Raw genomic sequence first — 69250 nt, 5'->3', positions numbered from 1 at the left:
ATTGGCTTCGGAAAGCCCGACAGGTTTTCTCCTCCTTTAGGGTTGTGCCAGGCCATACCAGTGGTCCCAGTTCCCATGAAGACCTCCCCATAGCCTGTATCCCAGTATAGTCCACAATGAGCAATATTCAACCCCTCCTCACGCAGGGATGGTCCAGGGGCTGCCATGGGAGGTTTCAGTGCATTGGCTCCAGGCTTTTGCTAGAGGTTTGTGCCAGTCTGGACCAGTGGTCCCAGTTCCCATGAAGACCTCCCCACCGGCCATATCCCAGTATAGTCCAGGATGTGCCTCAGGCAGGCCAGGGGTTAGGGTTGTGGGGGGCTGCCATGGGAGGCTGCAGCTTCCTGCAGGGGTGGTGCCAGTCCCTGCAGCAGGGGTGCCAGGTCCCATGAGGACGCCCTGCGCCCCCTGGCCCAGTCCATCCCAGTATGAGCCCCGTGCCACCCCTTCTCCTGCAGGGGAGGGCTGGGGGCAGGTCAGTGGCTGGAAGAAAAGCCCCGCAAGCTGGTGCTGGAGGTGATGCCAGTGCACCCTGGGGTCCCAGTGCCCTGTGTCGTGGGTGCAGTGTCCTGTTCACCCCCCGTCCCACCTCAGGCCCAGGGGCGTGACAGGACCTCCCCGCCCGCAGGGGCGCTGACGGCCGGGCAGGCGGCTGCGCATGCCTGGCGCCTGCGCAGTGGCGGTGGTGGGAGGGCATGGGCACGCTGGTCTGTGCCGCCCGGTCCCTGGCGCGCTGCATGGCGGGTCCCGCTCCCGGCCGGGCCCCGCGCCTCGGCACTCACGACGGCAGGTTCCACTGCGACGAGGCGCTGGCCTGCGCCCTGCTGCGGGTGCTGCCCCGCTACCGAGTACGGACCCCCTGGACTGCCCCCCCACTGTCCGCTAGGACCCCCCCACACACACCTGGGACCCCCGCTCCGCCCCCCTCGGTCCTCAGACCCCCACCTTGTACTCTCTCCCCCTCGCCTTGCCACACCCCCCCGCACCTGGGACCTCTCCCCACATCTAGGACCCCCCTGCACCGGGAGACCCCCCCCACCATGGGATGCGTGACCCCCTGCACTGCCTCCTCTGAGACCGCCTGCTACAGCCTGGCTCCCCTCTGCGGGATCGACCCCTCCCCACGCAGCACCCTGGGGTCTGTGCCTTCCCCTCCCCCTCCCCCAGCTTGTCCCGGGGCTTTGGGGTCTCCAGGGCTCCCACCTGCCTTACGGGGACACTGGTGCAGGTGGGGCTGGGGGTGTTTGCAGGTCTCATCCCCAGTGCGTGGGGGGGGGACGAGACTCACCCATAGGGATCAGCTGCTGGGGGCTCCAGCCCCCTCACAGGCACCTTCCCGCCCCCAAGGATGCAGAGATCGTGCGGACGCGAGATCCCCAGCTGCTGGCCCAGTGCGACGTGGTGGTGGATGTGGGCGGCGAGTACGACCCGCAGCGGCACCGCTATGACCATCACCAGAGGTGAGCCCGGGCCACTTTCCCGTCTCCCTTCGCAAGAGGGAGCGGGCCAGAGGCTGAAGCGTGACACTGGCCCTCCGGACACCAGCTTGGCCCCATGGCTGCTGGGAACCCCAGTGGCTTGGCTTTGCCCTGCCTCAGTTTCCCCTCCTTGGACTCTGAGCCGCGGGGTCCGTGCAGTACCTGGCGCCACAGGGTCCCTCTGGGTGTGCTGGGGGGTGAGGGAGGCCACGGGGCTGATTCTCGGGCTGGGCAGGTCCTTCTTGCAGTCCATGCACGACTTGAGGCCCGACAAGCCGTGGACGACCAAGCTGAGCAGTGCGGGGCTGGTGTATTTGCACTTCGGCTCCCAGATTCTGGCCCACCTGCTGGGGCGCGCAGAGGACGACTGCGTGGTGCGGGTGCTGTATGATAAGGTACGTGGCAGGGGGGTGCTAGGGGAGTCTTAACAGTGACTGCCCTGTGCAGGAAAGGTCCCTGCTCTACATGCTCCCTCCCCTCCCGAACCTGGAAACAGGGCAGAACCCAGGAGTCCTACCTCCCTGCCCCTACCCGCTGCCACTGCATTGGCACAGCTTGTGGTGTACTCTGAGGCACCCCACAGCACCCTGGTTGAGGATTGCTGCGCTAGACCCCACTTGCTAGGGAGAGACACATGACATCCACGGCCTCCTAGGCTTCCCTTGGCACTCTTCCGCCAGCCATGCTTGCTCCGGCGGCATTGCCAGCCTACGGGGTCTTCTCTGTGGCACAGTGGGTCACGGGAAAAGGCGACCCTCAGGGCAGGCTCAGATCTGGACTCCTCGGGGACAGGAGGGACGGTCCGCTGAGCCCTACCACCTCCTTCTGCCCTGGCAGCTCTATGAGAACTTCTTGGAGGAGATCGATGCCATCGACAATGGAGTGGCGCAGTGGGACGGGGAGCCCCGCTATGCCATGACCACAGCCCTGAGCACTCGCGTCGGCTTCCTCAACCCTCGCTGGAATGACCCCAATCAGGACACTGAGGTGAGGCCTGTAGCGGATTGGGGTGGGAGCAGGGAAGAGAGAGCAATTCGTGAAAGCAAAAGTGCCCCTGAAATCGTTCAGCCGTCGCTGGGGGGGGGGGATGTGACATCTTCAAAGATGTCGCTGGGCACATGTAGAGGGAGGAGCTGATCCTGGCATAGGTCAGGCTGTACCGTGGTCACACATGGAGGGGGAAGAGCAGATGAAGGTAGGGGGTGGGCTGGACCATGAGGCAGGGAAGCAGATACAGGTGACCTGTCCCATGGACCCGTGTGTAGAGGAAGAAGCCACACTGGCGTCAGGGCTCACAGCCTCACCAGCTGGCAACCAGCTGGACCCACTCCCCCTCATGGTGCCCATCCATGGCAACTGCTCTTCCTTTACACAGTAGAGCTGAGCACCGTCCAGGGATGCCCTGGAAGGTGGGTGGCAGAGTGGGCCTGACTCTGTGCCTGGGCTAGGCTGCTCCTACACCAGCTGTCGTCCCCGCCCCCCACAGGCCCAGTTCCAGAAGGCAATGGAGCTGGTGAAGGCTGAGTTCCTGGACCGGCTGGATTATTACCACCACGCCTGGCTGCCTGCCCGCACCCTGGTGGAGGAGGCCATTCAGAAGCGCTTCGAGGTACCTTCTGCCCTGGGGAGGCACCCTGGCCTTCTACAAGGCTATTGCTAAGCCAGAACCTGCTCCCACAACACAGGGCTAGAACCCAAGAGTCCTCGCTCCCAGCATGGACCCTGCTGGGATGGTCTCTGCTCTTGCCAAGTGTGTGGGTTTCCTTTGGCAGTAACAATTATCTATACTATGGAGCTTGTGGGCATCACAGATGAAGGGCAGGCGAGGGTCCACTCCCAGTCAGCAAAGTGAGGGGAGCTGGAGGGGTGGGGTACCAGGTCCCAGCAAGGGAGTATTGACGTCCTGGGTGAGGCACAGAGCCCCATGCTCCTCCCTGCTCCTCTCTTGCCCAGGTGGATCCCAGTGGGGAGATCCTGGTGCTGCCAAGTGGCAGCTGCCCCTGGAAGGAGCACCTCTTCAGCCTGGAGGCAGACCTGGCCGTGGAGACGCCCATTAAGTTCGTGCTGTACTCGGACCAGAACGGGCAGTGGCGCGTACAGAGCGTCCCTGCCGCGCCGCACAGCTTCAACAGCCGGTAAGGCCCCCCCACCCCATGTACTCTCAAGGTGGGGGTAGTGGAGTCTGAGCTGGCTACTGCCTGTCTACAGGAAGGGTAGATCAGAGGCTGGCACATGGCCCTAAGTGATTTAGAAGCTTCAGTCCCATTTAGGGGTCTGAGGGCTGAGACCCCTAAATCTTTTAGGCTGAGTGATTTGCCCCAAATCTCATGGGAAGCTGGTGGTGAAGTGGGGCTAGGGGCCTACCCTTGTCTGTGCAGCTCTGGCATGGGCTGCCAGCCCCTGCCTGTCCCTAACTCCTTCCCTCTCCGGGCACAGGCTGCCCCTCCTGGAGGCATGGCGCAGCCTCCGTGACCAGGAGCTCTCACAGCTGAGTGGGATCCCCGGCTGTGTCTTTGTGCACACCAGTGGCTTCATCGGGGGCAATCAGACACAAGAAGGCGCCTTGCTGATGGCGCAGAAGACACTAGCGCTGCAGGCAGCACTGGACTCGCAGGGCAGCTGAGACCCAGAACTCCCCCCCAGTTTGGAGGGGAGGGGAATGGAGGATCCCCTGTCTTGCCAGTAGCTCAGGCTGGGGGCAGGAAGAGCCAGCAGCTCCCTGAGGCACTGAGCGGTGCAGTGTCTATTGGACTACAGCAGGTGCTAGCTGAGAGAATCATCCTTATGCAGAGAGGACTAAATAAAGTGGCACAACTGGGCACTGGGTTGGTCTGTGCTGGTGCTGGAGGGAGGTGGCTTATTTGGGGTGAACTGCCTGGGCTGGCTCTAGAGAGACATGAGGGGAGGCTGCCTGGGCAAGCCACACATCTGGGGCATGAGATTCTATGTGACTCCAAGATAGACCTGTGTGCCCAGAGCATGGCTGTCCTGGCACTGCAGGAGGCTAGCAAAACCTGCCTGGGGACTCTCTGAGGAAGCCAGCCTGCGCACCACCTATGCCAAGGGCATCCAGCTGCATCCATGCGAGGGGGCCTGAGGGACCTGAAAGGGAGAGTGACCTGGGTCTGAGCAGGGGTTTTCTCCAGTTTCTCTCACTTGTGGTCAAGTCTGATCCAGAAACTGTGTCCTTCCCTCCCCTGCAGGAACAGGTTGGGTCCCTTTGTGAATGTGGCTGAAATGAGTCTGCCCTGCCCCAATCCCTGGGTGCCACAGCCCAGCATCAGGGTCAGGGTGGGGGGGTCCTATACAGCTCTGCTCTTGGGGCATAGGGCTGGGCAGGCCCCAGAGTGCCAGGAAGGGGAAGAGAGGCACCAGCCCATTCCCACCCCCTTGAGCTCCTAGCGTGGTGGGGCAGAGCTCACAGCCATCCCCAGGTACCAGGGTCCTGCGGCTTGGAGGATGCACCCCAGGCCTGGGCAGAGGCAAACCAGTGGTACCCTCACTTCTGCTTCAGGTTCACCCCTACTCTAGCCCCAGCCCCAGCCCCTGGGCTGCTGTGAACCACAAAGACCTGGGGGCTGAGCCCCCTCCACCTCTAACCCTTTGCCTGCTGGACTCCAGCTGCCCAGAGCCCTGTGGTCCCCAGCCCTGCCCTACAGGCTCTGCCAACCCCTCACATAGGCACTTGTGCTGGGGTAGTGGGTGGGGGTATATAGAGGGATAGGGCACTGCCTGGGCTCCCCTTGCAGTGCTCAGCACTAAGCTGGGCACAGCTCTGGTCTGCAGCAATCCAGCCCAGGACCTGGGCCCATGCAATCAGTTAAGCTGCTTTTATATAATGCTGGTTTGAGACGCCCCAAGGAAGAAAGGTCACCTATACAGGACACCTAGGTTCTACTCCTTACAGACCTTAAAAGAGCCCCTTCCCTGCTCTAGCCAGCTGCACATCTGTATGCAACACAGCACCAAGGAGGTAAAGTCAGTTGCCAGGAATGAACTCAGGCCCTTCGGATTCCAAGCCAGGAGTCTGCTCTACAGAGACCCAGACCCCAGCGCAGTAGCTGGATTCAGATGCTTCTAGAGATCCCAGACACAAAGGGAGACAAAGCTTGACCTTTAATCTGCATAGCACCACACAGGCTGCTATGTCCACCCACACAGAACAGAGGTGTCCCCAGCCCTGCACAGACAGCACTGGAGAAAAATCCATTCAGTCCATCCAGCAGCTCCCACCCAATCCCTGCACATGTCCCCACTGGAAGGGAAAAGCCACTTCAGGTCAGGCTCAAGGAGGAAGCAACAACCACAAGGTGTCCTATGGTTACCCAGCATTGCAATCCAGTTTTACTCGGAGGTCCAGAGGGGCCTGAACAGCAGTCTGACCCCAGGCCCCCGAGCATCAGGCTTCACAGCTCTGAGAACAGGGGCTGCTCCCGTACCCTGGTGCTGCTTCTGCTCAGGGATGCCATGGGACTGTGGCTGGGGCTGAAGCAAGGGAACTGGGCACCCACAAAGAAGAAGGGGATATGGCTGATCCGTCCTGTAGACCAGCACTGGGTGGGAGAAGAAAGAGAGAGAAAATACAGCATGAGCACCGAACCAGCACTGGGCACACCAGCCCTCTGCCCTATCAGAGCTCAGCTCTGATGCCATCTGTCCACACCATCAGCCTCATGGCTGTATGGCAATGGACCCCAAGTCAGGGTAGAGGCAATGGGTGTATTCCCACTGCCAGCAGAGCTAGCCATATCCCACCCCACCACATCCAGAGCTAGCTTCTGCTGCTATCTGGCCACTCCAGGAACAGCCTTCCTGCTGGAGAGTGTGTGCCAAGAAGAAATTGACTTCACCCATCAGGGTCTGTGCAGGGAGTTGGGAAATCTTGAGGCCAATCTCAGCTAAGATAAGCTAAGCTAAGCTAAGCTAAGCTTAAGCTTAAGCTAGCTGGCCTTGCATGCCTGGAAAAGTCCATAACAAAGCTGCACTCACCACAGTCAAGAGGGCCCCCTTCTTAAAGCAGGGATGGAAAGCAATGAGCTGTGGCTGAGCTCCCTGCTCACCCTGTACGAAGCCACTGGAGAGAGAAAAAACAGTTACTGCCTAGGTAGCTCTGTGCTGATCGCAACAGATCAGCCCCCTTCACGATGGGCATCAGTATGGGCTATGGGGCTTAGACCTCCTCTGGCCCTCATGCCTGGCTAGGAAAGCAGCAGTAAAGCTACTGCATTTTCTTCTCAAGTGGGGGTAGGAGCTAAAGGCTGAGTCACACCTCAGACGGACTTAAAAACTTGACAACTTCAGAGGGGGCAGGCAACTGCTACTTGGTGTCTACCAGCTGATCTGATGCACCCAGGTCCCTAGACACTTGGTGCAGACAGAAACAGTGCCTAAACTGTGTTAATTCACCACTGAATGAAACTGCAGTCAACTGCAGCAGTTCAGCTCCCAGATGGGGCAGCTGTGAAGCACTTAAGTACTTTAATTCTGGTGTGCCCAGCCTGGAGCACATAAGCCACAAGTGCCACTCCACTATTGGCTCATGTACCTTGTGTGTGTGTGTGGCACACAGTAAATTAGGGAAGGGACTCGCAGCTCAGGCAGGAAGCAGGGGAAGGAGATCAGAGTGGCACTCAGGAGGGTGTGGAGCTAATTTGTAGCCTGCCTGCCAAGGAGGCTGGCCCCACTATTTTATTGTTGGTCCATCTACACCCTCTGAAGGAAAAGCACCAAGAACAGGACATGTTCTCATGCCAGAAATCACACTGGAGAAATGGTCCTGCTCAGACAGGAGCCAGGGGTTTGGTGGAGAAGTCCTATAGCTGTGAAATGTCCAGCAGAACAGTCCCTCTGCCTTTGAAATCAAAGGGCTACCATTTAAACCAACAACACACCATGGCAGGAGTTCAAACACTGGGCTGTTGCGAGTACGAAACACAGCGATGACTGTCCTGCTTCCAGGGTTTCCTGGAAAAGAAGAAAAGACAAGAAAGTGGTGTGTTAGTTGTTATGACTGAAAAACAGAAACAGCTGTGCAAGTTAGAAGGGGAAAACCATGAGAGGGTTGGAGAAGGCAAAGGCACGAGCACACAGGAAACAGCTGTGTGACAGCACACACCCGCAGGACTGTGGATAACACTATTAGCAAGCTTCATCTCATTTGCAAAAGGATCCCACTGGCTGACACATCCACCTTCCTCCTCTGCTTGACAGCTCTGAACCAGACTGCCACAAAGCTGGACAGAAACGAACTTAACCTCCCGTCCTTTGGAACACACAGCTAAAAAACTGGGGAAAGCAATGTCTGAGATGGGGCTTTCCAAAGCACTCATGTGATGTACCCCAATGGGTCTTGGACGCCACAGTGCTTAAATATATGGAGCAGGCATAGGGGGATTAGAGCAGGATCCTGGGAACCAGGGGTCTGGGCCTAGGTCCCTGCTTCTCCACACACTTCCTGTGCAAGGGGGCAGGTCAGTTTGTACCCAACCACCTCGCAATCCCCACACAAGGGAGTGAGGCAGGCAGCACCATTCTGGCTACTGCACAGATGCGCAATGAGGTACAAAGGCTAAGGGATGCCCAATATCACAGAGGACATGTCATGACAGGGCTGCGTGGGCCAAGTCAGGGTCCCCCCGAGGCCCAGGCTGGCATCCTAAGCAGGGGCCAGCTTCTCCCCTTCAGGAAGTCCCACCCCAGATGGCCAGGGCCAACCCTCTGCTCAAATCTGTCTCATCTCCCCTTTCTGACTCCTGCCTCAAGTACCTTGTGTATTATTTGGCTCCCAGGTTCACCACTTGTCCCTGTTTAACATTATGCCAGGTGTGGAGACTGGACCTGCTCAGGCTCTATCTAGGCAGTACAGATCCAGAGTCCCAAGGAAGGGCCCATTCTGGGCTGGAGAGATGGATGGATGCAGAGTTTTACCTCTGATGATGACTGCAAGCCTCTCGCCACTAGGGTCCCAGACCATGGAGTGTACTTCCCCGCCAATTCTGCAACCAACATACAGGGAGTTAAGAGCAACTTGCACTAAGGCGGGGGAGACTCAGACTACACCTATACCACTCCGGCTGGCAGACGATTCACTGCCAGGATCCTTGTATACCCATCCCACTGCAGCACCACAAGTTCCACAACTAGCTGGGCTCACAACTGTGCACAGACCCTCTGTCTCTGCGGTGGCGTGGCTCTGTTCCAGGCAGCCCTGTGCCTGTCTAAAGGGAACAGAGGAGCACAGCTGGGTTATGCTAGCCTCTGAAGCTGGGTTGAAGCCTTTATGCCAAGACACAAGTGACATGGCTCAGCTGAGAGCAGCCTTGATGGCCACCCCAGAGATGATCCAGAAGTGCAAACACCTGGAAAAGCCTCGGGACCAAGACTATGGGTGATGACATGAGACCCTGCACAAAGAGTGAAAAGGCACTGCACCTGGTTTCCAACTGGCTCTGGCAGATGTCACCAACCTCCATGGAAAATACCTCAAAACAAGAGCTGGAGGCAAACATGCGGGATGCCTCAAATCACACTACATCTGGATACATGCACAGATGCGCAATGAGGTACAAAGGCTAAGGGATGCCCAATATCACAGAGGACATGTCATGACAGGGCTGCGTGGGCTGAGTCAGGGTCCCCCGAGGCCCAGGCTGGCATCCTAAGCAGGGGCCAGCTTCTCCCCTTCAGGAAGAGACAAACTGCCTGGACACGTATATGTGTATATGGCCATCTGCATCTTCCACTTGGGGCTTGAACATGCATAGCTGCTCCCAGCAGTCGTACCTTCCCTCCCTGCAACACTGCTGTGTGCCCAGTTCTCACCTCTCCTCCCCATACACCGTCTCAAAGGTGGTCTCTGACAGGTCTGCCACAATAGATGCCGTCTTGGGCCCTCCTACTTGCCCCTGCATCTCTCCTGCAAGAGAATAAGATGGAGGAAGATGAATGCTGCCACTCAGACAGGGCTCATGAAGTCACAGAGCTGTGTGTGAAGCAACACAGACCACCAGCACTTTGCGCCCACCACTAGGAGGAAGATCAGGGTGACAAACATGCAACAGGTAGCTTGCCTCCCAGGTCTGCACCACAGGAATCTGCAGTCTGGATTTTTTGCAAAAGGCTCATGAGAAAGAGGTCCTGCTCAATAGGAGATCCCACCACATGCTACAAGAACTGGGGTGTGGCCCATGTCCCAGCCAAGCTTCGTAACAGATTATTCTGTTCTGCCTCTCTAAAATTCTCCCTGCAGGTCTGAGTGCATAAAAAGCTTTCTCTGCTCCATGGGCTAAGCTAAGTCAGTGTGCAGCATTCATCTATGCCGTTTGAAAAATAAATTAGTCGCATCCCACCCAGAGACAACTGCATTATGGCTTAGGAAGCCATGGAGGGGAGTGGGGGCAAACTCACCTTTGTACTCTGAGAAGGACAAGGAATAAATGACTGACTCCCCCAGAACTGTAAAGAGCAAGCGGCTGCCATCAGGGCTCCAGCAGCCTGTCTGAGAGGGGAAAAAAAATAAAATAAAATCAGAGACACGCTTAAACCAGACAGCAGCGCTCAGGGTCTGTAGGCCAGTAACCTGGACCTGAAATTCTACAGACATTACACCTTCAGCACCCAAGTCCTGTCTCTGGATCTGGCTCTAAGTTCCCAAAGCAGCTAGGGCTGGTCTTGCCCTGGGGAGTGAAGGGCGTGCACTGGGCAGCTCAACCCACGCAGTTAGGGCATCCACTGCTATGAATCTAGCACACATGGCAGGATAAGGGGCTCAGTTTTCAGCTGCTCATCTCTTCCCCACCCCAAGACCCAGTCACTCGACTCTCTTCCTCTCTTTAGCTCTGACCCAGGAGCATGTCTACCACCACTGGGCACCAAAGTACCTGGCAACGGCCCTTGATGGTTGGCCACCTCTCACACGTCCACATCTGGGCTTCCCACACCCTGAAAGACAAGGTTTGGAATCAGCTCTTAAAACCTTTGGAGATGTTGGAGATGGACAGTCCAGCCCTGATCCTCCCCCTCCGTATACCATCCTAAGAAATCATTTAAGAACATTGAGCTTACATGCCAATAGCGGCGCACATAACCCTGCCTGGGAACCCTTACTTCATACCATGCTCCCCATGGCCCTCAGCACCCACCTGAACACGGCCGAGGGTGTAGCGGCCAGCACCTTGCTGCCATCTGGTGACCAAGCCAGATGGGTGACCCCGCCCCCTCCAAACCACTGCAGCTGGACACAGTTTTCGGTGGACACATCCCACACCTGGAGAGACATAGAAAAGAGGGGAAGAGGAATATACTGGCCGGTGGGGGAAAAGCTGGAAACTAGAGAAGATCTAGGCATTGCTGCTGGGTTCAGTTGTCTCCCTGGTAGGTTTTTCCTACAAGGGGAGAGTGTGACAAACACTGGCCATGCTTATGGTATTAAGCTCTGCTGTGGATCTGGGAGGGAATCATTTCCCAGTGGGTAGAGCTGTAATCTGCTTGTTTGTGGGAGACATCTCCTTGCTCTGTGCAGCTCTCTAAGCCCGTCCTGGTAAGGGAGTCTCACATAGCAAGTTCCAGCCTCACTGGCTGCAATCACTGGCCCACAGCCACTTCCAGCAACTTGGCTTGCCCCCATCAGATTAAACAAGCTACCTCCCTCAGGCTCTTCCTGACCCAGGAAACAAGGAGTGTCTGGGGCTTTCACAACCAAGCTGCTACCAAGTGAGAAGTATGGGTCTATGGAGAAATCTAGATATTGTTGATGAAGAAAGGAAAGAGGTGCTGGGTTGGGCCAGACCTGCTCAATGTGCCTCAGTCCCCACCTATAAACCCCACCTTGCTACTAGTATCTTAAAGGCCCCCCTCTCGCTATCCCTACCTTGGGCACCACCCAGGCAGCACTGCTAATGCCCCATCAGATCTAATTTCTCATCCCCGCCCCCCCACCATGCCAGTTGTGGATCCTCCACAGTGCTCTGCTCTGAGACCTCAGCTCAGATTGAGGACACCCCCTGCTGTTCCAGTGTCTCCCAGAAGAGCTGGCTACTGCTGCAGAACTGTGGAGCAAACTGAATGCCTTAGGAGGCTCTGAGCCCCTGAAGCAATGAGGCTAGGTCCATCCAGCAAAGAGCACCAGAGGCATTGCAAGCTCCACTCCAACCCCCACAGTGAACAACAAGGAGGTGGCCATTACTCACAAGCATGGCTGTGTCAACCGGCGAGGCTGAAAGCAGCATCCCCCCGCTGGGCGCCCAGGCCAGGCTGGTGACGGGACTGTGACCAGGATGGGAAAGCACCTGTGCACAACCAGAGGAAGGCCTGGGGGTGGACAGGAAGTAAATAAATAAAGGCTAGCACCATACAAGCTGTTTGGGACCTGTTCCAGAAAGGACAAAGCAGCTAGTTGGTGAGTCTTTACTCCTGAGCTTTGGCCCAATGTCCAGAGGATCAGGCCTCGTCAATAAGCTGCTTCGCGAACCTGGACAAGAGGAGCACTACAGCTCTGATAAGTGCATGAAATTTGGGCAATGCCTCGTGTGGTGCTCGCAACATGGGGGAGCAGCATGTGGGCCCCCAACCCCTCCCCAGTGGCTAGTTACCTGGTGGAAAGGGAAGTGGGGTCCAGGTGCCACACCAGCACGCAGCTCTGGCATGCCACAGCGAGGATGGAGGCGCACAGTGGCTTCCAGGCCATGGAGGCCACATTTCTCTGCAAGCGATGCTTCAGGGTGGGTACTGTGGCACTGCAAGAAAGCAAAAAGCAACATGGGACAAGAGCACAGCAGGACTGCCTGATCTCCCCACATTTGCTACTGAAACATCCAGCTCAATATTCCTAGCAGGGGTGGTGACTGAGTGCACATGCATCCTAAACTAAGCTAGCCAGAGCATTCTGGTCCTAAAGCACCTCTGCTCTAAATGGAAGTGCAGGGAGACCCAGGGTTAGGAGCCAGCCTGGGACATGGAGACCTAGATTCCAATTCCCTGCTCCACAAAAAGCTTCCAGAGCGACCTCAGAGACAGCCCTTTATTCCGGTAAGACAGGAAGCTGGCTGAGCCCCAGCATAAATATGCTATAAGTTGTGAACTGCTTCCCTAAGTCAGGTCTGCAGACACCAAACAAGTCACACAGGTCTGCTGCCAGGGGGAGGCTACACAACACCAGGTGGACTGAAAGCAGGGGGATCTGGCCTCAAAATAAACCAGAACACACCAACACCTAGGAAACTTCCTACCCACGTGGCCACCCCAGAAGCTGAGTGAAGACACCTCCTTGTACCAGCATGCTTGGTCACCGCCTTTCTGCTGTGCTGATCCCACTCCCAGCAGTCCTCCACACAGTGCCCAGGCCCTGTCGGGGTCTAACTCTGGGCAAAAAAAAAAAAAAAAAAAAAAAAAAAAGGTATAGATGCATCAAAAAAAAATAAGTTGCCAGTGCACAGGACAGCCCAGCTGCAACACTCAGTGGTTCAAGGGGACGGGGAGATGACAGCGCACCTAGTCTTGTTAAGCGGCATGCCTGGGACTGCCTGGGGCCTAGTCCCAAGGGTTGATTTGGCTGTAGCCAGCATGAAAGCCCAGCCAGGCATTGGAGCATGCCTGGGGGAACACCGGCTATGTTTCAGAATGAACTGGGAAAGTCTTCTCTTAAGAAAGCTTTTACTTGCCTGCTGAGACCCACTCGGAGAGTGGGGAGACCTGCAGGAGAAACAAGAAGCAGTGACACTCAGGGGGAAAGGGAGAGACACCGCCCCTAGCCAAGTCACTCATATGCCAGCAAGATGCATTCTCAGCTACTCTACTGGCTGTGCCATTGCATAGGAAGAGCATCATTCCAGGCCGCATGTCAGAGATGCTCTGCTCCCCTACTACTATGCCAGGAAATGAACCAGGGGCTCACTGATTTTTTTTGTCTCTCCCTTTCCAAGCACTGGATGAAGCACAGCAAAGCCACGCTCCCATGGCTCCCAAGTGCTCACAGCACAAGCAGGAACAGGGATAGACAGAGGTCTTCACACAAGCAGAGGCATAATAGCACTAGAACACAGAAGTATGATCACCACAGCTTTGAAACACAGACATCTTCACTCTGCTGCCTGCAAGACAGCAGCCTAATGCACCTCACCTGTTTGTGTTGTACACTCGGATAGAGTCATCCAATAGGGCAACAGCAAACTTGCTGGTATGGGGGTGCCAAGCAAAGGCCCGGATGGAGCAACCAGCCCTGGAAACACAAGAAAGGAAGGTCACATGTGAGAAACCGATGCCTAAGACTGGAGTCATACTGCCCTTCCTCCCTCCATATATGCTAGGAACTTGAACACCACAGCCATGGGCCACCCTACAGGCCTAAATTGATACACATGCTGCAGTCTTAACACACACAACTTACCAGTCCACTGCCTGGGAGAACTCTGCTATCATGTCTTCACTTGTTAGCTTTGAGGAAAGGAAAAATGGGAAAAGAATTAAGCACTTCAGTGGCAGATCAGGCCAACAGAGGGCAGTGTCAGTTTGTTTCCAACTGGCAACACCATCCTCCTGTTCTCCCCTTATAATGAAATGAGAGAAGGGGATGACTCGTGCCCTCTGCCTGTATGGTCTGTGTCTGGATTTCACTGGTAGGTCCCACAGACAGCTGTGACTTAATAGATCAGGCCAAGAGTCAGGCAACCTGGGCCCTCATTGCCAGCGCTTTACCAAGCCAGGTAGCACAAGCTACTTGTTCTCCAGGCCTCAGCTTTGCCCCTCTAATGATACCAACCCCCTGAGCAAAGAGATGAAAAAAATGCTGCACGTAAAAAGTTGCATTTTTATGGCTGATGTCACACTGCTAAGAGCTCCTGGCATGAGTCAGCCACCAATGAACATGCAGGCCTGGCTCATTTAACAGTAAAGTAACATAGTATGAATCCAATATTAGCATTCCTGCTCATGTGGCTAGAGACTGCACTTTATGATCAGGGCAACCCAACCCTCACTGAGCACAAGCAAGGATGGGAAGGCAGGCAGATGCACAGGCTGGAGCACTCACCGACAAATGGGGGAAGAGGGAGCCATGGAGAGAGGAAACCCAGTGGCACACAGCCAGGGCATAGCGTGATCCTGTCTTCACCCACTGGAGAACTAGAGAACAGACCTGAGTGAGAGGGTTGCCACTTCCCCAAAATGGGGGCATGCAATTGGATTCAGAGCCAACAGGAACCCAGGAATAGACACACCAGCATACCTCAAGGCAATATGGATGTAACAACAAGTCAGGTGTAATCCTGTAGTACTGTCCTTTCCCAAAGGACCCCCTAGGACCACAGAAATCCACATGCCTAGAGCTGAAAGGCAGCCAGGGAGGGAGAGGCAAGCCCCAGTGAAGAGCTGTAGGTCTCTAAGATCAGCTAGGGCCCATGAACAGTAATAGGCTCAGAGTGTGATTTGCTGGTTTAACAAGACAGCAAATTTCACACTGAGAATGGAAGGGAAATACAGTCCAGCCTCTGCAGCACTGGCTTATGGAACCCTTTGCCACTAGATGCTGCTGGGGCTATAAGTTTGGCAGGCTTCAAAAGAGAAGCAGAGACTTACAGAAATGAGACAGGTCCCAGGGTAAGGGTTAAAATGGCAGTGTCCAAACCCCCATGCTTGGGCAGAGATCAAAACCCTTCAGCTTCAGGGATTTAGTGGAGCGGTGAGGTAAGGGGAGGGCATTGACATGTCCAGAGGACGGCAGTGGTACAGAGCAGGGATGAGGGCATTAGGAGACTGCTACCCTATATCCCTCCAAGACACTGGATGGGGAAGGGAAATGCAACTTTGGCCCCAACTCACCTTCCTCCTCTGCGCTGGTGATCTCACTAAGCACCCCGCACACACCCACATCGCGCCTGGAGATGGAAAACTCGTAAGTCTCCTGTGTGCCAGCAGAATGGATGCCCTGGGTGATGACCCTTCCCCAGCACTGCTAGTCCCTAGCTTGGAACCCCTGAGCTCAAGTTTCTGCTCTGCTAAAGACTTCTTGAATGACTTTGAGCAAGTCACTTAGCTTCTCTGCCACACACTAAAGACAGCAAGATGCCCAAAACTGTCTCCACTTCCATAGCTCCAAACTGATCCAACCCATCCTACTGGGACCCCTGGCAAGACTGGACACTGAATCTGGTGGCAGGGCCCTGGAATCTAGACAGAGCTGCATGTTGTTTTGGAGCTGCCCACAAACCTGTTCCATTTTTTCCCTTATTGCCAAAAGCACCGAGCCCTGGCTCCCTTCCTCCAACAGCCACCTCCTGCCATCAGGCAACCCCATGGTCCAACACACCCAAATCCACCCTGACTTCCAGCTGCTGACACTTGCCACTACCCCGGGTAAAGACCATATCTATGCTTGCTGCCTCCCGACTCACTCTGACCCCATTCTCGGCTGTCCTTGGAACAAAAAAACTCCCCTCCCACAAAAACTTGCCAGCTCCCCTCCCCCATAACTCTCTCTGCTCTGAAATTCCAGGAGATTTAGGTGAAAAGGATCCTTCCACTTCTAGCAGCAATACAGCTGCCTTCACAGCAGCACAAGCTTTTCCTTCCTCGGTTCCAAACACACATTAAAGGACACCCTGTTTCTATCAATCGCTAGACCAGTGACGAGCACAGGTGAATGTGATGGGAAATAATTAGCGGCCACCAATACAATTAGGCTCATCTCAGGAATCCTAGTCACCCTTCTGCCTCCCAGCTCCCCAGTCCCATATTATTCATTGTTTGGCATCCCTACACACAGCCATAGCTCAATCAGGATGCCACTATGCCAGGTGCTGCACAGCTCCTTACAGAAAGAGCCCCTGTCCCAAAGAGCTGGTCGTCTATTATCTGACATCCACCCCCTTGCTCTTTCTGCAACTTACTCACCATGCATTGATGCACCTTTTCCAGAGGGATTCCCGGTGGTGGATGAAGGCAGGTTTTGTGCTGTGCTCCAGGCGGCTGTGAGCTTTCAGTGTCTCCTTGGGGATGGTCAGCGTAGGCAGGTCAGCCAGCTGCAGGCAAAAGAGCCAAAAATACAAAAAACTCTTAAGAATATGGTGCCAGATGGAAAGGTTTCTTAGTCCTGAAACCGTGAAGCAGCTGGAACAGACTGTTAGAACTGCAGCTGTGCCAGGGTGCCAAAGGTACCAACAGCAACTAAACACAGCCCGGCCTCAGAGCACTTCTGAGCAACCACAAGAGATGAATGCAGAGAAGCAGCTACGGAAGGACATGGAAACATCTTCCCTTTGTGCTTTACAATCCTTTAGGGCTAAGGACACAGTTAAAAGCAACCAGGCAACACCTGCCTTCTTTCTGGCTTGAATAAGGGGCGGGGGGGAGCCTTCCCACTTCAGCACCCCTCCTGTTGCAAACCACGGTGCTTCACCGCACAATGCTGACAACTGGGGTGGGGACCCATTGCTCCAGGGAAGGAAAAGTGGTCACTCAGAACTACAAGTACATGAGGCAGTGGTCTCCAGCCTTTAAGTAGGAGATCACCTCCGGCATTTAGGAGCAACCCGAGATCTACCTTATGCTGCCACCCAGCAGGTAAGTCTGTGGGAAGGCAGACTGAGATAGAAGGAGAAAAAAATTATTTGGAGGCAGCAGGTCAGTCCCACCCAGCCAGGGACCCCCCTCAACTTACCCCTGCTCCAGCCTCTGAGGCACCATCCCTCACCACAGGAGGCCTTGATCTAGCCCCCGTGCCTTCCCTCCCCCACAGACTGACCTGCTAAGTAGGAACACGCGTGTGCATGCACACAGGCACTCAGCCCCCCCGCCCCATCTTGCATCGACTCGAGATCGCAGGTGGATCAAGATCTGCTGGTTGCTGACAGCTGATCTCAGGGGGGTGCATCAGGACACACCCCACGCTCTCCCCCGCACCAAGGGAAGATGAGATCTAAATCACAAACTGCTGGAAGACCCTTTTAGACTGGACACAAGGAAAAAACAAATTTTTTACCATCCCAGTTTCCAGAGTCTGGAGTAGACACCCCCCAAAGTGGTGCAAGCAACTACTCTGGACGCCTCTACGAAATGCTGGGGTGCTCACCTTGCTGCAGTCCTCTGACCCCCGCTGGCGCCCTGGCCCTTGGGCAGGGGGCTGGACCCCATTGTCTCAAAAGGCCCCTTCCAGGCCCTATGGCGGGAACTACAGATTTCTACAGTGAACTAGATGATTTCTGTAGTGAACCATGAAACTCCCCCTTCTCCTCTGCTGCACCTCGGGGTGGGGGCAGGCAGCAAAACCCAGAGGGAGCAAGGGAGAGCTGGGGGGGAGCAATTTAACCCCTTGCGAATTAAGTTTCACGTGCAGCCCATGGGGTCGAGGCCACTCCAGGGAGGGAAAGCACCCGGCAGCCCCCTTCTCCCCGGGCCAGGGAGACTGGGCTCGGCCTCACCTGGCTCTGGAAAGGCAGCGGGAGCGTCTCCAAGACGCGGCCGGAGACCAGCGCGTTGTTGCCCTCGTAGAGGGTGACGTCCCCGAGCAGCGGCGGCGGAGGGAACAGCGCCAGGGAGCACATCCTGAGCGCCGGGCTCGGGAGAGAGGGGCTCGGTCCTGGAAACTCCCGCCCCTGAGGAGACCCGGCCGCGCCGTAATCGCCTCCGCGTTTCCCGGGCACGACTCCTCCACCTACGGGTCTTCGCGCGGGACAATCGCCCGCCTACGGGTCGCCGCACGGGACTTTCCGCGACACCGACGGGTGCCCGCGCGGAACCGCCCGCGCGAACAGGGCGGCCAGCAGGAGGAGGGAGGATAGGAATTAAAGGGGCCGCGGCCGCATTTCTGTGCCGGGCTCTCAGGGTCGCGTGGCTGCTCCGTGCCTCAGTTTCCCCGGGGTGCGGGGCACGAGGGCGGCAGCCGGCCCTGGCTTGGCTTTGGGGCGTCCTCGCCTGTGGGCGCGCGGGGGGGGCTGCCTGCACACGGCCTCCTCCTGCAGCTCACACCTGCGGTGTGCATGTGTGTGGGCGCGCATGTCTGCACACCTGTGTGTGTGACGTGCATGGGTTTGTGAGTGTGCACGCGTGTGCATGTCTGCGTATCTATCTGCAGTGGCGCTTCTGCCTGTGTCTCTGCACGCGAGCCACCAGCTGGGTGCATTCCTCCTTCTGTGTGTGCAAAATCCTGGGTTTTATCTGGGTATGTCCCTGTGTGTCACTCTGGCTTTCATCTGTGTGTGTGTACTTAAAATCCTGGCTGATGTGTGTGTGTAAAATCCTGGTTTCCATCTGTGTGTGCACAGACTTACACGTGCATGCTTCCGTGTGTGTGCGATTGTGTGTGTGTGTGTATAAAATCCTGGTTTCTGCGCGCGTGTGTGTGCCGACTTGCATGTGCATACTTCCGTGCGTGTGTACATGCTCACGCATATGTGTGTATGTATAAAATGCTGGCTTCCATCTGTGTGTACACAGGCTTGCATATGCATGCTTGTGTGTGTGTGTGTGTGTGTGTGTGTGTATAAAATCCTGGCTTCCATATATGTATGCAGGCTTGCACGTGCATGTTTCCGTGTGTGTGTGTGTGCGCGCATGCATGTATAAAATCCTCGTTTCCATCTGTGTGTGCATAGGCTTGCATGTGCATGCTTCCCCGTGTGTGTATCCATTTGTGTATGTGAAACCCGGGCCCTGCTGAAGCCAGTGAGAGTTTTCCCACTGATTTCTGCGGGTTGGAGATTTCAGTCTGTGTGCATGTGTGCGGATGCACGTGTGCATGTAGGTGAGGTATCTGCCTGCGCGTCTGCGTTTGTGTTCACCTCTCCGCTTGCGTGTCCTCTGGGCCGGGCCTGTCCATGCATCGGCCCCTCGCTCTGCCTGCGCGGGCTGCCAGTCTGCCTGGGTCTGTCTGTCCGTCTCTCATCTCCCGTCCCCTCCTGGGTCCCAGCTTCTGGGGTTTGGAAGGCGCCCAGCCCCTCTTTTGGGTTCTCATTTCTTTCCTTCCCCCTTTCGGCTCACTTTGATTCTATTGATCTTCGTGGCTTGATTCTTTTTCCCCTTTGCGGCCGCAGAAGTTATTTTAATTTTTTCAGGATATTAAATAAACACTGGGGCGGAGGGGGCTGCGGGGAGGGCCCCACATTCCTGACCCATTACGGAGCAGGGAGGGCTGGACAGGAGCAAGGGATTTGGAAGGCGCCTCGCGCTGGAAGACATCAGAACCACCACAGCCTGGCGTGGGCCTTGCAGTCTTCCCCTGCCTTGGACGTGGCCGCGGGAGCTAAGCGCCAGCGTGCGCCCTGCTGGGAGCAGCTCCTGGGGAAGTGAAGCAGGAAGCGCCTGCGGTCCCCGCTTCCCTCGGCTCTGGGGGTGCCCAGCTCAGCCCCAGGGAGCACTAACAATCCGGTCGCCCCCAAGAAGCCCCTCTGAGCTCAGCCCCGCTGACTTCCCCTCTTCCTGGGGCCACTGCTTTGGTTGGAAGCCTTGAATCTGGCTGGACCCTTTCCCTTGGCTCCTGCGGGCTGTTGGCTGGGGCCCACCCACAGCACAGTGTCATTTTTGTGCTGGCGCGGGTAACCCCAGCGATCAGATATGGCCCAGCAGAGAAAGTGGTTCCTTAGAAGTTCCCCAAAATGGGAAAATAGGACCAGCGTTCCAAGGCTGTGGGATGCGTGGGTCCTAAGAGGCAAGGAGCGATGGACATCAATGAACAAGCTGAGACTAGGATGGGCGATCTCATCCTACCTCGCTCTGTGCCACGGAGTGTCCTCAGCGCAGATGCAGTGTGCCGATTTCCACCCATTTCTGTAGTCGGGAGGTGGAGACGGCCCGAATGACCTGGTGCCCACTCACAGCTTGGGGCCACCTTTGGCATAAGTCTGAGGCTTGAATTCATGCCTCTGGAGCTGTAGCAAGATGCCTTAAATGCTGCGCCACTGTGTTCAAAGAAAAGGGAGGAAAGATGGCTTGACTTTGGAAAAACTCACTTTTTTTCTGGTTTGCACATGAAGGATTTATGCTAAACGTCTCCAAAAAGAAATAGATACCCACATATAAATTCAGGCCATGGCAGAGCACAAGCCTGAGACGTCAGCTCACATGATGTAAGTTTAGGGGCTTAGGATGGCAAAGGGCTAGCTTAGTTCAGCTATACAGTGTCCCCAGCTTGGCTTGCAATCCCACTTGCATGCCAACTGCTCTCCAAACCAGGCATGAGGGACTGCTCTGCTTGCTGCAAAGAGGCGCTTCAGCGATAAACCCACCACAGCTGTTTTCCAGCATGCCCAAGACAAAGAATTCCTCCCCCGCCTGCTGCTAGCATTGAAATCCTGCTACGGGGGAGTATAAGGGGGCAGAAGGCAATTAGCCGAGCTGATCCAGTGGGGTCAAACCCTCTTGTGGGCAGTGGTTGAGGATTCAGGAGCTCTGAGCACATGCTCTATCATGGACCTCCTGTGTGGGCCCAGAGCTGCTCAGTGCCTCAGTTTCCCCTCTCTACAATGGGGATAACAGCCCTGCCTATGAAGATAAGTGCATTAGAGAGAAGCCCAGATGCTCTGGTGATGGGCTCCCTTTAAATAACCTAGAAAATAGGGCCAGAGAGGACCTCTGGAGCTCACATAATCGTTCCAAGAAAGCACCAACTGTACCTAAACCACATCTGACTAGTACTTGCCTAACTTCTTCTGGTAAACCGATGATGATGATGGGAGTCCCCAGTTCTCTTGCCTCGGCCGTCCCTGCCCAGGTCCTGAGCTCTCCATACTTCTAGCAAGATTTCCCCCAACATCTGAGTTCTGAGAAGTGCTAGTTGCTGTTGTTGGGTCACAAGGATCCAGGCTGGGACCCCCAAGCCATGGCTCTCAGGCAACCTGCCGCCTGCTGTCAGCCCCAGGGAATAAATTACACATAAGGTTGGCAGAAGAGGCAAAGAGGTTGCTCCCGGCAGGCCGTTTGCTCAGATTTGCTGCCCATGGGCCAGCACCATGTAGGGACCCTGTCCAAAAGATGCTTTCTTCAGCTGCAGTCAATGTGGGGTCTGGGAGAGCTAGAAAGGACCCCCCTGTTGATGCACCAGCTTCAGGCAAAGGCTGGGTGAGCAGCAGGACATGGTGCCCCAACCCTGGGGAATTAGCTTTCCCCCTGCTCTTGACCCTGAGAAGAGAGGAAAGCTGAAGGCTCACGCTCTGGCTTGGCAGCATCACTAGCAGCCCTGTGCTTCCACCGCTAGAGAGCAGGCTTGTACCAGTGCAAGGACTGGGCACACATGTGCACCGGACCCTGGGGTAACCCGCTCCGTCTCCTGGGTGTGACACCCGTGTCACAGAAGCCAACTAGGCTGCTCAGCTGCATGCCCAGCCCGTCCATCATGCCCAGGCCCTGCCCAGCGGAGGAGGGTGGATCATGAGACCTTCTCACCAAAACCCTCCTGTGCTGAAATGCAGCCCCTGCTCCACCACATTCCCCCAGTCTCCAGGACCGCTGCTCCAGAGAGGATCCCAGCCCTCAGCACCATTGCAAACTGTCTTCCCCAGCACCCATCTTCCTCCCTGGCTCTGGGCTGGACCAGGCACCCCCCCAAAAAACCCCACACACAGCAGCTATTGAGAGCAGAGGCCACCTCATGTCCAGACCAAGGGGAAACCACTTCAGAGGCCTGGGCAGAGATGGGAGGTCCTTCCCCTTCCCCGCCAGCCTGTGGGTTGCCAGAACCCACACACCATTGAGCAGCTCATGGCCACGACCTCCCCAAAAGGCTGGTGTAAAGCAGGTAACCCTTCCCCGTTCCCTCGTGGGGCAGGTTAAAAAAGCCGCCTGGCTCTCTGTCTGGACATACAGACAAAGCAGCGACAGCCTGGTCACCTCGGCTCGCTGGCAGCACGGTGCCAAAGCCCCAGGCCTTGGCGCCTGCGAGGAGGAGCAGAGGAGGTTATGACAAAACCCCCAAGGAGCAGGGGCCGTCAGCTGCAGTGTCAAAGCTGATGCCGGGCATCCATGTGACACAGAGGTCATGAGAATGGCTAAGCATGGTAGCTCTCTGCCCTGCTCGGTGCCTCGGTTTCCCCTCGCCAACCTCCAGCTATTTGGGCTGTGGCCTCTTTGGGGTGGTGAGGGGAAACCGAGGCACAGGGGAGGGACGTGAGTGACTCAAGGTTGCTCAGGCAGTCAGTTGCGGAGCAGGGAATAGAGCCCAGGTGTCCTGAGCCCCCCCACTGCCACCCCTTAAGGAGCCCTCTCAAGCCACCCAGCTTCTTACAGGCAAGCTGGCAAAACCAGTGTGCCTCCTGGCATTACAGCATCCAGCACTGCTGGGAGGAAGCTCGCAACAGTGTGATCCTCAGCTGGGCATTGGCAGGGCACTGTTGTGGGCAGCTCACAGCATGGGGGTCCCTGGCTAGGCACTGCTACAAAAAAGTTCACGGCACGGCACGGGGTTGCCAGGTGGGAGACGCTCCTCAGGGTGCCCTTCCCTGGGCCCTGCTTGGAGGGGGAACTCGCTTGCCCACACGTTCCCCTTTCCCCTCTGTTCCTGCCCCCCAGCCCAGCTCCTGGAGCCACCTCCCCCATATTCCACCTCCCCTGCAACCATGTACATGGGCAAGCGGCCCAGTGTTTGACCTGGCAGAGCCTGGCTGAGGCTTTTTCTTCTTTCAGACAAACCAGAAAAGCCCCAAATGGAGGCTCCCAGAGATCAAAGACCTGGCAGGAGCCCAGGCCTGGGAAGGGCCGTCTGGCTGTGGCCTGCAGCTGACACCGTGCAGGCATATGCCGCCACCCGGCCCCACCATGGCATCGCCAAGGGGGTGCAGAGGGGGCATGGGGTGGGCATGAGTGCATCATTGTGCGGCTGTGAGGATCCAGAGCAGCCCTATATTGAATGGCCCTGATCCTGCAAGTATTCTGCCTGCCTGGAGCCACCCTGCTGCTGCTACAGCTACAACAGCTCCCCCCGCAACACTGATCCCATACTGGGGCACTTTGCAGATGGCTTGGCCCAGTGTCGTGTAGAAGAGGCAGCTGGGTGCAAAGGGTAGAACGTGAAACTAGGGCTGAGGTGGCCTGGCTGCTTTTCCTGCCTCCTGAGTGTCACCAGACAAGTCGCTTTATCTCCCCTGGTGCCTCAGTTTCCCCAACAAGTGTTTTGGAGCTGCAGGTGTGCACCTGGGTTCTGAGCCCCGACGGGGCCTGTCAGCTCCGCCACGGTGGGAAGAATAAGTATTATCATTGCATGGGGTCAGAGCCGGGCAAGAGGCAAGCTGGAGAGGAGGAAGGAAGGCTGTGCTCTCCCCCCACAACATTTTTGTGGCTCTGGACATCTCTCAGTCTGGAACATCTGCCCTTCACACAACCCCACCGCACAAGAGAAACTGAGGCCCAAAAAGTATTTTGGTGATTTAACTCCTTGTTAGCAGCCTGGTGGTGTCCAGGGCAGCCAGGCATTGAAATGGGGCCAGGATCGGGGCTGACAGGCTTTGCCCAGTGTCACAAAGGGACAGTCTCAGGGACAGCCTGAAGGCAACTCACCTCTGCACACAAGAAAACCTGCTTGCATGCTTGCAAATGTTGTTGTGTGTGTATACACACACACACACGCACACCATTGCACTCAAACCTTGCACAAGTCCAGAGGATCAAGCTCAAGGCTCTGAGTTACTGGTCTATTAAAGAGGAGGGGCTTCTCTGCTGGGGCCTACCCTTGCCCCTGGATCACACCGGGCCTGGAAGAACTGGGAATGAGCCTGCAAGCCAGTGAGCCTGGCCTGGGATGCAATGATGCATCATCCTTTGGCCCAGCCAGTGGCATCTCACTTCAGCCAAGAGTCAAAACCTCAAGGAGGTGAAGCTTTAATGCAGGGTGGTATGTGCATGCGCGTGACACACACATACACACATGTGCATGCAGGTTGGATACATCACCCATTTGCCCAGGTGAAATCAACACCAATATAATAACCCCAGGGTACCATGCAGACAGGTGAGCAGCTATCCAGGGGTAGCTGCACACATTAGGCCCCTCTTACTGAACCTCACCACTAAGGGGCAGATAAAAAACACATGTATGCTGGGGCAGTTTCCCAGGGATGGACATGGAGAAATGGGGCCAAGGCTGGGGTAAGTACTATGGGAAGTTTTGCTTCTGATTTTCCCCTGGGGTAATTCCACATGGATTCAAGCAAGTTAAGCCAGTGTCTTCCATGAGTCTACTCCTATTTTACATAACTGTGAAGGTGGATTACGTGGGTGTAAACCTATTGTAAGTCCAAGCCTGTACCAACACATACACACACATGCACCAGTGCAAGCAGCTGGGTGAGACAGCTTGCTGGAAGGCAAGCAGTCCTGGGTCTTGAGCAGGGAGAGGAAGCAGCTGTGAATGGAGCTCATGCTGTGCAGGGATGGGGAGGGCAGGGGCGGGCGGTTGTGGGGTAGGAACAGGGCTGGGTTTGCGTAAGCCAGAGGGAGACCAGATGTGCTCCCAGCTGTTGCTTGTGCAGCAGCTACTGTGCGCCTGACGGTGTGTGGTCCGCAGAAGCCATTACCCCGCGGACAGCTGGAGAGACCGAGTCGGCTGTGCTCTGTGTCTGTGTGTGTCCATCACCCCTTGATGGTCACCAGCAGTGATGCCCTGTGCTGGGGAGTCCTGTTCAGAGACAGATTGCTTGACCCACCCCCAAGAATCATTCTGCTCTGGGAGTCTCGGGACTTGGAGCTCTGCATTGACCCCGCTGGGAAAATCCCCCTGCGTATTCCCTTCTGGTCTGGAGTAGAGAGAGCAAAGAGACAGGGAGGTCTCCTAGGGGCTGATTACCCCTCACATGCACTCAGAAGCCTAACGACAGGCTCCCAACATTGCATGGCTTCAGGACCCCCAAGTCCATTCCTAGAGGAACAGTGCATGCAGACTCAACCTGCACATCATAGCACACACACATGCACACAGGTGCGTGCACACCTGGCAGATGTATGTGCCTGCATGTGTACAGAAATGATCATGCAAGCCTGCACAAGACCCCATACACATGCACATGCGCTGCTGGCTGGGGGCTGCCTCCATGTCACTCCCACCCCCCAGGTAGAAGAGCTGGGGCGGGGGGGGAGAGTCCTCCGGGGATATTAAAACCATAATCCTGGTCAGAGGAGATCTTGTGACATTTCAACCCCTAAGGAAGGAAAACCCTTGTATCAGCTAGGGCAGATACCAACAATTGCCCCTGGGCAAACTGAGGTAGGGGACAGCAAAGTGACTTCCCCCAAGTGACAGGGCTGGGAACAGACCCCAGGTTCCTTGAGTGCCCAGCCTGTACCCCTCTCTGAGGCTGCCCTATCTCCTCTTCCTAGTCAGGTGCCTTACTACTAAATGTCCCTGCTTTCTGCTGCGCATCCCTAACCCCAGATCCCTATGGCTTGTTTTGGGGGGAGGTTCATCCAAGAAAAGAAAAGCTTTTATTATGGTTTTTTTTTGCAGGACATTATAACACAGCAGCAACTTTCCAAGGGTTCCCAGGCAAGATCGCTGGCATCCTCTCGCTGGCTGCAGGCAGGATGGGGCCATGGCAGAGACAGTCTGAACAGTGACTGGCTTTAGAGGCCTCTGGTTTGTTTGTGGGGCTTTGGTGGTTAAGCCCGGGGCCGGTTCGGCCCCTGACTCTCTGTGTGGCCTCGGTCTGCCTGGGCCAAAGTTTCCTTGTTTGGGAAACAGCCATAATAAGCCTCTCCTTCCTCCCAGTGGAGCCAGGATGAATTACGGGGGGAGGAAGGGGAGGGGGGATTTATCACAGTGGGTGCCAGAGACAGTTTTTCCCAGCAGGGGGTGCTGTGGGGATGGGGGCAGGAAAGCTGGATTGTGGGGCAGCTCCCAGCTACCCCTACCCCGGCAGGGGCCACTGTGGGCAGCAGGGCGGGAGTGCCAGCTGGGGAGGCAGATCCAGGCTACTCTAGTCCCAGCCTCTCCCAGCAGGGGGTGCTGTCACACCAAGGATGCCCGTGCCCAGCATTGGCACCGCGGTGGCATGGCTTGAGCTCCCCAGGGCAGCAGGGTCCGTCCGTCAGGCCCTGGGACGGCTCGGTCAGGTCTCCCGGGACCTGCTCTGTCAGGCTCTGCTGGGTCAGCCTGGGCTGAGAGCCTCTAGCGCCGAGGGATGACCGCGGGGCCAGCTGGCGTGGCCACGGCGTTGGCAGGGATTGCCATCCCTTCTGCTGGGACAAAGCCCCATTGTGCGCTTGCGAAAGCCCTGCGGACAGAAGCCCTTTGTTCAGAGGGGACTCGGGGCTGGGAGCTCCAGTGGCGACGATTTCTCGAACAACAACGCGGGGGCTTTGTGATTGTTAGCTCAGTCCCTGGAGTCCTGGCAGGGGATGGAGGGAGGGTGTCACTGGCTCCCGCTCTCCCCTGCCAGGCTCAGCCGCTTGGTGACCTCTTTGGCTGGCCCCTCTCTGCCTTTGGAAGGTCACGGACTGAGATGCCCCCAGCAGACCCCTGGCTCAAGAGGGTCATTCCTGACCTTCACCTTCCAGCCTTGCTGTGCCCGAGCCCTTCCCAGCTTCCCAGGGCTGTGGGCCACTTGCGCTGTGTGCAAGGCAGGTCAGCTGGTGGATGCAGTAGGCACCGAAGCTAAGAGGGCACCCAGGACTCCTGGGCTCTGCAGGGTGACCTCAGGCAAGTCCTGTTGCCACCTTGTGCCTCACTTTCCCTTCTCATCCTTTGCATATTTGAGCAAGCAGGAACAGGGGGCCTTGGCAGGTTCCATCTCCATGGGTCCTCAGGCCGTTTCTCAAGTCAGCTGGGGTCTGTGGCTGGGCCCTAGGGACCTGCTGAGCCCCCCTGGCTTCTGGCAGCTGGTTTTATCGGGCGTGCTTTGAGTCCATGCACCTATGCTCACTGAGAGCTGCTCTCTTCCTGCCTCACATAGGGCTTCCATGACCCTCAACAAGCTCCAGGCCCGTGGCATCGCTCTGGGGGTGAGCACAGTTATCCTGGCCAAACCAGGCTTTTCCACTATTGCCTGAGTCATGCATTAGGAGCAGTTTCATTCCCCTCTTCTTCCTCACACACATTTCTATCAACAGCACTTTGGGTGTCACTTTGTCTTCCCCACCCTGGCCGACAGCGGCTCTGTTAATAAAGAAATGATAAGGTTTGCAAGGGTTCAACACAGCTCATCGTTTATTAATTAAATTAAACCCAAAATCCAAATAATTAAAGAGTTCCAAAACAAGCAGGGTGTGGAGAGGGGGTTCATATTCAGACACCGTCCTGAGCATACTGATGTCCAGAGAATTGGCGTCCACCGAGGTAATGGCCATCATCCTGGTTGTCCCTCCTGGGGAATTGAACCCACGACTGCCTGGACTAAAAACTCAGGCTGCTGAAGAAGTGAGAGCCCCTAGGAGGGACCCACAGGTAGAGGGGGATCTGCGATAAGGCACTCACACCAGTTGCTCCATATAGCTCCCAGCTGAATGCTGCCACTGCATTCTCTGTTACTGGGGAATTTGAGGTGGGAGCTTGTTAAAAGTGGAAGGGATGAAGCTGGGGCGCTTGAAGACGCCAGTGAAGACGCTGGCCCCACATGGACCCTCCGGTGAGAGGGAATAGATCCCGCAAACGCAGTGCTGCCTTTGGATTTCCTGGCAGGCCAAGGCACCAAAAAAGGAAGGGTAGGGAAAGAGAAAGGCCCAGAAGCCACATCCTGCTATTGTCTGGGGTCACGTGAGAAGAGCTGTCAAAGCTAGCACCCTGCGGAGCCGGCCCTTCAAAAGATCCTAACTCACAGCGGCAGAGCGGTTGAAGAACTTAGCCGCTCAACCACAAGGATCAACACGGCCGAGCTTCATCTCGCCGCCTCCAAACCCTCCAAAATCAGGAGGCTGTCCTACAAAAGATCGTGAGATCATTTTTTCACACCTGCAAGGAGTTTACAGTAGCACCCATGTCACTTCAAGGACTAACACGCTGGAGAAAGGAGGTCTTTGTTCAAACCTGCCTCTCTTACAGGGTTCCAGCTCACCGTTAAGACAGCCGGGGATTGTTAGGGGCTAGGTTTTGCACCAGGAATTGTATTTATTGGAATAGAAGCTCAATTAAAAAAAAATCCAGTATTGCACTAAATGAATGAAAGCTGGAAATGGCAGAAGGATCTAGCCCTGAGCTCTTTGGAAGTTGTTGCTGTGTTTCTGGGAGGACAGCAAGGTCAGGCTGTATTGCAGGGAACAGAAAAGCCAAGAAGCCACTTCCCTGGGGTACGCAGAATCACAGAGACCTAGGGCTGGAAGGGAAGTCCTGAAGCAGGATCATCCCTATCCAAACCAAATATGTTGGGCCATTTCTTTGGAACCCCTCTTCTTCTTTTTTCCAGGGGAGTCCAAGGCTGCAGCGAAGGGAAGATGCTTGGAGTTTGTCTGGGAGGTAGGGGGGTGTGGAAAGGGCAGTCAGGAAGGGAAGGGAAGAGAGGGGACTGTTTGATCTCAGGCATTTAGAGTAGCTCACTGGGACAGATCTGCCTGGGAAGAGTGGGGCACCACATCAGATGCAGAGAAGGTGCAGTGGGAAGGGCCTGGGGGGCTGGGTCAGCATCACGCAGATGCTTGTCGTCAGTCAGAATCAGGCCTGGGGAAATGGCTGTGTAGGGTCTCGAGCTTGTTTCAGTGTGTTCCAGATCACAGGGGCTGCCGGGAGGCCAGCGAGTGTGCGCAGACATGCACAAGCATGTGAACGTGTGCGGGGGGGAGATCACGCAGGGGCACATGTGTGCGAGACAGAACAAGTGACGCACACGCACACACGGCCCTCTCTCTGCACCGAGAGCACTCCAACACTGAAGCAACGCCAGCTGAGCGTCATCCAGTGATGCATCCCTGTATACATCCCTTATAACAAACAGATGCTCATTAGTCAAAAACTTCTCCTCCATTAACCTATACAGACTTCCACAGCATTAACAGAGACCCTCTGGGAAAGGTGACTCACAAGGGAAAAAAAAACCCTGGCTCATGCCCCTTTATGATGGATGAGGTGGGGAAGGGATGAAAAAAAATGAACTATATGGGGGCAGTGGGGGAAATATTCTGGTTATTTTTTTACACTAAAGTCATTATGATAATTATTTGTATTGTGGTAGTACCTCTGGGTTCCCGGTTGGACCGGTGCCCCATTGTACTAGATGTTGCACAGATATCAAACAAACATAAAATAAAAGCCAAATAGCTGCCTAAAGGGCTGGAAACCTAATTCAGCTCCTCTCTGGGCTGAAAGACTCAGCGCCTGGAGAACGAGTGAGACACCGACATCGCCAGAGAGAAAAAAATGAGCAACCGAGAGAGGGAAGAGACTTCCCTCCTCCCCTTAGCCAATCTTCTTGTGAACAGCTATTTAACTTTGAGGGCTAATAACACCCTGGAGAAAGGAAGTTATTGTTAAAGATGTGCCTCTCCTGACGTGCCTCAGCTCACGGTAAACACCCAGAGAGCCCCCAGCCATAAAGGATGGAAAAGCGAGGAGAAGCCGACAGAACGGCTGCAGCGTTTCGATGTGCTCAGCTCCCGAACAGGCGCCTCGGGAGATGGGACAGTGCGACTGCAAAGCTCTTTGGGAGCTTCCACCTGTACTGATGCCCCTACATGGGTGTTGAGTAAATCCGGCTCCAATTCGAACGCTAACCAATCAGGAACCTGTCCCTGAGCTCTTTTTAATATTCCTGATGGTAAAAAAGAGGGAGAAGAAAACCAAAAAGGTTTGATTGGGAGGGACGGGGGATGACACCAACTGGGATTGTGGCTTTCCACCATCATAAAGAAGCAGGGCTAAAAGCACGTCAGCTTTACTATAGATGCCCCAACTGATATTGCCAATTAACAGAGACCCTCGTTAAACCCTGGGCCTCTACCACCCCACCCCCATCCCATATTTTAAATACAAAGGCTTCCTGGAAATGCTCCTCCCCCCTCCCTTAAAGCATCATCATAACTTAAGACATAAATATTCCTACGCTTCTTGATTAAATATGCTGGGGATAAGGCAGGAAGGTGGGAATCTCCCCTGGGGTCTTTGCAGTGTGACTCGCGGGCCCTTCTGGGCACAGCGGTTGGAGGAGAACGGCTGCTTTCAGGTCCTCACCCCCGGACCCCCGACTCCCCTGGCTTGGCTGCAAAGGTTCTGGGGAATTGAGGGCCCGATCCTGCCTGTGGCTGAGAAACAGGATCCAGCAGGGCACTCACTGCGCCCCAACCACAGGGCTGAGTCCCCTCTGGCTTTCCAGTGTGCTTTGCAGGACAGAGCCCACAATGGGTGGCACCAGTTGGGGGAGACAGCATCTCCCTGCCCTGCCCTTGGCACTAGCTGGTGTAGACACCTCCAATGTCTCTCCCAGAGACCCCGTCCTGGAGGGCGAGGGGCTGAGGGTGCCTCTTCACGGCAGCATGTTCAAATTGCAGGCACCAAAGTCGTCTGAATCTTCCTGAGCCTCATCGGACCCCAAGCTGGGGACGAGGGGCAAGGACTAGGGGACGATCCCATCACTACGCCCACCCCTGCAGCAGCACAGGAGCTGCCAGTGCCCCAGGAAATAAATTATCTCGGGGGGGAGGGGGGGATTAAAAAAGGAAGGAAAAGGAGGAGAAGGAAGAGCCGGAGGAGACCCTCCGGCTTAGATCTCCAGCAAGCTGCTCTGCTCGGGGCTGGTGGTGTCCTTGTCGTCGCTGGCTAAGCCCTCCTGCATGGTGGCACCGGGCGAGCCCCCAGTGGCCGCCTCCTCCCGCTCGGCCTCCCCCTCGGGGGGCTTGGTGGCCCCCATCTCGGTGTGGGTCTTCTGGTGCTTGCTGAGGTGGTCGCTGCGCGTGAACCGCTTGTTGCAGAGCAGGCAGGTGAACTTCTTCTCTCGGGTGTGGGTGCGGACGTGGCGCTCCAGCTCGTCCGAGCGCGTGAAGCGCTTGCCGCAGAAGAGCCAGTTGCACACGAAGGGGCGTTCACCCGTGTGCCAGCGCAGGTGGGCTTTCAGGTGCGAGGCCTTGCCATACACCTTCCCGCAGCCCGGGATGTGGCAGCTGTGGATGGGCTTCTTCCGGAGGCTGGCGGCCGAGGCACCCAGGCGCTCCAGCTCCTGGCAATTGGGGCAGTCGCACGTCGAGCGGCCGGTGGTGCCCCCAAAGGAACCACCCCGCGGGGCCTTCAGTCCAATCCCGCTCTCCATCAGGGAGTTGTTGGCCACCGGCTTGGGCTTGTACATCTCCTGGGACAGCATGTGCTGGCTGGAGGGGAGTAGGTGGGAGGAGGAGGTGATGCCCACTGCCGGGTATGGGGCAGGATTCAAGGGGGTGAAGTCGGAGCTGTAGCTAGGCAGCTGGGGGCTGAGGGAAGACTGGGTGGGCATGGACTGGAGGGAGCCCTGCAGGCCATCCGACTGGGGCTGGGTGCTCAGCCAGTTGGTGTTGGAGTGCATGTCCCACCAGGAGGCCGTGGCGTTGCTGGAGCTGCCCGAGATCCCGGGGTGGATGCCAGTTTTGTACCAGGAGCCATAAGGATGGGTCATGTCTAAGGAGGTGTAGACGCTGGGAAGGCAGTCGGCCGAAGGGTGTCCCTTGGAGACCAGGAGGGACGATGGGTCCTGAGAGCTAGAGGAGGTCGGGAAGGAGTGGGAGAAGGGGCTGTAGTCATTGCCGTAGGTGGTGGAAGCCTGGGGGCTGGTGGAAGGCGACATCAGGCCGTTCCCACTGGGGAAGGCAGCGGTGTAGGACTCCCCCATGGCCTCAGAGCCGCGGACTTTGGGCACGGAGATCTCGGCACCCAACTGGTACAATTTCTTTCCTGGATTTCCCCCTGCTTTCCCTGGAGTGGCCGAATCCCGGATTGGACTCGAGCCTCCGAATTTATTGCAGGTGGCTGTCAGCATAGCCAGTGGGCTAGAGCCATAGTGGGCTTCTTCCTGGAGGAGGAGAGAAAAGAGGATAAAGCGTCAGCATAGGAAGGCAAGGCTGCCGCTTTCGGTTTGGGGTGGGGCTCTATAGGAGACAAGGCAATTAAAGCACATTGTCACAGGGGACGGGAGATGACCCATAGCTAAAACAATCAGAGCAGCAAGATACTGCCTGCCTGGCAGAGCATCTGATAGCACTGTGGCCTCAGTGCTGGGAACCAGTGCTTTCCTCTTGCCAAACCCCAGCTCTGCCACTGACTCCTAGTGAGGACTTAGGCATGTCACTTCCTCATCCCTTGCCTTAGTTTCCTCTGCTGGAAAGGTGTGATGCCAGTTTATCTCCCAGCCAATAGAAGCATCGTAAGGTCTCATAAGCATCTGAGACACCATCAGTGCCACACGATCAAAGCCCATGACTCAGCCACCCCCAGAAAAACACACAATGGATTTAAAAATCAAGAAGCGTTACGTATTTAGGGCCTCTGGCATTTGCCTCTGGTTCTTGTCCTTTGAGCAGGGTCAGATTTGCTCCACGGCTATGCAGGCAACACATTCAATTGGGAGGGGGTGGTAGTGAAAGCTGAGTTTTGCATGTTATGCCCATGATGCCAGGAGCTGGGGCCTGAGGACAGACAGCCCCTATTGCCTGATTCCTGAAAAGCTCACAAGAGCTGGCAGCCAGCCGAGAAGGGCCCAAACCTGTTTGACCCCTCGTCTCAGCACCTCTGGGCCTTTGGTGCACTGAGCCAAAAGGAGCTTTGATGACACAGGGCATTAGATAAACAGGGAACTGAGGCATAAGGGCCCCGCTCATCCAAGGTATTTAGGCACCTTACCACTGTGAGGAACTACCAGATTTTTAAAGGTATTTAGGTCCGCAGGATGCTTGGCGCATTTTTCCAAGTGCCTGAATGTTTCATTCCCAGAGAAGCTAATGCTTTGGAAAATCCCACTCAACACCGCTCTACAGCTTCAGTCATTAAAATATCCAATGATTAAAATAGGTGACTTGACCAGGGCTACACAATGATCCTGTAGTAAAGCAGGGAATTAAAATTGGGTGGCACCTACTTCTTTCCAAATGAAGCCCCTACCTCGGGTGGCCATCATAGAGGACAGCCCGGTCATCCTCTACCCTCTATCGATACGAAACTGGACGCCTTTCTGTCCTCTACTGAATCTATGAATCTATTTTTTTCTTGAAGAGAAAAATAGAGGACATAAAGGCATCGGGTTTCGTATCAATAGAGGCCAGAGGACAGCCGGACCGTCCTCTATGATGGCCACCCTACCCCAACCCCTTCCCTTGTAGACTTTGGCTTGAATCTGAACTCAGAGCAGAGGCACCATATTCCTGCCCTGACCCTTGTGTCTCTCCTGGGCTCAAACTGTGGCATGGTGGAAAGTACTTATTGCTATTTCTGCAGTGGATTTAAAAGGAGCAGTTTTGCCCCAGGGAATTCCTGTTTTTTTGGCATGTGTTTGTGTCTGGAAATATCAAAGGGTTGGGGTTGCCTCCACAGACAGTGGCTGCCATGTGCTCCCTGCCGCTGAGACTGCAATGCATTGTGGGAGTTGTAGTCCCACCAGGCAGCCTGCCTGGCGAGGGCAATGAGGGCGCGAGGCACCTGAACTGCACCATGGTGGCTCAGGCTGACTCCCCTTCAGGCCAACTAAAATTACTTCTAATTTTTTGGGGTTTTTTGTTTTTTTGCAAAATTGACATTGGCCCTAAAATTTTTCACTTTTCTCCTCACTTTTCCAAGAAAGTGAGAGTTACCAGCTAGCTCTTCTTGGTTCACAATAGCCATGTACCCCTCAAAAACCTTTCACACTGGGGCACGTCAGGTTTTCCAAGGGGCCTATATGAATTAGGCACTCAAAACACAGCGCCCAGAGGTATAGGCTTTGTGGGGAACTTAGCCAGTCACTAAAAAAGACGAGCTGGGAGTTGTGACTAAACACAAAGCTTTAGCTTCGATTTTCTGGGGCCTGACTCATGGCTCTCCAGCGGTTGGCGCTGGCCCTGCAGCACGGAGGCCCCTTTGAAAATCCCGACCTTCAAAAATGCATATACATGACTCATTGCTGCAAGGAGTCGCTCATGGGTTTTAAGGGCAAGAAAGGGACCATTAGATCATCCAAATTCCTCCATAAAACAGACCAAAGAATTTCACTCGGTTGCCCTTGTCCTGTGCCTAGTCGCTAGACTAAAGTCTAGCCAGGCAGAGGCCGGGAGGAGAAAAGGCAAGGCATGGAGGATAAGGAAAGGTTGTGGTGCAGATGGCTTTGAGGAGACTGCTCCAAACAGCACCCACTAAAGAGCAGAAAGTGCTTATACAGCTGGCAGCTGGGACCGGAGACAAGTTGGTTAGAGGGAGAGGTGGCAGAGGAAAGGAAAGGCGTTCAGGGTTCATCTGGCGCTATGGTAGGGTGGCCATCACAGGAGACGTTGCGGTTTTCTGCTACTCTGTCCTCTGCCCTCTATTGATACGCAACACAATGCCTTTTTGTCCTCTATTTTTCTCTTCAAGAGAAAAATAAAGGACATAAAGATGTCCAGTTTTGTATCAATAGAGGACAACTGAACTGTCCTCTGTGATGGCCACCCTAGGCTACGGCCAGGTCCCTGGTCAGCCACTGGAGGGATGCTCTAAGCTGCTGCTCTTCAGCAGCCTGCAAACCTGAGCCTTGAGCATGGTCTTGGGGCACCCCTTAGGGAGCCCTCCCCATCTCACTGCCAGGGTGGATGCAGGCAGGGTAGGCATAGGGTTGCCAACCCTCCAGGATTGCCCTGAAGTTTGCAGGAATTTGAGATACATCTCCAGGAGACTACTGAGAGTCACCTGGGAGACAAATGATAGGGCACTCATTAAAATAGTCATTAATGTCATTACATCACGCGATAGATTCAAACAGCTAGTGACCCTAGGTAGGAAATCAAGTCATTAATGTCACTGCATCATGTGATGGATTCAAACAGAGCTGGCAACCCTAGGTAGGCACCAGTGAGCTTTAGGTCACAAAAGAAACTGAAACCATAAGCCGATGGAGCAAGCTCTGTCTGGATCCTGAAGCGCTATTTTGAGGACATGTGAACTCTCTGAGCAGGGGCACACAGGGGACAATCCCTAGTGTGGGTCAAACTTGGAAGAGGCCTGCCATTGTGTCTCACTCAGCAGCAGGTATTTAACCCAGGTATCCATACAATCTTTTCTCCAATGCCTAAGGAAGGGTGTTTGTGCCCGAAAGCTTGCAATTAAAGTTGTTTTTTTTCAAAAAATCTTGTTGGTCTAATAAAAGATACCATCTCTACTACAAGTCCTGATTGGTATTTAACCCAGACTTTCAGGGATGGAACTGGGAGGTGTGAATCCTGCACTGAGCTGAGCTTTCCACCAGAGCTTGATATCCTGGATGATTAGTATCTAGGTTGAATGCACCTCACGCTCAACCTCACCTGGCTTGGCAAGATCCTTCCTGATCTAAAAATAGTTTATCTTCAAGGCAAGCTCAGCCAGAGGCTTCTTGGGGCAACTGAACAGAGCAATGGCACAGGGCTTGGGGGTATCTACAGGTTTATGTCCATTGCAGCACAAGTACTTGGAATTTGGAGGCAACTGAATTGCTCCTTGGGAGCGAAGCAAAGGCAGGGCAAAAAAGAGCTGGACCATCACCCAAAGGCAAGCAGATCCAGGAGCATCCCATCAAATAAGTCGTCTCCCAGCCACCCTACTTGTCTTGCCCTTGCTCCCTATTCTGGTCCGCTGGCACCTCTCAATCCTGCTGTCCCAGTGCCAGCTTTCTCACTCAGGTCTGCAGATGCCCCTTGAAGAATACACACACACACACACACACACACACACACACACACACACACGCCCTGCCGTTCCAGTCTGCGGACAGGATAGTTCAGAAGTGAGTAATGCTGGACTTTCAGTCCACTTAATGCACAGACCTTCTCTCTGTGCCTCTGCAAAGGACGGCCACATTTCTGGAGTTAACAAGCTCTCCTCATTGACTTTCCAAATGAAACTAGAGGGGAGATTTAGAGTAGGGACTTGCAACGTGTCTATCACACTGCCTGATACCATAGACATCATAAAGCCAATATGGTTATCATTAATAATGGCTTCAGAATTGGAATTTGTCCAGGATGTTGGATTAACACCTCATACTTCCAGAAAGGGATGTGTTTTGCTAGGCTTTGACCATGCAAACATTTACATATGTGCTTAATTTTAAGCAAGGGAGTAGCCATCCATAGGATTATTTCCACGCTTGAAGTTAGAAGGGTTTATGTCTTGAAGGGATCAGGGTCTTCATGGCCCCATGTTGTCAGAATTGGTCTCAGATGTCCTGTTTGAAATCTGAATCATAAGAAATGCATGGTTGGTTTTGCCTTGGACTTGTGGAAGGACAACTAATATGTATGACTGAGAGTGCACAATCTGGGACATTTTTCATAGCCAGTTTCATCCTTCCGTGCAATTTGACAGCCCTGCAACACATTACGCTGCACATTTTGGGGGGGAAAAGAGCTATTTTTACATTGAGGGAACTGGGAGGAAACACATTGTTCACGGGGGTTTTCTCATTTGGGAGGATAGGGCAAGGAAGAAAGAGAGAGAAGACATTCCTCTAGAGTTTTTCTCTCTTTTTTTTGGATGGAAAAATTCATACACCTGGGCAAAATTTGACATGGAAACAAGTCCCCATGTCTGAGTCCAGAACACAATGTGAAAAGACTTGAAATTCAAGAAGCTTCGCATTTTCTTCCAGGCATTTCGCAAACTTCTGCTTATAGCATTGTGGGCAGAGGTGAAATCCCAACCTACTGCAAATGCAAGGAAAATTACCCTCCCCGTGACATACAGCATAACATCTAATGATGACTTTCAACCCCTTATGATCTAGGAGGACTTGCATGTATAGCTCCAATGATCAGCTCTGGAACCCTGATCTTGGGTGCATCTACATGTGCACTTTAATGTGCATTAGCCTATTTTAATGTGCATTAAAGCGTCACAGACAAACAGTGCTCTTTAGCTAATGCACATTAAAATAGGCTAATGCACCTTTTTTCTAATACCTCACAGTGGAGGTACTAGGTTGAATGCGCATTACCTAAAGAGTTGATATAATTAAAGATATCAGATTTACCCAAAGAACCCTGTCTGCCTATGTCCTTAGACCAACATGGGTACAACCTACACCCCTCATTACCTAAAGCACATTAACAAACTTAACATCTCTGTGACAACAGGCTGGATTTCCCGCCCCCCACCCCCATGGAAAACTAGGCATTTTGGGTGAATAATCAATCTTCCCATATTTCCACCAACCCTCCAAACTTTTCTATTTGGAAATGTTAATAATAATAATTATAGTTTAGATGCTTTTTCTCCCCGCTACCATGTTCTCCTATTGGCTGGGCTGTAAGTCCCACAATGCACTCTGGTCTCCCTCCTGCTGGGTATTGTGGTGCATAATGGGAGATAAGGAGCCCAGTCCATGGAAGGAATGAGGGCATGCGGCACCTGAATGGCAGCTGTTGTGAGGCACCGCGGCGGTGGCGCTGACTCGGCACTTCTGTTTTGCAGGCGCTTGCTGATTTGACGAAAACGTTGAAATTAGTGGCAGAAAAGAAGTGACCTGAGGATGGGCGCAGTGGTACCCAAAAGCTCATCTATGTCTCTCCCAACTATACAGTTAGTCCAATACTAGATATCACCCACAAAATCCTTGCCTCTGGCAGAAAGGAGACACCTTTAGGCGAAAAAAGAAAAGTCACAGTGAAAACCTAGTTTCCCAGAAATACTCGGAGAAAAAATAAAAGAAAATGGAAAAACATTTCTGACCACTCACATCACCCATCATGTTCTCTGCACTGCTGCAGTCTGTTAAAGAGGAGATGCACCCGCTCTTCTCTCTCCTTCAGACTTAACTATTGTTCCTTCTTGGTCCTCTTTTTATTCCTTAGTATAAAAATGCACCCCTTTACTTGCAAAGCTTCTGACAGCTCATGGTGTATTTGGTGACGTGTCTCTGTAGGACTTGGCATTGCCACAAATATCACATGGCTGAGATGGCACAGACACCGACAGTTCTTCACCTACATAAAGTTTGGGGGATTTTCTTTGCAGCAGTAGTTGCATTAAGGTAGCATCCGCTGAGATCACAGCGGCTACACGTACAGCGCCGAGCATGGTAAGTCTGAGTTCAGTCTTCAACAAAGATGGGGTTACTTTCCCCTTTTCACAGGTGGGAAACCGAGGCTCAGTTTCTTGGGGTCTCAGTGACATGCCTGAGAGCGTTCATAGAGTCTGTGGTAGGAGGAAGAACTGAATCCTCCTCTCCTTAGTCTCAACCCAGTATCTATGACTCAGACAGGCCAGAGTCTCAGGCACCTTAGCATGGGCTGAGCTCATCTAGCACTCAAAAACTCACAAGCTGGGTCCCAAGACAGAAAGGCCCCTTTGCTTTCTTTTGTTGTATTTGCTCCTGGTTCTGAGGCCTTTGCAGGGGTGATCATCACCTTTTCACAGGACTCCAGGAGCAGGGCCTTGAAACACAACCGAATGGCCCATCTCATGCTTCAGTATGTTCCTGACTCGGGCCCCGACTGGGATGGCTGGCGGGAGAGGGTTGGCTGAAACTCCAACCACAGAGAAGCTGCTAGAGTTCAATCAGTAAACCCCTCTTCTCCGCTGACATGCAGCAAGAAGACAAAAAATCCAGCTTTGCTGCATAAAAAGCCTCTAAACCCCTTGGCTTCTTTCCCCCACGCTTGTCTCCTCGTTCTGCTCCTCATAATGCTTCCGAGAGACTCCTGTTTCCAATCTCTCTTCTCTCTCTCTCTCTTTTTTTTATGGCCTTTTAATTGAATTACGTTGTGGCATTCGAAACCCCCCTCTTTCCCTTCCTTAAACGACTTCCTCTTGATTTGCTCCCTTTATGTTTTTAATCTGTTGCTCTGGGGGCTCTGGCCTTTGCCAATTCCGACATGCAGCGCGTAAAAAACAAATCCCGTTCCCAGCTAATCGCTACGGGGCTTTGGCCCACATGTTGCGTCTATCCGTCATGTCTTCGAAATGCGAAATGCAGAGCAGGGCATCTCCTAAACACTTTAACACTACTCAGCCTCCCTCCTGTTGGCTTTGTGGGCAGCACGGAGCTGAGGAAGCTTCGAAAGGTTTGGGACATGAACAACTACCCTCTCTTGGAGAGAACTATAGCTGCTCAGCTGTGTGTCATAAGTCCCGTACTGCTGACTGCTGATGGAGATTCTCTGTATTCATGAGCTTTTGGGCGCAGACAGATCTGAGCTCCATCTGGGACAATACAGGAGTAAGTTACTATACGATACGATTGCAGGGTGATTGTCAGCTCAGAAATCATGTTTTTAAGCACTTTATTTTTCACTATTTGTGGCTTTTTGAACTTTTTTTTTTAATTTCTCTGAGCTGGGACTATTTTTATTAGAATTCCGGTTATGCCCACAATGTGCTAGTAACTTTCCAAACATAACAAGACGCAGCCTTGTATGCTAGAGACGCTGTACCAGTGTACAAACCAGTCTAGTTAAACTACTGACATGCCTAATGTAGACACACTTAAAATAGCGTAAGCCTCACATAAATCAAGTTAGCTTACGCGGGGAAATCGCTGAGTGCGGCTAAGTCAGTTTTAGCAAGGGTTAAAACTGGAAGTGTGTTAGGAGGTTGCAGTGCTTCAAAGCAGCTGGATTCAAAGCTGCATTGGTGCAAATTTTTAGGATACACAAGGCATGATCTTTATTTCAGGGAGCCTCATGTTTGAGGGGAAAGGCTACAGGAAATGGGTCCTTTTACTTTGTTTCTACTTCATTCTAGTTCGTTATTATGGCTAATTCAGCAGCCGTTGTGTCCTTCCTTCTGTCTGTATGTAACGTTGCCAAATTAAACCAGTTTCATTAAACCGGCGTAAAGAGCCTGTGCGGACATTTTTATTCCACATTAACCATCCGCGGGTGTGTCTACATGTGCGCTTTAATGTGCATTAGCCTATTTTAATGCACCTTAAAGCATCACAAAAAACCTGCACTTTCACTAATGCACATTAAAATAGGCAATCAGGACTCGTAGTAGAGATGATATCTTTTATTAGACCAACCTGATTTTTGCAAAAGTGTCTTTAATTGCATTAAAATAGGCTGTTTTCCTGATACTTTACAATGGAGGCACTAGATTTAATGCTCATTACCTACAGTGTATTAATGAACGTGTAGATCAGGATGGGTAAAATACGGCCCGGGGGCCAAATGCGGCCCGCCAGACCATTCTCTCCGGCCCACGGGGCCCCTAAAAAATTTAGGAAATTAATATTTATCTGCCCCTGTCTGCCTACCATGCAGCCCTCGATGGCTTGCCAAAACTCAGTAAGCGGCCCTCTGCCCAAAATAATTGCCCTCCCCTGGTGTAGATGCACCCAGTTAGGCTTACATTTGTTCCCAATATATTTAAACTAACCCCTAATGAAGTGAGCCTAATCTGAAAGCCACGTGGCCCTTGGCTTTGCGTTTGGTTTCAAGTCACCCCTGCATGTTGATGAGCCGTGAGAGATGCTGTAGGAGGTGGAAATGTCCCAAGCGGAGACTGCCCCGTGGAGGGTTCCAGCTGGGGCAGGGCTTCGGGATGCTCGCATGGGCTCCCTGCGTATCATCAACAGGGCTTGGAGCGACACCACTCATTGTAGCCCCACGGCCTGTGATTTCACGAGTGTTTCGGCGCCGTGCCGGCACACGCTTGCCTCCAGAGAGCAGCCGGCCCCGGCGGGGTTGCAGGAGTTTGTTGTTGCTGCTCCGCCTGAAATTCCAGGGGAAATTTCCTAACTGAGCTTTTGACAAGCTCACCCCATCCCAGCACCACCATGCGCAGAGCCAAATCTGGCCGGAGAGCGACTCTTTAAACAGACGGAGAGACTCCCTGCTGGTTTTCCCACACAAACAGACCGTGGCAGTGCCAGGTGCCCAGGCTGAGGGCAGGCGCAGAAGCCATGCCTGGCTTTCAGGCAGAGGGGAATGTCTGCTCCCCTCCTTGCCTCTTACTGCCCCTCCGTCTGGGCAGGGTGACAGGACAGGGAGCTGCCTGGCTCCCCACCGCTCCCCACATACACCACGGCCGTCTGGCAAGAGGCAGGGAGGGCGGACGGAAACATCCCGAGCCTCAGCTATTCACACAAACACCCAGGGACGCCGAGGCAGCTGGGTTACTCTGAGGCAAGTGCCAGACCCCAGTGCTGCTGCCGCCTCAAAGTCTGAGGGACCCCGCCCGCGGGGGGGTCAGGTAGCAGGAAGAAAAAGCCCTTGGGCATGGCTGAGGTGCCCCCATGGCTTGGCATGCCCCAGGCTGACAAAAGCCTGTGCCACTGGTCAGCAGTGCCTGGGGGCAGCCAGGAAGGTGATGGGTCCGTGAAGGTCTCATTGGCCTCACCCTGCCTGCCCCAAAGGCAAAAGGGAGAGGTATTTAGGGCTGGCAACAAAGAGGACCCTCTGTAGGGGATGGGGAAGATCCACTCCACAGTGTCAGTGAGATGGGATCTCCCTTGTGGGAGGTACTGGGTACCAAGGGTTTATGAAAACCAGGCCCTGGTCCTCACCATGAGCAGGCACAGAATTTTGCTTCATCGGGATTGCAATTATTATAAGGCAACTAACAAGCCCAGGACAAATCAGGGTTACAGCCTGAAGACAGGCTCTGCCTCCAAGAGGGGGACTGGAGCCACTGAGTGAGGGAAGGACATGACCAAGGTTAACAGCAGATGCAGATGTCCTGAGGCTGCAACCCAAGCCCCCTGGCCACTGGAGCACCCGGCCTCCCAGAAACTCCCCCCTCTTCTTCCCTTTTGCATTCCCAGGGAGAGCAGTACATGTCCAGGCAGTGCCCAATCTGAGCCCAAGGGCAAGAAGAACAGCTCCTGCCATGCCAGCTGTGCCTTGCCGAGCCCCTCCATCCAGAAACAGCTCCTGCCAGCTGTGGCTCAACAGCCCCTTCATACAGGTGTGGATTGCCGAGCCCCTCCATCCAGGAACAGCTCCAGCCAGCTGTGCCAGCTACGACTCACCGAGCCCCTCCATACAGCTGTGGATCGCCGAGCCCCCCAGTGCAGGAACAGCTCCAGCCAGCTGTGGCTCGCCGAGCCCCTCCATACCACTGTGGATCGCTGAGCCCCTCTATACAGGAACAGCTCCTGCCAGCTGTGGCTCGCCGAGCCCCTCCATACAGCTGTGGATCACTGAGCCCCTCCATACAGGAACAGCTCCTGCCAGCTGTGGCTCAACAGCACCTCCAAATAGAGTAAGCATTAGTGACAGCCCTGTCCAACTTCTGAGGATCTAGGCCCCAGTTAAACCCATGCACCTAACCTTGAAATGCCCATTCCCTGTGACTTCCAGCAACCCCCAAAGCACCTCATAGTAATCTCTGACTAAAGCTATGACGCCAGCATGGAGCTATGACTCCATTAGTAGCTACTGAGCATGGGAGTTAGAAATACAGCCTCTGAATCAGATCTTCCTGGACCTTAAATGCTGGAGGCCTGCAAATGAGAGGAACAGTGGGAAAAAAACCTGGTCAGACCCCATTCGCTCTCCCTTTCAGCATCCTCTTCTGCCCCTGTGACACAGGAGAGTGAGCAAGATGGATCTGTGGTCTGACCCAGTCAATGGCAGTTCTTATGGGAACATCAAGATGCAACACCAACAAAGCCCTCCTGACAAAGAGTGGAGCTATATTGGCAAAGACCTGCTTGGTACTGGTATTGTAACCTCCAGCTATGAGCAACCCAGTAAAAGCCCAGTGTAACCAGCACATCTTCACCCACACTCCATTACATACGTGACCAACACTATAGCGGGAGGAAGGCCTGAGAAAAGCTGGCTGTCCCTCTCTGCTAAGGGGTCTGTACCATGTTCAGCATTAAAGAGCTAATACAAGATAAAGCGGGTGCTGTCCTTTCCTTGTTCCTTGATTCTTTCCTTGAGCCATTTAATTCTGTTTCACCCACTCCCAGAGCTCAGTAGAAATATCACGATCAAAGTCAGGGGTTGACTTGTGGGGCAAATGATTTTTTTTGTTTGTTTGTTTGACTTCCAAACAAAATTTCTGAAAAATATTTTGTTCCAGTCAAACAGGAATAAAAAAATTGGGCCTTTCTTTGGCCAAACAAACAAACAAAAACCCTGGAAAAAAATTGAGGAGGGTTATTCCCATGTATTTAACCCTAAACCAAATGTTTTGTTCCGCTTTAGGGGTTCTTGAAACCTTTCTAAAAACTCTTTTTTAATGAAAAAATCTCCATTTTTATTTCAAGGCCATTGACAATGTCCACGTGGAAATTTTTTGATTGTTTATTTTTTTTAAAACATAGTTCCCCTACTTTTTTTTAAGCTAACACTGATTTTTTGAGACTTCGAGAGTCATCTAAGAAAAAAAAACTCTCTCATTTAATTTGATGGTATTTCTCTGTCCGGGTGTAACATGATGACTTTTGCAAGCAGGAGCTGAGGGATTCCAATACGTCAGGCTGGGTTTTAGGCAGAATCCTACTGATTTGGGAGAAAATCAAAAATATCTGAAAAGGGAGGGGAGGGGAGAGGGAGTGGATCTTCTAAAGCCCCTGGCATCTGACTCCCAAAGGCAGCAGCTTGAAGCACCTCTGTGGCTCTCTCCAGATCAAAGAATGAGTTGATGGCAGAAATTAGCACATTCCAGCATAACAAAACCTCCCTTAGCTCTTGTGTCCCAGGTGAGTTTAACATGTTGACCTCCTGCGTTTGTCTTTATTCTTTTTTTTCCTTCAGTGCATCAGCTCCCCAGAGGTCAAAGTGCAGGAAGGTTTGACCCATGGATGAATGCCCAGAGGTTGGGGGTTGACCTCAGAGGCATAGCGAATGGAGGATCCTAGCAGGGGAGAACAGTGTACGCAGAACCCCTGTCATAGTTTGACGGGTACACAGAGAACCCCTTGCATGCGGGACTTTGGCATGGGAGGAGTATGGGACATAAATGGCCTGGCACAGGGGGCTTGCAGCATATCCTCAAAAGAGAAGGTGATGGGCGGGTGGCACAAGGGATGATGGATAGTGGCCTTAGGGTGGATTCTCCATCGCTTCTTCATCAAGAGCCAATGCTTTCAATGGTGTAGGTTGTAGCCATGTTGGTCTAAGGCAAGGGTGGGCAAAATGCAGCCCGCTGGCCGGATGCGGCCCACCAGGCCATTCTTTCCAGCCCGCGGGGCCCCTAAAAATTTAGAAAATTAATATTTATCTGCCCCTGGCTGCCTGCCATGTGGCCCTCAATGGATGGCCAAAACTGAGTAAGCGGCCCTCCACTCGAAATAATTGCCCGCCCCTGGTAAGGACACAGGCAGACAAGGTTGTTTGGGTGAATCTGATTATCTTTTATTAGACCAACTTAAATAAATGCTTTCAATGAGCATTTATCCATCATGTACTGGGACATGGGCTCCGAGTAGGTGAGGCTCCCTGAGTGCTGGGTTATACAGGAGATCAGAATGATCACAGCAACCAGACCACATCCAGGGCTTGTGCCTCTGAGCGGATAGTCCCTTCTTTAGCTGATTCATATGGGGATGCTGATCTCTGGACCAATCCAGCCCAGAGGCAGTAATCTCTGTATTCAGGCTGCTAAGCAGAGAGGGAAAGAGGAGAGGAGGGGAGGGGAAAAGGGGGAGGGGGATTTTCAGCTTTGGGGAGTTAGGAAAAATATTTTTTAAAAAAACCTAAACAAATTTCATGGTACTTTAGAATTTCCTCAAAGCAGAAACACATTTCCTGGAGCACCAAACCTCTTTCATTTTTCTCGCTTTATTCTTCAGTGGCTCTGGCTCACTCATTCATTCGTTCGTTCGTTCGTTCTTTCTTCCTTCCTTCCCAGCAAAATAAGTAGTTGATTAAAATAAATAAAATCCTACCACATTGGCCACTCCAGTTTCGCAACTAATTATAGAGATGTTTTTTGTTGCTGTTGTTCTCAATTCTGTTTGAAAAGCTTTCCTATTCCACTCAATCATGTAGCAACTTAGTTCATCCACTTTCTTTGGTGGGTCCTCCTGTAGCTCAGATGACTTCTGAAACATTAGCTCTGTAATGGCCTTTGTTGTTTCCAAAGCTGAATTTTGGTGCTCCCAAAGTTATATAGACTTCTAGGTACAAGACTGTGGACTTTGCTCTGCCCCTGTTCAGCTGCCTTCTAACATCAACCACCTCAAAACTTCAAAAGCTTCAGATCCAGCTTCAAGAATCACAAGGCAGGCTTAAAAATCATGAGATTTTAACACTGAATGAAACATTTGCGACTTTTGTTGTTGTCATCTGGTTTCTGAGCTTTTCAAGGAACTTGTCAACCTTGTCTTTGCAACCAGGAGAGCTACAAACTGACTTCTCATTTAAAAAAAATGAAAGCCAAGGCAGGTGGCAAGTGTGGGTGAAAGCCATTAGCCTGGTGTGACAGGGAATGGATTTGCCCAGGGACAAGGGCTGCTATGCCATGTTCAGGGCAGTGGACGCATTGGCCCATAGTCTGTAACAGTCTCTGGCATGACATTGCCCCTCACAGGGTGATGCAGGGCTGTGACACCTGCAGTGAGGAAGGCTTCCTTACCTTCATCCCCATCCCCCCCACCTCTTTGCCTACTCTATCATGATAGCTCCCAGCCCAGCCGGTTAGGGGCAAGAGCCTGGATTTCTGATCCTGGATCTCCCTCAGCATTGTACAGTAGCAGATCCATAGCGCCAGCTCTGCTCAGAGGCCCAAGGAAAGAGGAGTACAGATGGCCCAACGCAGACTCACTGCCCAGGTGCTGCGTGGCTGCAAGCTCCAGTGTGCACCGATGCCAATGTGGACAGCCGGTCTCTGAAGCATAAAGCCCTGGTCTCCACATCTGGGGCCACAGCACTGGGCCCTGGAGCTGGGGGGCCCTGCTCTGTGATTCCAGCATAGAGCGGGTTCCATGTATGGGGCTTGTACCAATTTCATAGGTGCAAATATCCCAGGCCAGAAGCTAAAAGCAACTGTTGTGTATCTACCATCGTAAAATCACCCCTTCCCATCCTCCCTTTGGCCTTGAAGATGCCTCCATTTAACTGACCCCTTTGGCTGTGAGTGATTACTGAACACTACATTCTTCTAACAGCCTCCAACACCCTCTGCGCAACGCACACACCACATCTTTGGCTGCTATCACAGTGCTCACTCTGCCCAGGGGTCTCTTCCTTCCTGGCTTATTTATTTAGACTGTCACCACCTTGGGGCAAGGATTCACTGCTACTCTGGGCTTATGCATCACCCAGCACACGGGGTCCCCTCTCTTTGCTGGCATCTTGGCACAGCTGGCCAAAATCGACACAATTCATAAAGCAATAACATAAAATTGAGAACCCATGGAGCCAAACTGATGCAGGGCTTGCAGTACAGCCAGTAGTCAGACTGCATCCACGTAATCCAAATGTGTCAAAGCCTTGCCTTAGCAATACCCCTGCCCAGGTGGTGTCAGATCTAGTTTAAAGCTGTGGTGCCTTTAGATTTGATCCAATTGAAACATCCTCCTTAGAGTCATGAAGGACTGGTATAGGACAGGCCACCGACTCCAGCCCCCAGCTATCGCAGACATTGCATCATCCACTCCTAAAAGTACCAAGTCCCCTCTAACAAGGATCTGGGTTTCTTTGTCCCCAGTGCTCTGCTCGGGGGCGGCTCCTACTGCCCCAATATTTTCCCTTCCAGCCTTCATCTAGCCCCAGTCAATCTGTTCCAACGGCGCTTGCACCCACAGGATCTCTTAACTTGTGGCCTTCACCTTCTGCCTATGTTTGCCCAGGAGCTGGACAAGCCAAACTCTCCTCTTCTCTCCTCTTCTCATCAGATCAGCTACCCCATCCCCCTGTGCCTTCCTCTTTGGCACCAGCTCCTCTTCAAGTTCTTGACCACGCATACCTGGAGCTATACACCACTTCTTGACACACACGACAAATTAAATAGGAAAATTTGTCTCTGAGGTATTAGTGATTTGAGCCAGAAGACAAGGCCTACAGAGTGGGTGCTGATAGCAGCTGCAAATGTTCCCACCTCATGAATAGATCCTGCGCCTCAGTTTCCCCAGCCCTATGACCTCTGCCTTACCTTAGGCAGGAGGGGCTTGTTAATCTTTGCAAAAGCCATTATTGGTATAGGCAAAGGAAGGGGCTTCCGAGTTGTCTAGGGGGTTCATCTGAATGGGAGACATGTTTCCCAGTGGTCTCAAGACACTTGGGTTCTCTTCCCAGCTGTGCCACTGACCCACCTTTTGTTCCAGTCACCCTGTAAGCTCTCTCTGGCAGGCATCATCCTTCAGCTTGTCTCTCAGCAGAGCCCTGATCTCCTCTCAGGCCTCCAAGATGTCATGGCAAGAGGCACTGATGATGGGACATTTTAATGATGATAACCATCCCCCCCTGCCCGCCCCCAGGCAGCTTTGGAAATTGGCTCCTGAGACCCCTGCCCTTCATGTTGCCCCGTTGTCTCCCTGCTTCCTTATGCTCTCCCATCCCCTGCCTCTTAGCTTCTGAGCTCCCTGGGGAGGCCAGTTTGCTCTGGGTTTGTACAGCACCTAGTGCAGCAAGGGGTCCTGTTCCAGGATCAGGTCTTCTGGGTGCTAACATGATACAAATAAATAGCCATTATAACCAGACTGGCATTGCAGGGCAGAAAAATCTACAGGGAAGATCCAATGGTATAATTCTTCCCTACCTTATAAAAGACCTTTTACCTCTGGTCTTTCAGCCACCAAGAGCAAAGGAGTTGTCAGAGTGCAGGTGTTTTGTATTGGGGGACAAGAAGAGCCGGTCTCTCCTGGAGAATCTCAGCAGATGCAACAAGTTGTAGGCTCTGCAGTCAAGTCTACAAAGACTCAGCAGAGAGGGAAGGACTTGAGCTGAGGGTGGATTTAGTGCATGCATTGATGGGCTCTTTGGAGAGCCCACAGGCTGGAGATGCAGCAGAGCAATCAAGAGTTTACACTCAGGGAAATCCAGTCCTGTGCTGAGGGGCCTAAATGGGACCTGGGCTCTCTCAGAGTTTGATTGCCATCTGGCCTTGAGCTCCTCCAGACTTGGGGGGATGTGAGCCTCACTGGCCTCTGGTGGAACCCACTGCAGCTCCCAAATCAAATTTGGTTCATTTTTAAAGGGGGAATGGGATTTTTTTCTCCAAAAAGATGTGCCCATCTCCACCTCCAGCTTTGGGATGTTAGTGAATCCCCTTCCTGCCCCCACCCTGACATTTGCACCCAGGTCCACCGAACTCAGTCTTCCTGCTGGCCCAGGTGGGGTCCTGCAGTCACTGAGTGATGCCATGTATGGGTCCCTGGCACACACCCCGCCTGTTTCCCCCTGCAGCTGTGTGCCTCGGATGGTGCTGGCAGCAGGACATGTGCTTCTTCTGCACCTCCCTGCATGGTCCAGGCTGGATCAGCCCCTCCACCTGTTCCACTAACAATGAGATCATGCTGCTTTCCTGAATTGGAAAAACTCCTTCGAAGTCTAATCACCCTCTAGGAGCAAATGGCAGGAGTCTCAGTCCCCTGCCCTCACCACTCACCAGAACCCAGGGGCCTGACACTTCCCAGGAGGACATGTTTGCCCCTGGACCCACCTGCCCATGCTGTACCCATGCCCCCAAGCCTAATTGTGTTGGCATCTAGACACAAGCCCACTTTGGGCACCTACTGAGGCCTGGCTTCCCATGCCTGGGTGGCAGCCACGGTCAGGACACAGGTCACTGCTCATCAAGGAGGGCAGCCCTTTTTTGTCCCAGGGCTGTTTGGATGGAAGGTGGGGGATTCAGGGCTGGGAGGGAGGAAACTGTTTTGTGGGGGAGTTGAGAGACAGGGCCCCTGTGATCACCAGCCTGGTAATTCCCTCCTAATCTAACTCCTCCTCTCAGAAGAGTTTACAGGCACAGGAGAATCTTTGCAGCGTAGATCAAGAGCACTGGGGTAACTTCCTTACAGGCAGACACGACCAGGTACAGACAGAGCAGACCGAAGGCAGTGGAAAGTCAGGCATGGGGTAGGTGGGCCCTGGGAGAGCAAAGACCCACCTAAAGCCAGCTCTGGATACGACACCGATCACGGCTGTGATAGGGCAAGCAGCGAGGGACACCCAGGAGCCCAAGTCTGAGATTGCTGTGTGTCCAGGGCATGCGGCATCGCACAGGATCAGACCCACAGCAGAGCTTACTCCATGCTGGAGACAGGGGCCACCTGCAAGCCTGTGTCTTGGCTGGGCTCATACCCACTGCAGTGATCCCCCTCCCTAAGCCCCCTGTGTCGGCACCGTGGCAGTGACCATGGTGGGATATGCTCCCTCCCAGTTGCATAAAGGGAAACAGGGAATCCTCAAAACACCGTCAGGCCAATCCTGCGGGGCTCTGACCACCTCTTGCAAGGCTCTGGGTGCTCCGATAGCCAGATTCAGCCAATATGAATAAGCTTAGTTCCCCAGAGGGGCATGGCCAGACACCTGCTGGAGATCTACCCAGCGTGTCCAGCATGAAGACCCCTTCATCCTGGCTGGGATCTCCCCTATTGATTCCCCTCGGGGGTCAGACTCGGACACAGGCATGGGCGAACCAGGCGGCCGCCCAGGGCCTGGACAGAAAGGGGGCCCAGAAATGAAAAAAATAAATTAAAATTGCAAAAACAAGTTTTAATATTGGACATATATAAGACAGGCAATGTTAGCAATTGAGAAAAAACTGTTTAAAGACATTAATAGCACAGGTGTGATAAAGATTTTTGCAACAAAAAAATCATTATCTCTGGCAAAGGGGGGCCCAATACTAAAAGTTCACCCAGGGCTGCCAGGAGTCTAGGTATGGCACTGCATAGGGTGACAGAAAATGACACAATCCCATAGACTCTGATGGGCCACCGGCCCAATGACTGAGCTCAGCCCGCCACTTAGGTCCAGTGCCCTCAATGGAGCAATGCTGATTTACACCCCCTGTGTCACAAGGTCTCCTGGGACCAGTTCAGTGCCACTCTGAGCCCCACTTCCACTTACAGCCTTCCTTCTACCTAACATACCCATTGCCCCGGGCCCGGGCCCGGGCCCTGGTCCCTGCAAGCTGACACACCATTGCTCTAACATGAGCCATGCCTCCTACCACCACCGTCTTTCCTTCTGGGGCTGTGACTCAAACCAATGGAAGGTCCCTTCAGATCTGGGGGCTTTTAATATAGATCATGGCTTGATAAATGCATGTCCTCCCAGCCCTAAATCGGTCAACGGCCCCAAAAATTAGATTTCAAACTAGTTGCTGTTCTCATTACCAGGTCCTTTCTGATTATTAACATTCGGGTTTGTCTCTGGTTTTACTTTGCCATGCCTAATAGTTATTTCCTCTCCTTAATTCAATCCCCTCCTTATCATCTTCTCCCTTAATTAAACAGAAAACTTTTCTCAAGCAACTTTATTCCCTAAAAAAAGAAAACCCCAAAACCCACCCCCTGTTCCGTCTAATGCTATTTCTCTGTAAAATCCCATAGGATCATGAAAAAAAGATTATTTTTTTTAAAAGCCTTAAAAACAACTCTTTAAATAGAAACTCCAGACTGTGAAATATCCGTAGCCAATAAAACCTGAAAATAGCCCTGAAGTGTGAGTTTGTCCTCAACCAAAACCTAAATATTTGTGAATACAGTGGCTGGGCAGTTGGTTTTCTGACTGTCGCCCAACCTTTGCTCCAACGGCTATCACTGCTGGGGATGGGTGGGGAAGCTAGAAACTTCAAGGGATTTCATTTTAACTCTTCCAAGTTCTGCCTTGCATTGGAAAAAAGGAGAAGACCCCCCCCCCTTCCCTAAACACACACACTCACACAGAGTCCTGGGTTGATTTTGCAAGGCTTCCCCCCTGCCACCATGCACGCACACAAACGAAATACAGATGACACTCAAGGCAGGGCAGCCAGGATCTCTCCCCACAGCTACTCGCACTCCCCAGCTGGAAGGAGATCTCTCTCATCTCTGTTGTTTAGCCCCTGTGTTTTGGCCAGTGTTACCCACCCTCTGCAGATACCCCAAGGGGAGCATCCCCCAATGGATTCAAACTCATCGCCACCCCCCTCCACCCCCATAAAAGTGCAAAGAAATGAAGAAGAAGAAAAAAAAGAGAGCGCTTCTTACTTTTATCAGCTCCTTGGGGTTTAGCTTCCACCTGGCTTGAGAAAACCCAATTGCTGCTAAGTCAGGATTCTCTAAGGCCCCTGAATGCATGCAGAGGGGAGATTACCTCGAGCGCTGGAGATGCCATCTCTGAGTGTGTCCCAGCCTGGGGCGGTTGCAGTAGATTTTGAGAAGGCAGAGACAGGGAGAGGGAACTAGTTGATCTGTAGTTAGAAGGGACTGGGGGGTGGGGGAGCTCCTCGCATTGCTCTAGGATCCACCCTCTAATTACAGCCTAGGAGCCTTTGAGGACCCGCTAGTATCCAATAAAGGAGGAGGGAAGGGGGTGGAGGGGGAGAAGTCAACATCTTCAGATTTATCCTGGCTCCCTCTGAGCTAAGAAAAGAAAAGAAAAGGGGAAAAGGAGGAGGGAGGGAAAAGGAAAGAAATAAGAGCGAGAAAAAGAGGAAAAGGAGGGGGAAGAAAAGAAAAGAAGGAAGAGGGGAGGGGAGGGAAAGAAAGAAGAGGACATGGAGGGAGGAAAAAAGAGAAAAAGGAGGATGGGGAAAGGAAAGGAGGGAAGAAGAAAGAGAAAGGAGGTGGGAGAGAGAAAAGCAAAAGGGGAAGAGAAGGGAGGTAAAAGAGAAGGGGGATCAAATGAAACAGAAGGAGGAGGAAAGGATGGAGGGGAAGGAAAGAGAAAAGAATGGGAAAAAGCAACAAGCAAAGAAATAGTGGGAAGGGGAGGAAGGAAGCCAAAGAGTGGAAGAAACTGGGGGATGGAAGAACTGAACCAAGGGAGGGAATAGAAGGGAGAAGAAAAGAGATAGATGAGAAAGAAAAGAAAGCAGAGACAAGATGCGGGGGAAAGCACAGAGGAATGAAAGCCATGGAGGAGGAGGTGGGGGGCAGGCACTGCCTAACGCCTGGTCCCCTCTTCCCTGGTTCTCACTGCTGGGGCTTGGCCAAGGTTCAGCTCCAGTTTGATTTCCCAGGGCTTCCCGGGGCTGATGCGGCCGTTCTCAGCCCCCCGCAGCTCCTTCTCTCCCCGGGGAGCAAATGCAAAGGGGAAGAAAGGAGCGATCCTGTCCCACCCCAAGCCCCAGGCTGATCCTCTCTGCCAAGGCCCAAGGCAGGGAAGCTGTGCACCACTCCCGCAGACCTAATCCCACCCCACTTGGTCTAACTTGCCCTTTGCTTGTCCCCCCAAGCCATCCTGGACAGCAGCTCCACATGGTGCCCTGTACACGCTGCCCTTTGCACAGCCTTCACACTGGTGTGAATGGCGGCACTTGGAGGAAGGCAATGGGGCCCAGGTGTCTAGGAAAAGATCTATCTAGGCATCCCACCTAGAGACACCCTGGACAACACCTAAGGGAGCCCAGAAGGGGGGCTGGGGCACTCGGGGACCTGCTCTGCCGCAGCACCGTGACAGTGTAGACAGACCTAGAAGGGCCCTGTTTCAAAGTGGCTGACATCCCCAGGGAGCAAGGGGCAGGTGGAGGAAGGAGAAACAGCAGGGTTGGGAAAGGAAAGAGCTTAGAAAAGAAGTAAAGAGAAGTGAGGGAGATCTTCTGGGGTGCAGGAATATCAATGGTTGTACTGGACCAGCTGAGTGGAGATGGCCACTGGGCCTCAGTGGGGTTAGCACGATTCATAGATTCATAGATGTTAGGGGCTGGAAAGGACCTTGCAGACCAGGGGGTCCAGCCCCCCAACTCTAGGCAGGAAGACAACTGGGGTTAGGTGACCCCAGCGAGGTGACTGTTTAGTCTCCCCTTGAAAACCTCCAGGGTAGGTGACTGATGACACGAGCTACGGCCTTAGCATGGGTGAGCATCAGAGTCTATGGCATTGCCTTCACCGACCCAGGAGTGAATCCGGACTCGGACTTCATCCAAAGTCTGGTGTCACCGGGAGCTGAATCTGCTCCCATCAGCTTGTTCCATGCATGGTCCATGTGGCATTTTGGAACGTATGATGCAACGGCAATTTCCCAGCTTCTCCTCAGATAAATTGCTCTGCACTAGCTGGCCTGTTCCCCAGAGCAGCCCCACAACCTCCTGGTCCCCCCACCCTCCCCCCGCCTTCGCCTTTGAACGGGCTCGGAGAACATTAATTATTATTTGCAGTATAGTACTCAGAGAATCCTGCAGTGCTGGACTCCAAACAAACACGCAATGAGAGACAGCCCCAGGTCTGAAAAGCCGGTGGATCTCACAAAGGAAAGAGGGGGGAAACTGAGGCATGCGGCGGCAAAGTCGCCCATCATCGTGCATGAATTGAACCCAGGTGTCCTGACCCGTCCCCCTCCCAGACTAATGCTTGCTCCGTCCCTCCCAACCACGGTTGCATGGCCATGGCAATGTGCATGTCCCAATCACTTGACTGCGTATTGCTCACAAAACAAGCCCCTTCCTGGCTCTCTGAGACCTCCCCAGCCCCTTCTCTGTGCAGCGGCCGTGCCTGTGATGGGGGTCTGCCTCGACCTTTTTTTGACTGGATTTTCGTCTTAGTTAGTGGTAGTAGGAAGGAAAGCCACTAATTAAAGATACAGCAGCTCGCTGCCCAGTCAGAGGCACATTTGGAAGTATTTATTTTTTGTGCATCTGAAGTTTTAAAGGAGGCCGGGGGGAGGGCTGGGGGGGGGGGAGAGGCCAAATTCGTGATTGGTGGAAGAGAGGAAAAAACTATCAAAGATTGCAGTGGCGTGTGTTCCTGACCTCAAATTGATTTTCCAACATGACATTAAAGACCTTCTCAAACTGCATGTAGCCAGAATGGCAAAGCTGAGGACTTCCTACCAAAGAAGGGACCACGTCGACAGAGTGGCCAGTCAAGGACAGGAGGGGGGAAGTTAATGAATTTTTCCCCCTCTTCCCAGATTGGGTGGGCCATGGGGGCACAACCCCTGGTGTCGCTGGGAGTTGGGGCGTACGGCGTTGGGGTAGATAGATGGTACCTTGGGGTGTGAGATGGACATGCTGGCGAAGACAGCTGGGACTCCTGGGTACTGTTTCGGGAGGAGGGGTCTGGTTGCTAGAGCAAGGGGGAGAGAAGCTGCCTGGGTCCCCATTCCTGTCTTTGGGAAGAGGGGCTAGTTGTTCTAGCAAGACACTAGGGTTGCACAGGACCGTTGGGTTTTGCTCCTACCTCTCCAAAGGCACTGTCTTCTAGTGGTTAGGGAGGGAGTATCAGAGGAGAACTCCTGGGTTCTAGTCCTGCTTGTGCCTTTTGGGATTTGGATAAGCCCTTTGTGCCTCAGTTTCCCTATTGGGGCAACGGCAAGCCCCCAAGGTGCCTCGGAGGGGCTAAACGCGCAGGCCCGTAAAGAAGCAATCAAGCATGGAGTTTCTCACTGAAACCAAGTGGAACATGTGCGTGTGCAGAGAAAATGAGAAGAGCACAAAGCCACGGGGCTGGCTGGCTGGGAGGGCATGTGTGTCACAGGTGCCCACTTGGAGTTGAGCTAGCCCCATCTGGCTCATTAGCTCTGAGGCCTCTGGTTCAGTGCATGGCCTGCCAGACAAGGTGGCAGCTGTCATCTACTGCTTGAAGTACAGATGATAAAGTTACAACCCCCCTGTTCTGCTTTCATCCACAAAAGCCACTGAATGTGTCCTGGGTCCAGCCCTCCATTGGCCTGTGTGATGGACCTAGTCTGTGGACCAGGTGCTGTTGTGCTGTGGATCCTGCGAGAGAGCTCGTCACAGGCTGAAGGTCACAAATAAACGTGCAGCTGCCGATGTTGTGCGATTTGGGGAGAACCTGAACTCCCATTTGCGTAATAATTATAACAATGGATGTTTCTAGTCCCTCTCGTCCATAGATTTTACAGGTATTAAAGGCCAGAAGGCATCACTTTGGTCCTCTCGTTCCAGAAGGCAAATGAAAAGAATCCCAAAGTCTTTACAATAGACATCATCTCCTTATTTGAAGGCAGCCCCATGACTTTGCAGGGCCCTGACCCATGGTTTTTCACACACTTGCGGTTGGCCAGCCTGAAACGCTATAAAATGAGGCGTCATAAATCCTGCTTTCCCCTCTCATCCCAAGGTGGCAAATTCCAAGCGGATCGAGGCCGTCGCTGTTCCAAGCACCGTGTTATTAGTCTGCAGAACTCCTTGCCACAGGAAATCACTGCTGAGACCAAAACCGTAGCGAGGTTTCAAGCAGGGCTGGGCAGCTCTGCTGGGAGCAGGGCTGAACAGACAGCAGACAGCTGACACTTGTGTTGGCAGGGATCTGAATCCTCCGGCTTCGGGGCTGAAGCTGATGTTTTAACTATTAGAGACTTGGATGAGAGATAATGTGGGGACTGATTGACCCTTATCTGTCTGGCAAGGGGTCTTTCAAGCCCGGGCCACTCTCAGAGATGAGATCCCAGGTGAGCAGACCTTTGGGTCTGATCACGAGAGTGGCAGCTCTTATATTACCATCCAAATGTAACTCTCGCTGTTGCTCAAGAGATTCCACGTGAGGATCTCAGTTCTCTGACACAGGCCCTGATCCTGCCTACCAGGGAGATTATGAGCTTTCCTAGAGCGTCTCTCCAGTTATGATGGGACCCAGGACAGAATTAGGCCCATTGGAGATGGCCAGAAAATGGTTTAGGAAGAAAAGGTTGGATTTTGTGTTATTTTTTCTGCATAAGACATTTTCATTTTTGACCAAAAAAACCTCATAAATAATCATTTTCCCCTTCCTTTTCTAAGAGCAATTTGCGGAAAAGACAAGAAAAGAAATAGAGAGGCAAGGACCCAAAAAAGTTCTATTCAAATGTTTTTAGGGAACATTCTAAACATAATGAATTGGTTTGGCAAAAAATGTTCTTTGCAGAAAATGGCTCTTTTTTTCCTTTCTCTTTTTCCTTGCTGAGAAGAACATCGTGCTGCCGAGACAGCAGTCAAAGCCCAATGAGATGCTGAAATCAAAATGGCCAGCTCATCTGGAGTTCGGTGTCCAATCCCCAGCTGCAAGAGTCATGTGAATATATCAGAATCCCAACTTCCATTGGAAAGAAAAAGTAGCAGTAACAGTAACAGTCACTAGCTTCCTTGTCCTGCTGGTGCCAAGGGGAAGGCTGAAATATTTGTTTCCTGGAGGTGTAAAAGACAGGTTCAAAGACAGACAGGTTCAAAGAACACCAGATTTATAATTACTTTGAAAAATAACTACAAAATGTCCTTATTTGTGAGCCAATCTCATGCTTTTTCTTAGTCCTGAATCTTGATTTTTTAATGCTGGGGTCACTGATCTGACCTACACTTTGCAACCTCCAGGGACTGAGGCCCTGGAACCTCTTAGAGATCCATCCTAGCAGTCGCTCACCCTCAGGCAGAGAAAGTGCTTCCTAATATCTCACCTTAGTAGCCCTAGTTGCTGGTTTCATTGTTGACTCCCATCTAGCTTGTCCCCGACCTCTCCAGATCACAGCCAAGCCATTTTGTCTTGGTGCCTTTGATTGTTGCAGCCTCAGGGTAGGTCTGGGCACTTGTCCTCAGTGAATTTCACCCTATTTCAATCCATGTCCTCAATTTATGGAGGTCACTTTGCATGTTAAACCTGTCCTCTCAAGTGCCTGCTACTCTGCCCTCTTCCTCCCAGCTGCCCGCTTTTAGCAGGGCACACTTTTCCAGCTGTCTTACAGCTGTGAGTAGGACCTGAGCTCACCAGCTCTAGGGTAATTCAGAGCAATTTTGCTGACCTCAGTGAAGTGACCCCACGGTCCCATGGGCATCCCTAAGACCTGGGGGGTGGGGTGGGCAGGGCTGGGCAAGTTTGGATCTGACTAGTGAGGCTTAGGAGGCAGCATTGCTCCTGAATGTGCCCTCTTGGCAAAAGCGAGATCCCCCCAACAGTGCCCTATAACCAAAGCAGCCAGATAGTTTCAGGGTTGGGTGGGGTCTTTCCATGTTTCTCCCCCTTCCCCATCTGCTGATAGCCAGCAAACACAGCGTATCTGCTCCTCAGTTTGATCCTCCCTCTCTGACCAACCAGAGGTAGGGCTGGAAGGGCAAGCGTGGGGCAAAACGCAGAGTACTGAGTTCCTTTATGATGCCCCTTCCCTCCCCACATCGCCAGGCACCATGCTGCTGGGGTCCCCCTGCGGGGAGGGGCCAGATCCCTGAGCAGTGAGTTCACACTGATGCTCTTTTATACCGAAATATGCTGTTAGCTCAGGTCTGGATGTGCACAAAGCTGTCTCAGGGATCATATTTGCAGAGTGATCGCTCTTTCAAGGCAGCGCCTTGCCTGTAGGAGGTAGGGGTTGCTGTTACAGCCAAGGGGGCTTATGGCCGGTGTGATCAAGTGTAGTTCCCATTCTTATTGGTTTATATCAGGGCCAGGATAGCAAAGACCATTATCGAGCTCTGTGTTCACTGTGAGCTTTGACTAGCACAGGCTTGACTAAGCCAGCAGAGCTTGGCTAGAAAATAAGGTTAAGCCTAGACCTCGAATTGGAAGGGGTCTCAAGGTCAGTGGGTCTCATCCTGCACAGATTGTTTGTAACTCATCCCAGACCCGCAGCCACCCAGCCTCTGCTTGGAAACCTCCAGGGAAGGAGATGCCAGCACTTCCCTGGGCAGCTAGTCCCACTGGAGAGGCAGGTGGGCTTTGCTGGTTGCCACATGGGGTCAGGGAGGGATTATTTTCCCCTCTTTTTGCTAGATATGTCAGGAGTGGGGAGTTCACCTTCCCTCAGGGGGACTGGGTGTTGGCTGCAGCCAAGGCTGGGGATCTTGACTGGGGTGTGCCAGTGCTTCTGCTGGGACTCAAACCCAGAAGTTCCTAGCTAGGGGGTCTTTCCCCTCCGCTCAGGGTCAGACTGACGCCACATTTGGGATCAAGAAAGAATTTTACCCCAGGTCAGACTGGTACAGACTGTAGGGGTTTTACCTTTCTCTGTAATGGATTGCATAGTTCACTTCCTTGGTTATCTCAAGCATAACCCTTTATTAACAACCCTTGCAGCGAGCAGCAAGACATTGGCCACTGGGGATCCCCTGCCTGACCTGGGGCAGGTTCAGATGCTGTGTCTTGTGGTTGTCTCAGAGTTGATTCTGTAGTTTTACCAATAGGCTAGACCAGTGGTTCTCAACCTTTTTAGACTCAAGGCACCCCTTGAAAATGCTAGCTCTTAGTTTCCACTCATTTTTTGACTATGGAAAATAAAAGACAACTTTTCTATTGCAAACAACTCAGAAAGACCACAGCTGGTCAGAATTTTTTTAACACTGTGGATTCTTATTCAAAATCTTTGGGTTTATCTAGTGAATTATACTCACATACCTAGCAGCACCAACATTGCATGGCATCCCACAGCACCCCTGAAAGGCTCTCAAGGCACCCCAGGGGGTTGTGGCACCCTGACTGAGAATCACTAGATTAGACAATGATTTGTATAGGATGATTTGGAAAGGCGTGATCCTGCCTCTGGCAGGGGCTGAACCAGATGACCTCTGGAGGTCCCTTCCAGCCTGACTTCTCTGTGATTCTATGTTGATGCAGTGTAGTTGTTTTTATTAATGCCACTGGTTTTACTGTAGTGCTTCAAATCCCAGCTTTGCCTGTCTAATGGTGTCCATCGTGCTTATGCTACTGTAACTGCACCCATGCATCCTAGAGCACTTGGCAGGTATGGTGGTATTCCCATAGCGATTCAGCAGCTGTAGTGTGGATATAGCCTGAGAGGGGGCTGAGAGACAGGGCTTCTTGGATACAGAGCTTGCTGGAGAAGCAGACAGGGGGTTTCTGAGCAAGGACGCTGCTGGCTACTCTTGTGTTTAGATTTAGAGAAATGGGACTTTGGGTACAAATGTTCCAACTATACAGGACTGACCCAAGAATAGACTCATCTCATCCCTGTAATTTCCTCTCCCAACGGGACACAATTTTTAAGACCTCAGCATCCTGTCATTGACATTGCTCTCAATGGAGATTTACACACACACACACACATGCACACACTCCTTTTTGCTCCTTCTCTTTGCAAACATTACCTGTGCTGCTATAGCCATATCAATTAGGACTGAAATACACAGTCATATCAGCATAAAGGTGTCTAGTACCTGAATAGTTTATTCCACTTCCCATCCCAGAAGTATGCCAGTAAAATCATACACATGCTGCATCCATATTAGAGAAGCCCTATCGCTTTAACTCCACGGTTTGAATCTGCAGCTAGACAAGCCTTTGTGTATGGATGAGACATGGGGTGCAGCAGACAAGAGCAGAATAAAATCCAGGAAAGCTGGATGCAGAACAACTCAAAAAGGAAACAAGGTGCAGGTTTTGAACAGGGAGGGGAATTAGCCAAGGCTCCTAAGGGAGGTGACGGATTCCCTGTCAGCCAGAGCCTTTTAATCAAGACGGGATGTCGTTTTATCCGCCACGCTCATGCTTAACCACAAGTGATTGAACTTAGCACAAGAATCGCTGGGTGAAACCCTACAGCCTGTGAGAGGGGGAGAATCAGACTGACACAGTTCACAAATGAGAGCAGTTACCGGGAGGGAGAATCCCTGATAGACTCAGTTATCTGGGGCCAGATTGATACCCCAGTCATGGGGGGGTTGCAGGGAGAGCTGGCTTTGCAAAGGACGGGGGGCATTTGCAGAAAGCAGTAGGAGCATGCCCAGCTTGGAGGAACAAACCACCAAGGCCCTGGCAACACGGCACAAAGACAAGCAAGCGCTGCAGGGTTATGGGAAGGATGCAGGAGGTGCAGGGCAGAGGTCTCAGAGGCTGGACACCTCGGTTGGAGGCTGGAGGTCATCCCCCTGGCTGCATTACGTGTCCAGGCAGAGCCTGGCACAACAGGGCAGCACATAGGTGTCACTGCAGGGGTCACTGCAATGGCAGGGGCTGTTCCCTGAAGCAGTAGGCTCTGTGGCTATGCTGGGGCATCCACGCTGCATGGCTGCGGTGTGGACGCAGGCAAGTGACTCTGCTGCTGCCTCAGTTTCCCCCTGTGGAAAAGCAGCAGAGTGTGCCCTAGATGCCTTAGAGGAGACCTAGGCTTCACCTGCCAGGTCTCCATGGTGATGCAACATGTCGATACCATGGCAACAGGGGTTCTGGGAGGTCTGACACTCCACCCCTCCAGCCCAGCTCAGGGCAGGAGAGAGGAATCCAGCACAGCTGGGCATCCCCAGGCTGCAACTGGGGAGGGTGAAGACAAAGGCTCCCCAGGGAAGGTCAGCCCCCACAGGAGGGGCTTGCAAGGGGCACATTCCTCCTTAATGAGGGGGCGGGCAGGCCCAGACAAAGCTGGAGCTGGCACTGCCTGCTTCTGCTCCCAGGATCCCAATGGAGAGGCTCCAAGAAGCTGGGGCATCAGCAAGTGGGCAGGCCTCTTACCTTGTACAGCAGGACACCCAAACTGGCTAGGCTTTGAGGGGCACCGGCCTCCTCCTGGAGCACTGCATCAGCTTGTGGACACAGAAGCAGCATTAAGCTGGTTATATCATGGGGGGGGGGGTCAGTGCAAACCTGTCTGCATATAGGCACGATTGGGCATTACCCCCATCTGAGTATATGGAGTTCATGTATCACCAGCAGGCTGGGTGCATCCATGCATCATATCACACACTCACCTCTGGGGAAGAGCCTGTTCAGCAACGTCAGAGGGTCCTGATGGCCACAGGTCGCCTGGGGTGGGCTCCCTGGTCTAAAGGGTTAATCCCGGAAGCCGCACAGATTATGGGTCTGAGGGTAGCAGGACCCTTCAGCCCATTCAAAGGCTTGCGGTCACCCAAGCAAAGGGAGAGAGAGAGGGAGAAATGAAAGGGTTATAAATAAACACGCCATTTCGGTCTGTGCTGATTACAGGGCAGAGCCGGAGTCTGGCTACGCAGGAAATTCGCTCTCTTATTTTAGCAGCTTATGTTCTGCGTGACCTGGGTCCTGGGCCATGACTGGGCTGATCACCACTAGTGATGTCTTCATATTGCCTTGCAAAAGGGGCTGGGGGGAAGGTACACTCCTGGGAATAGCATGGTTGTACCCAATGGGTCCTGTCCAGGCTCACATCCTCCAGCTGGCTCTGGGGCTTCCTTAATCAATGCTTGCAACAGCTTCTGCTCATAGGATCAGAGGAAAGTCAGGCTGGAAGGGTCCTCACAAGGTCACATCTAGTCCAACCCTCTGCTCAGGGCAGGATCAGTCTTGACTAACCCATCCCAGGCAAGTGTCTGTCCAACCTGCTCTTGAAAATTAGGAGGGATGGAGATTTCCCCAGGTCTGAGGCAGCCTGTTCCAATGCTTGACCACCCTCAGAGTCAGAAAGTTCCTCCTCGTCTCCAGCCTAAACTTTCCCTGCTGCAGCTTGAGGCCGTTGCTCCTAGACCTGCCCTTACAGCCACAGAGAAAAGCTCTTCTCCTACTAATATGGCCCAGCGTGCTACTGGCTTTTTTTGCAATAAGAGACCACTGTTGGCTCAATGTATAAAACACTGATTGATCTTCCTGAGAGAAATGGATTATTGGATTGGAAAACTGTACTTCATGAAGAGCACGGGATGAATTAGCAACAAGGTACATAGACATGTGTGCCACAATTCTTCTTCTCGTGTCTTTCTCACAAAACTAGATGTTTTTCCAGAATCACGCACAAGCAATGGCTCTTTCCATTGTTGCAGTGACGTTCTCCTTTGTACAGGTCTCACCAAGGAGTTGGCAAACAAGCAGATGCCCCATAGGCTGCACTTCACCACACTCGCATGTATTCATGCCATTAGACTAGCCCCATTTGAGCATGCTTCCCGTTCGCATGCATAGACGATTCGGGCATCACCATGTTGGCCAGTCCAGATCAGCGCCTCTAGGAAGGTCCTCCTGGGGCTCCAGGTCCATTTCAGAGCATCTGATTGCATGTAATATTTCCTTACATAACCTCAGTTGTGCCCTGTTATCCGTCACATCCAACACTGCAACACTGGTCACAAAACTTGTTTGTGCTTTAAGCCATTTAGTTACTTCTGTGTAACCATGGACTAGATGCCTGGGGTCTTCCATCTGCTGAGATCTTTCTTTTTGGCTTGCTACCTTTCTTCTGATATCAGGTGGTGCAATGCCAGCCAGAAAGTACAGGCTATCTTTTGGTGTTGGCTTTAAACATCCTGTTATTTCACAACAGCTATCGTTTAGAACTGGGTCTAGTTTTTTGGCATGAACTGATTGTTCCCCTACTGGACATGCACGCTCTGCAGTGGAGTAACACAAGGCAATAGCAGTTGTTTGTAATGTAACTGAGTTCTCTCCCCACTTTGAGGTGACCAACTTTCAAGTATGTTGTTGTAAGCACTGACTCCCTTTTGTCTTTGCTGCACATGCTCGGTCCAGTGTAACCCCAGATCTTGGGTGATTAGTCAAGAGGTACAAGGTGCTGTACAAGCCTGGAGCAAAAGACAGCCCATGGTCTAGAAACCTCACTGTGAGTGACAGTGAGTGCTGAGAACTGGTGATGACATCTGATGGTAACGATGGGCTGATAAAAGAGCTGAAACTGGATCCTTGAAAAAGCAATAGATAGACAAATAGGTTAGAAGTTTGGATGCAGAGATTATCTAAACCAGGGGTGTTCAATCTCTGGCCCATGAGCCAGATCTCCCTTTGGAAACGTCATTTAGCCTGCCAGGCTCCCAATGGGTCCACAAATGTGACATTAGGGGAATGGGGGCGATTAACACTGCCACTGCTCCATTGCCGAATTTTTAAGCCCCATGTGGTTGGATTGGACCCTGGCTGGGCTAGCACTCTGCACTGAATCGGGCCCATAGACTGGTTCCAGCCCATGGACTAATATGGCACTGCTCATCCGGTCTGCAGAGAAAAAAGTTGGGCACCACTGATTTAAACCAACTGCTCTCACCCTTTTAGACTCAAGGCACCCCTCATTAGGCACCCGTCAGATAATGCTGGTTCTTGGCTTTCACTCATTTTTTGACTATGGAAAAATACTAGAGCCATTCTTCTCTTGCAAAGAACTCAGATCACACCAGGGCAGATTGGTTTGGACACTCTGGATTCCTATTTGAATCCTATTCCTCTGGGTTTGTCTCATGAATCATGTGTAGGTATCTGCACCCCCACACAAAGCTAATCTTGTGTGGCAACCTGTGGCTCCCTGAAAAGGATCTCACTGGTCTAAGTGGAGGAAAAACTGTCTGATGGGCAAGAAGGATGGATGTTGAAGCACAGGGGGGCTGGGGGGCTGCCTAGTCCAGGGGAATGGAGAAAAGGCAAAAGTGTAAAGATATGACCATTGCATGGATTTCCCCCATGCTGCTGAGACTTCACTAAGTGAACTGCACCGGATCCACTTTAGCCTCCCTCCTTGTCAGAGGCAGGGCCTGGATATGGTGCACATCCATGGAGTGGGAGTTGACTGGGTCTTACTGGGTCTGTGAAAAATACGGTGCGGGGCAGTCCTATAGGAGACGGTCTGTCTACTCATGCATTCAGTCTCTCCCTCCCCCCCACTGCCTGTAGCTTTAAAGCCAAGGTGGATGAGGTTTCCCTCTACTTTCTGGCTCTCCTGATCCCCCTTCCCCACCCCCTGGGCTGCCCATGGGCTGTCTCACTGGGGGGTGCAGGCCGTGGAGGGTGCAGCCCTGGGGGGTGTAATTGGAGGGTGAGTTCTGCGCCATGTCTGCTTTGCAAATTAGATTTCTGGCATAATCCAATTTGGAGCAGACGGCAGGGGGCTGCTTGGGGCCTGAGGGAGGGCTATAGAGGGTGGGGGGGATGCAGAAGGCATAGGGGGCTGCAGAAGGATCCCTGGCCCAGGGCCGCCATTGGCTCCTGCTCATCTGTCACAGAGTGTCATAACACGAGTTTGGGCAGGCTCAGCAGGGCACTGGAAGATTACTAAAGGCTGATACAAGGTGCTGCCCAGCCAGGGAGGAAGAGATATCCTCCCCACTGCCTCCCTGTGGGGAGGATATCACTCACCGATCCCCTGCTCCGACACAGACTGCCTTGAGTGAGTCCCCCAGCCTCCTGTACTTCCCTCTGTCCCAGGGGGAGCAGCACTAACCCCCCTCTGAGAGGGGCCATAGGATGCCATAAGCATGCATGACACAGCCGGGCAGGCGGGGATGGGGGCGCCAGGACTCCTGGTCTCCATTCTGCTGCACAGCATCAGACAGGTCCCATCACCTCACCATCACCTCTCCCCATTTCTGTACTGAGGCTAGCAGCCCTTTGGAGCAGGGACTAGGATGACACAAACCCCCCAGGGCTACAACTCTACAGCACCCAGGATGCCAGGGTCTCTGCTGGGGCTTCAGGGTGCTAATATCAGGCGACCAATGTACAACTCTGGGTAGCTCTGGGCAGGCTACTTGGATGAGCTGTTGCTCAGTGCTGTTAAGTACTCACTGTGGCTCACCTCAGAGCTGGCTGCATATGAGGGGCAAATCCAAGGTGCACTGAGCTGGAGACAAGGGCCCCATATCTCCTCTTCATTTTTCAGATACAGTCGAGTTCTTCAAGAACTAGGACCCCAAACACAGAGCTCGTACTTGTGGCCCCCACAAGCAGGATCTTGGCAGCCTGTGGCTCCTGTTTATGCTGACTCAGGCTGTCCCATCAGAGGCAGCCCTTTCCTAGGGAGGAGACAGGGAGCCCCAGCTTGTATGATGGGAGAGGCAGAGCCTCAGGGCTCAGATGGCATCAAAATGCTTTGCTGGCAAGTCTTTATTGGGGCAGAATCTGAAGTGAAAAACTATTGAAGCCTGGCAGTTCAATGGCAATAAAATATAATTGGTATATTGTAGTACAATGCTATAATATAATATAATATAATATAATATAATATGCATGAAAGGCTTTGCTCAGATTCAGGTGTTCCCACCCCAGTGCTTTGCTGAATTTTGGTTCCATTGGAAATGCAGAAATTTCATAGTTTGGTCCCGGTTCAGGACAGAAGGTTTGGGAACATCAGGGAGCATCACTTTGGAAACATCACTTCCCTGATTGGAAGTCCCTCATCCTCCTGAGTCCTGCAGGGACTGAGGCACTAGGCTCCCCGGCCCCTCTTGAGATCCCGTCTCCTCTCCACTCCCAGACCATGCTGCCCTCTGAAGGCCAGGGTACCAAGGGCATCACAGCCATGGTTGACAGACGGTCAGCAGGCTTGCCACTAAAGCAGTGATGAAGGAATGGTACAGCAGTCAGTGGCAGGGCCAGGAAGAAACTCAGGAGTCCTAGCTGCCCCCTCCACACACCTACTCTACACCACACTCCCCTCCTGGGTCTGGAAAGCAAACCCAGGAGTCCTGGACAATCAGTTCCCACTGCTCCATCCCATTCGATTTCATCTTCCCCAAGAGCAGGGAGGGAACGCAGGCGTCCTGCTTCCCGCTCCCCCACTAAACCACACAGCTGCCTAACTCTGCAAAGAGAACCCAGGAGTCCCGGCTGCCTGTCTCCTGCTCTTGCCACATGCCCCCCCAAGCAGCAGGAAGAGAGCAAGGAAATCTCAGCAAATCTAATCGAAGGTAATAAAAACAATAGAGTCGCACCCCCCCGCCGTCCCTGGGGTTGGACCCCCAGCCTGCTGCCCCCATGCCCCCTGGGAGCCAAAGATCGGACAGATTTCCTCGCAGGCACACGCACTTCCCCTTCAAAGGGGAAAATAAAATAAACCGTGGAATCATTTCCATGTGTCGGAGGCGAGCGCGCGCCGGGAGGGGCTGGACCAGGCCATGCGCTGAGGGTAGCGGTGAGGCGGGGAAGCATCAAAGGCAAGATGGGTTTGACAGGCCGCGTCGCGCCCAGGGACCGGGGAGGAAGATTGCGGGAAGGAAAGAAAAAGGGAAAGGAAACTGAGCAAACCCAGCGCTTGTGGGGTCCCCTGGGGGTGCCAAGCTGTGGGGTCTGCATGGCTCCAAGCAGCCCAGCAGGCTGAGCAGGAGGTGCCAGGACTCCTGGCTTCTCTCTCTGGCTCGGGGTGGGGGGGAGGGAAGAAGGGTGGGATCTGGGAGTCCCAGCACAGACATACATTAGTGAGACGGGTTTTGCAGGGGATTGTAGTGGGTCTATAGAGTCCAATAGGCTGTAGTACCTCACTTTGGCCCAGATGTTCAGCCCGACTCCAGGGCCATGCCAGGTCCTGCCCACTTGGAGGAGAAGCTAGCGAGGTCTCTTCTGGGAGCAGCCCTGTTTGTTTCCCAGCATATGTGCCCCAGGTCCCATCCCCCAGGCAGCTTCCCCACTGAGACAAGCCCAGTCTTCTTTTTCTTTTCATTTTGTTTTGTTTTCGTTTTGGGTGGGGGGGGGTGGAAATTTTCATATTCCAGGACAATTTAGCCAAATCAGTTCCGAATCCTCTTGACTGAGCAAAACTCAATCGTTCAAACAGCATATGTGGTGCTACAGCCAGCAGGTATCCTCCACCCCAGATATTCAGCCTGAGTCTTCAGATACTACCAAATCCATTGATGGGCATCCTACATGCAGGCCCAAGCCTGGAGGCTTGGAGTTCGGATGCCCCCGAGTCTCACTTGCTTTTAGCCAATGGCCACATGCGCAAGCTACGGAGGAGTCCCAGTCCCCATTTCCATAAAGCAGGAGTATAGCTGAGATCCTCCCACTGGAAGTTGGCCACTGGAAACCTAATTACAAGCCTCTCGTAGGGTGTCCGATCTGCAGTGCATTGGACAGGGGTGCATCCTCCACTACACAATGCCGTTCAGGTCTACATGTGATCTGAGCCAAAAGGCCAATCCCAGTCTGCCCGTCCAGCCAGCTCTGTCCCCAAGAAGCTCCCGCTCAGGCTACATCTACGCTCCAGGGACAGTCTGCTCCGCCAGCAAAGCATTCATCACACTTTGGATGGCTACTACCACCCCCTGCAACTTGTGCAGCCAGCAGTTGCACTGCCTGGAACTGTCTTCACTAGGGGTTTTTGCCTGCCCAGTCAAGGCTCACTCCTCTTTTGTCCCCTGCCAACACATCTCCCTGGGGCATCAGAGACCTGCTGTTGCGGTCAGGGCACTCAGATCATTGCTCTAACATACATACACACATGGCATCTTCTGCCCCTGAACTGGCATCTAGGGAGCCTCCTCCACCCAAAGGGCTTAGCTCTGACCCGGCAAGTAATTTAGTCCTTGGGTGGTCGGTCGCCACCCTCTGCAGATTGATCGCACAAAAGGGCTTCATTGCTTCTTGAATGAGCCTGGAAGAGGGCATTTGGCAGAGACAATGGCTCTGATGAGGTCTCCCTTCATCATCCTCATCAAAAGAGTTAACCCATTTAAACAGAAGAGATATTTCTGCCCTCCCTACCCTCCCTCCCACAGAAAACCTGGCTTTTTACTCAAAAGCAATTGCTTTTTTCTCTCTGAAAAAAAACAACTCCTTTTGCTCCAAGTATTTAATTTTCAACAAAAAACAAAACTCCCAACATTTTCCAGTTTTTAAAAAAATTGTATTTTGGTGACGGACAAAACCCACTTTCTGGTGCTTTTAAAATCATTCCTCTCCTTCCTCTTGCAGGGAGGAAAGGCAAGAAAAAGGGAGAAAAAGAAGGATTTTTTTTTTCTGTTGGCAAAAATAAAATTTCTGCTGAAAACTGGAAACAATTGGTGGCAAGTTTCACATCAAACAGGGAAAAAACATTTGGGTTTTTTTGTAGAGAGGCACAGAGTTTTTGGGGAGTGAGAGCTTTGGACCAAGTGCCTAGCAAAATACTATCAAAATGCACCAGAGGGGCATCAGTCAGCTCCGGCTACTAGTCTCTGGGAGTAGAAGGGAACATGTATTTGGGGTGTGGTATCCCCAAGGCACCCCAGACGCAGCTGGGGAGGGAACCCCAATCTGCTGGATCCTGGAGACAGAACCCACAGGCTGTGCCCCTGGCCTGTGCCCTGCACACCCACTGTACAGGCACAGGACAGGAGCTAGGGCAGGGGTGGGCAAAATGAGGCCTGGGGGATGTGGCCCACCAGGCCATTCTATCAGGCCTGTGGTCCCCCTAAAAAAATTTAGAAAATTAATATTAATCTGCCCTGAGTGGCCTGTCATGTGGCCCTTGATGGCTTTCCAAAACTCAGTAAGCGGTCCTCTGTTCAAAATAATTGCTCGCTTCTGAGCTAGGATTATGGGGATCCCAGTGCTGTAAGCGTCTTCATGGCAGTGCCCAGTCAGGACCTGAGTGTTGCGAGCTTCCCCACAGCAGTGCCCTGAGCTCCACTTTGCTGTGCCTGTAAATACACCACTGCGGAAGCACGCCCCCACAGAGCCTCCCTCCCCACTTTGCTCCCTGGGGTGGAAGTGGGTGGCTGTGGCCCATAGGAAAGGCTGCCTCATCGTGCTGGAGCCCTGCTCTCCAGGCCCAGTCGCTGCCTGCCCTTCCCAGGGCTCTTCTTGACTCATCCCCCACTAAACCGCAGGCCTGGAGCGGTGACAGCCCCCAAGCTTCCCTTCTCCGTGGCTCCCACCTCCCCCCCCACGCACACACATGAGGATCAGGCCCTGGCAGGAGACCCAGGTACAGGGAACTGCTGCTGGACTTCCCATGCTCCAGCCCGGGGCACCCAACCCCTGCCCCCACCCCCTGCTCCTCTGAGGGTGCTCCCTTTCCCATGATAGGACCTCAGGCCCCCCCCGCTCCCTGCGGTGGCTTCCAGGGACACTTCCTGCACAATTCTCCAGTTATTAATAGTTCCCTGACTCCTACTGAATCAGACTGACACC

At 53.1% G+C, this 69250-nt stretch overlaps 3 protein-coding genes and 1 long non-coding RNA gene across 5 annotated transcripts in view; 1 reads left to right on the top strand and 3 right to left on the bottom strand.

The window, feature by feature from the left end:
* LOC109323514 overlaps window positions 1-299 on the bottom strand; it is a 2293-nt gene extending 1994 nt beyond the window's left edge. Inside the window, exon 1 of the long non-coding RNA XR_002104685.1 lies at window positions 1-299. This exon is cut by the window's left edge and continues 603 nt beyond it. This is a non-coding gene — a long non-coding RNA (uncharacterized LOC109323514).
* A 394-nt stretch (window positions 300-693) lies between these two features.
* On the top strand, window positions 694-4297 carry CUNH12orf10 (chromosome unknown C12orf10 homolog). The gene is made up of 7 exons (XM_019555041.1): window positions 694-848; window positions 1348-1460; window positions 1714-1873; window positions 2316-2465; window positions 2965-3087; window positions 3432-3613; window positions 3915-4297. Exons 1-7 carry the CDS (start codon window positions 696-698, stop codon window positions 4099-4101), a joined length of 1068 nt encoding a protein of 355 aa, XP_019410586.1. The 5' UTR covers window positions 694-695; the 3' UTR covers window positions 4102-4297.
* Window positions 4298-5572: 1275 nt separating this feature from the next.
* AAAS (aladin WD repeat nucleoporin) lies at window positions 5573-18169 on the bottom strand. Its single transcript, XM_019554999.1, has 16 exons — window positions 17888-18169; window positions 16362-16489; window positions 15291-15346; window positions 14503-14594; window positions 13861-13907; window positions 13594-13692; window positions 12068-12211; window positions 11666-11786; window positions 10619-10743; window positions 10358-10418; window positions 9885-9975; window positions 9300-9393; window positions 8406-8473; window positions 7370-7442; window positions 6468-6552; window positions 5573-6031 (listed from the first exon to the last, which is right to left on the bottom strand). The coding sequence occupies exons 1-16, from the start codon at window positions 18008-18010 to the stop codon at window positions 5885-5887; spliced, it is 1554 nt and encodes a 517-aa protein (XP_019410544.1). The 5' UTR covers window positions 18011-18169; the 3' UTR covers window positions 5573-5884.
* A 9399-nt stretch (window positions 18170-27568) lies between these two features.
* On the bottom strand, window positions 27569-51990 carry SP7 (Sp7 transcription factor). Of its 2 annotated transcripts, none has more exons than XM_019555010.1 (2): window positions 51563-51990; window positions 27569-32344 (listed from the first exon to the last, which is right to left on the bottom strand). In XM_019555010.1, exons 1-2 carry the CDS (start codon window positions 51650-51652, stop codon window positions 31070-31072), a joined length of 1365 nt encoding a protein of 454 aa, XP_019410555.1. In that variant the 5' UTR covers window positions 51653-51990; the 3' UTR covers window positions 27569-31069. The 2 variants fall into 2 exon arrangements, with proteins under 2 accessions (XP_019410555.1, XP_019410560.1); XM_019555015.1 differs by having other exon boundaries at window positions 51669-51990.
* Window positions 51991-69250: the final 17260 nt, after the last annotated feature.

The sequence above is a fragment of the Crocodylus porosus genome, unplaced genomic scaffold (assembly GCF_001723895.1).
Source record: "Crocodylus porosus isolate Cpor-Errol unplaced genomic scaffold, CroPor_comp1, whole genome shotgun sequence".
Taxonomy (NCBI): domain Eukaryota; kingdom Metazoa; phylum Chordata; order Crocodylia; family Crocodylidae; genus Crocodylus; species Crocodylus porosus.
This window is presented reverse-complemented; position numbering and strand designations above follow the sequence as displayed.

Bases quoted from the DNA above. Each gene is read 5' to 3' on its own strand.
- CUNH12orf10 (XM_019555041.1), top strand. From the start codon at position 696: ATGGGCACGCTGGTCTGTGCCGCCCGGTCCCTGGCGCGCTGCATGGCG. The intron at 1,874-2,315 runs GTACGTGGCAGG...CTGCCCTGGCAG, and splicing joins TGCGGGTGCTGTATGATAAG to CTCTATGAGAACTTCTTGGA. The intron at 3,614-3,914 runs GTAAGGCCCCCC...CTCCGGGCACAG, and splicing joins CCGCACAGCTTCAACAGCCG to GCTGCCCCTCCTGGAGGCAT.
- AAAS (XM_019554999.1), bottom strand. From the start codon at position 18,010: ATGTGCTCCCTGGCGCTGTTCCCTCCGCCGCCGCTGCTCGGGGACGTC. The intron at 12,212-13,593 runs GTGAGGTGCATT...GCTTTCTTGCAG, and splicing joins CGAGTGTACAACACAAACAG to TGCCACAGTACCCACCCTGA. The intron at 10,744-11,665 runs GTGAGTAATGGC...ATGTCTCTCCAG, and splicing joins CGGTTGACACAGCCATGCTT to GTGTGGGATGTGTCCACCGA.
- SP7 (XM_019555010.1), bottom strand. From the start codon at position 51,652: ATGCATTCAGGGGCCTTAGAGAATCCTGACTTAGCAGCAATTGGGTTT. The intron at 32,345-51,562 runs GTAAGAAGCGCT...CTCCTCCTCCAG, and splicing joins ACCCCAAGGAGCTGATAAAA to GAAGAAGCCCACTATGGCTC.